At 37.0% G+C, this 72,089-nt stretch overlaps 4 protein-coding genes across 4 annotated transcripts; 3 read left to right on the forward strand and 1 right to left on the reverse strand.

The window, feature by feature from the left end:
• Window positions 1–1,069: 1,069 nt before the first annotated feature.
• LOC134649540 (uncharacterized) lies at window positions 1,070–9,715 on the reverse strand. The gene is made up of 19 exons (XM_063504308.1): window positions 9,562–9,715; window positions 7,950–8,116; window positions 7,537–7,748; window positions 7,215–7,398; window positions 6,984–7,118; window positions 6,802–6,913; window positions 6,567–6,715; window positions 5,917–6,076; window positions 5,531–5,698; window positions 5,132–5,280; window positions 4,704–4,863; window positions 4,402–4,505; window positions 3,785–3,930; window positions 3,249–3,409; window positions 2,696–2,801; window positions 2,351–2,471; window positions 2,153–2,272; window positions 1,797–1,866; window positions 1,070–1,250 (listed from the first exon to the last, which is right to left on the reverse strand). The coding sequence occupies exons 1-19, from the start codon at window positions 9,643–9,645 to the stop codon at window positions 1,086–1,088; spliced, it is 2,673 nt and encodes an 890-aa protein (XP_063360378.1). The 5' UTR covers window positions 9,646–9,715; the 3' UTR covers window positions 1,070–1,085.
• Window positions 9,716–36,780: 27,065 nt separating this feature from the next.
• LOC134649791 (organic cation transporter protein-like) lies at window positions 36,781–39,023 on the forward strand. Its single transcript, XM_063504619.1, has 3 exons — window positions 36,781–37,172; window positions 37,935–38,128; window positions 38,785–39,023. The coding sequence occupies exons 1-3, from the start codon at window positions 36,781–36,783 to the stop codon at window positions 39,021–39,023; spliced, it is 825 nt and encodes a 274-aa protein (XP_063360689.1).
• Window positions 39,024–39,534: 511 nt separating this feature from the next.
• LOC134649898 (solute carrier family 22 member 13-like) lies at window positions 39,535–40,474 on the forward strand. The gene is made up of 2 exons (XM_063504731.1): window positions 39,535–39,746; window positions 40,050–40,474. The coding sequence occupies exons 1-2, from the start codon at window positions 39,546–39,548 to the stop codon at window positions 40,467–40,469; spliced, it is 621 nt and encodes a 206-aa protein (XP_063360801.1). The 5' UTR covers window positions 39,535–39,545; the 3' UTR covers window positions 40,470–40,474.
• A 949-nt stretch (window positions 40,475–41,423) lies between these two features.
• LOC134649792 (organic cation transporter protein-like) lies at window positions 41,424–44,288 on the forward strand. The gene is made up of 5 exons (XM_063504620.1): window positions 41,424–41,836; window positions 42,119–42,312; window positions 42,708–42,921; window positions 43,229–43,469; window positions 43,840–44,288. The coding sequence occupies exons 1-5, from the start codon at window positions 41,424–41,426 to the stop codon at window positions 44,257–44,259; spliced, it is 1,482 nt and encodes a 493-aa protein (XP_063360690.1). The 3' UTR covers window positions 44,260–44,288.
• The last annotated feature ends 27,801 nt before the right edge of the window (window positions 44,289–72,089 follow it).

The following is a 72,089-nucleotide window of genomic DNA, read 5'->3' on the forward strand; positions in this document are numbered from 1 at the left end:
TAATACTGGTTGTGTTGGTAAATGTGCTGCACGTAGGAACGTAGGTAAGGTTTAATTTTATTTCTGATTGTGCCGAAATATTGCTTTAATATTGATTTTGTTTTAAGTAAGTAAGTAAGTAATCATTTATTGTCAGATTGTGCATGTCAGTTTACAGATGTTACAAAATTATTAGCTTAGTGAGTGTCACAATCAACCAGTTTACGGTATACAATTTCCTTATTCCTAAAATACATATAGTACAATTCAAAATACACTAAAAATTAAATAAATATAAGAGAAGGAGAATTTAACAAGTATGAGTGATATTAAAAAAAGAATAACGGGTTGCACTCCTGGAGTGCCGACAGAAGTGAAAACTCAATGACTAGTCCAAAATGTCTGCAGCACTATGTATAATTGACCCATCCTCCTTTCTATTGAAAAACTTTAGTTCTGAAATTGCTGGCCAATGAGCTTAAATTTGTAGCGTTAATTGTTTTAAATTCGAATAGAAACTTTAAAGTTACCTTGCAGACCTCGCATCTAAATATATTTGGTTATGATATTTTAAGTTTTATTCACCAGTACTAGAGTTCACTTTTATTAGCGATTTCATCAAAATGTAGCTTTATTGAATTATACTCGCATTTGAGTGATATAAAGTTAGAATGTAACTGTGAGATCCTCGTATTTCAGCCCGTACAAGATTAGAACCTTTTTCATGTAATGTCATTGAGTTTTTCTTTATTGATTTAAATGCCATCTAAACCTTACGGTCCCGTGATCGCCTTACGGTCACGTGATCGCCTTACGCTGTCTCGAGTTTATCATTTTTTCAAAAAGTGCCCAGCGCCGCTAAAGAAGTTTTCACTTCAAAAAAATGCGTCAATGTGTAGGAATTAATAATAGTCAATGGGCACATTGAACATTGCTAAATTAAATTAATGTACATGATGAAATATATGTTGCTTTTAGCACTTTATTAGTTGTGGTTACATAGTGGAATAACTCGTAATTGTAAATCTAAGATAACAAACTATTTAATGAAACCACTCTTTAGCGAAAAAAGTAGGTTTCATGACAGTTCTACAAAGCCTTTGAAGTTATTCTTCTTTCAGTACTGGTAGATGTTTCTCATCCTTCTTTTTCTGTACTTCTGCGTACTTCTCGACTGCTGCTCGGAACTCACGGGCTTCTTCCAGCTGCTTAGTTTCCTTCTTGCCCCAGAATGTCTTATTTGAGTACCATTTCAAGTATTGTTCGTAGTCCTGTCAGTGAATTAAATTCATATTTGATAGTGGTGGTGGTATTTGGTGGTGGTTTGGTGGTGGTTTGGTGGTGGTGGTGGTGGTGACCTTTAAATATTTTACCCATGTGGGCCAACAACGTAATATATAAAGGTAATACATACCATACCTACCTAAGTACCTGTAGGTACATGAAGTACGGGTGTGGAGATCAGATTCAAACAGAATGATGAGTTCCCGATTCGCGGGATTCTTGTTTCGCCGGATTTACTTTAATTAGGTAAGTATACGTCACAATCCGAATATACGCGAATCCGACGAAACAAAAATCAGGCGACTCGGGAACTAACCATACAAATCGTATTAGTAAGTACGAGTACTTAGTTTCTTCCTGTACGTCCGAACTGAAATGTGTAGGTACGTTATTGCGATTGTTAACTCCTGAGGTATTTCCTTTGCTCTACGAGATAGGATTCTTCCAGAAGCGGGTATTCAAAGGTCGGCAAGTCTCATCCCGTCTGCTCGCTTATTGTAAAATCTTTTATTGAATAGTTAAAGGCAACTTACATGTTTTTCAACTCCTGTCTGGATGATGTAATCGAAGATTTCCTTCACAGATAGACCATACGCTGCCATTCTGTAACGAGATGGATTATGTAACTATGCATATAATTCTCTAATAAACAATTTAGTATAGCAATATATAAACATTTCAATTCAGCAAGGGACCAAGTATTGTCGAGATTTTTTGCGTCTTGCTTTGAAAAGTCGTTTGGTTGATATATGAAGAATATGAAAATATATGGTGATGACATTGTTAGAGTCCATACTCAGCATAGGATTAGCAGACACAAAATGGGAAAACGTCAGCATAACGTCATATTTATGCATTTGTTATAGCACGTAAGCACGTAGGTCCTCACTTGATGATGCGATTAGGCGTCATAAAGTCCTGCAGCGTGGTCTTGAGGAATGCGAAGCTATATCCTCTGAGCATCCACGCCAGGGTGTGCACGTCCAAGTCCCGAGGGAGGCAGCGGTTACTGAAACAAAAAACTCTTCTGTTGTGTTGTTGTAAAAAAAACTCAACCAGAGTTGATTCTCAAACTTAACTTAGGTACCTGATGATCCAATTGCTTAACAATTGAACGACCACTGAGTAAGTGGTGTCAGGAAGCAGGAGTACATCCGGGAACTGCTTGAGGAGTTTCCCTGTTGTCAGCCAAGGCTCGGAGCAGCTGGCTGAAACAGAAGTTAAGTACCTAGTTCAAAGGTGCTTACGATTTCTTCATGATAAACAATTTTTGTATATAGACGATAATTAAGTAGGCATATTAGGTATCGAGAAAAAGTACATCGGAATGACAGGACAGGTGCTAGCGTGAATGAAAGTTAGCCTAGTAGAGGTGTAAAGTTTCATTTATCTAATAAGGCAATTGATTCTGCTGAATATTCATATAACTTACCAATGATAGTAATATTATCAGTTTTGTTAAACCGTTTCAAGAGCTTCTTAATAAGGTATCGTTTTATCAGTTCTGCATTCGGAAAACCTCCGATAGATTTCTTTTTCTGAAATTAAAATTAAGTAAGTAGCAATGAAATTATACTTGTATCCACTCTCTTATGGGTCCGCGTTCGAGCCGAGGCGTTGAAATGAAATGAAATGAAATGAAATGAAATGAAATGTATTTATTTGTCAGAATATGGTACATTGATGTGATCTTAAATTAGAATTAATGCAAGTTCCATCATATTCGACACATCGTGCATAGTTTTCGATAGAAACATCACGTGATAACGCGATAAAGTGTCAGATGCCTCTGCCCGGATCCGGACTTTTCTAGCGTATCATATGTCATCCATTAGAGATCATCAGAATCTAAAAGCAAATGAATAGAAAATAACCATTAAAATATAGTAGGAGCATGCAGTCATCTATATTCTGCATTCTGCATTCCACAATGTTAATGTACCTACTTATTCTACAGTTGTAAAAACAGGTGGCCAAGGATTTACCTTCCTATAAAATAATAATTGCACATTTTTCATGTAAATGACTGCGGGCTGTGCAACACGAGCACAGATGGCTAATACAGCATTTATTAAGTTTTGCAAGTATTCTGGCGTCACCAAATCCACGTCCAAAGCCAAAGGGTCGACTTCCAAGAGTGTTGCGTCTACAAAAAATAATAAGCTATACCGTTAAAAAATTACATTTTTGATACAAGCTTTTATCGCCGACTACTTTTCTTTCAATTGGCAACTAATACTCATCGAGAGATTCTAACAATTAACAAACCCCAACAGGCAAACACACTTGGGTTGCGTTATAATCTTATAATAGAGTTCCTATATGGCCACCTCCACTGCTAGATAGTAGGTATGTACCACAGATGCATTGTCACCCAACTAACCCAACTTACATATACCTATAGGAATGTTAAATTTCAGCTCAATCGAATTATGGGAAGTGGGTTTTATTAACTGCAAGATTCGACCCGAACATATAACCATTGCAATTTGCAACTAATTCATAAAAGCTTGTAACATACCGTTAACAGAAGCCAGCGCGTAGACCAGCGTCGATCGTCCGCTGCCAGCTGGACCCACGACCAGGATTCTGTGGAACCCTTGACTGACTTCTCGGCAGCGCTCCCACCAGAGGCTTCTTATTTCACCGGCGCATGGGTGCGCCTCTCTGCAATGCATGGAAGTTAGGAAAAAAATATGGGATGATTTTACACAAATCGACCTAGTCCTACAGTAAGCTCAATAACGCTTATGTTGTGGGAAGAATATGGTTCAGATTGAGAGTAAATACAATCATTAATATATATAAAAAAAATGAGAAAAGAGAGATAAAATGAGCATGATGCTGGTAACAGATGATTTCGGATATGTGGAGAGAATTAATGAAAGAAACAAAAGGCTACACTGCCAAACAACGCAAGACAAGTAGCTACAATGGGTGGATGGGAATGGAATGACGAAGACACCTAGTTGTATAGAAAAATCCGGAGTCAGATTCATAGAAAACCACCAACCACTAACCAATGAATATGTATGTAGGTATGAAAGTGAACGAATCAGCGGGCGTAGTAAATCGAGAAATAAGTAAAGGTATTGAGTTTTGTGTTTAAAAAAATTTTTTGATAATACAATAACTTACATGTCTAAGCAGCGACAGTCGTCACCGACAATGTTGTGATCTCCAAGGAAGTTTTCTAACTTGGTCTGAGAGTACTCTTTCAGAAAACCATTTTCCACCAAATACTAAGAATAGAAAAGATAAGATAATAATAAATTATAAAAATTAAGAGAATGCTGTTGTTAGGTAACAACTAACAATTATCATAGGGGTCTCAAGACCTACATAATTATGTATTTTTATTTAATTGGTTTGAGGTTTAATTTAAGTAGAATTTACCTACTGTTTAGTTAAAATAAAACAAATGAAGATTATAATATTACCTCCATTTTTTCTGCAACTACCTCATTGTCGGGTTCTTTGCTTTTCTTGGTTTTTTTCTTCTTTGCGCGCCTCCTTTTTTCCGGCATCGACTCAGGCATTTGTTCTTGTGCATTTTCATAATCTTTCTTTAAAGCTTTGTTAAGTTTCTTCAATTCCTCTCTGTAGATAGGTAACCATTTAAATCAGAAAAAGTCTTCTGATCAATTCCTTCCAATTGAATTTTAAATCTATATTGTTAGGTATAGTGAGTAAATTGACTAAAAGCAGAGCCATATCTCTTCTTAATAAAAAAAGGGCTTAAAACGATGGTAACTTAATAGATCAAATTGCATAAAACATTATTTTATAATAGTTATCTAAAGAGGAAGCTTGGGAACTACGTTAGTACGGAGAAGCGGCCACGTGACGTCATAAAAGTGTAAATTACTTCATATCGTCATCGACTTCAGTGGCGATTTTTAGTTTCACTCCTGCAATGAGATTTTCTTCGTCGACTTGTTTGACATTTCCTTGTTTTACTTCCATAGACTCGTCTGCATCCAGTTGGTCCCATAATTCGTGGTAATTATCTAAAGCCTAAATCAATGCAGAAGATGTTTATTATAGATTAATATTTGCTATAGGAGTAGGTATAAAAATAACTTCTTACATAAAAAAATAAATAAATAAATAAATCGTTTATTCAGATGAAATAAACCCTAACATACATATTTTTTTCTTCTGCCAAACTGCAGGACATGGACATGGAGAAGTCTCTTGTTACTTAACAAGGGAAACTACGTTTATACAAACGTATAGTTAGGTACATTTTTAAATAAAGACGAACCTCAATTAACTTATGCAACTTTTTTGATTCCGGGTAGTTATATCCTGGATGCATGTTAGGATTTTTCATCATCTTCCTTTTTAACTGTTCTTCAAGTTTAATTTTCCGTTTCTCTTCCAATTTCAACCTTTTCTGTTCCATTAAAACTGCCTTCTTTTCTAACCTTGTCTAAAAAATTAAGCAGGTTATGAGAAAGACAGAAATAAGCTCTATCTACTTGATAAAACAAATAACAACTTTGGATTTTGTTTATATTATTTACGATTCACATACATAGTGGGTTGGTTGGGAGGCGGACCTCATTTCTTATATTGATGTTGATGTGAATCGTTCACTACAATTTTCTTATCTAGGTATGCCTAAGTACTAATTACTGCGTTTTGTACCTCTTGTGTTGATTTGTTTTTGTTGCGTTGTTTTGCAGCAAAATACTCTTTATATTGCTCGTGCCAGTCTTCAGGTGATGGTATTTCTCCTCGCCAAATAGCAACTGATCCACCTTTATTAATCTTTGGAATATTATGAAAGAGACCGATTTTTTTGTACCTTGAATACAATTTCTGTAATCAGTTCGCATTTATTCTACTGTTCATCATCTTCCTCGCTTTGTCCCGGCATTTTGCCACGGCTCATGGGAGCCTGGGGTCCGCTTGGCAACTAATCCCAGTAATTGGCGTGGGCACTAGTTTTACAAAAGCGACTGCCATCTGACCTTCCAACCCAGAGGGTAAACTAGCCCCGTATTGGGATTAGTCCGGTTTCCTCACGATGTTTTCCTTCACCGAAAAGCGACTGGTAAATATCAAATGATATTTCGTACATAAGTTCCGAAAAACTCATTGGTACGAGCCGGCGTTCAAACACGCGACCTCCAGATTGCAAGTCGCACGCTCTTACCGCTTCACGCATTTATTCTACTGTTAAAAACATTTAATTTTTGGCCAGAGTATGGAACGCAGCAAGTGATGAGGATTATTAGTATTTCTGTTTTCAATATGTTTATATCTGTTGAATAGAGCTATTAAGGAATGTTTACCAATCTCGAAACCAATCTCTGATGCTATCTCGATAATCTTCTTTAATTTCGTCATGTTTTCTCTTATAAAAGTTTTCTTTTATTTGCACGCATTGATGTTTCCAGTCTTTGTCCATTTGTTTATATATTTCTACCCGTCGATTCTTCACCTTATTAATGATTTGATAAGCTTAAATTAAATTAGAATCTATAATTGCATTCTCCAAGTAACCTAATATTAATAATTGTTAGGTACCTCTTTTACTTTGTCTCTTTCGCTGTAGCTAAATTCACCGCAAGGTTTGATTCCCAATACCTCATTTGTTTTACATTCTCTTACTTTATTTCTTTTCAATTCCATGTATACTCTGAAAACTTTCTTGTTATTACCATCGAACAATTTATTTTCATCATAATGTTAAATGTTATTAAACTTACCTGCAAACTTTTTGTATTAGTTTTGCAGCTCGTATTTTGAGTTCTCCTCTTGCCTGGGGTGATAAAGTTCCTAGTAACTCCTTTTCCCACAGCTCTCTTTTTTGCATCTTTTGCAAGTTCAATTGAGTCACTCGCCTAGAAATTATCCATAGCCTCAAAACGCATTTTTTTATATTTAAGTGTTATCAACTTTTATTTACTCTATTAACCTAATTTGAATTTTGTACCTACCTAGTTTTTTCGTGCGCCTGTATCAAAGCCACCATTTCTCGTATCTTAAGTGCTTCTTCGGAAAGTTCCTCGCCTTTGTCATACCGAATGTATTTGTCCCCGGTTGCCTCGTTATCTTTTTTGTCATTATCATCATCCCACCACGCATCTATTGATTCTTTTTCTAAAATTTCTTCTTCTTTCGCTGCAATATTGCAAATAATGTCACAAAGTCAAACTCATAATTTTAATTCAGCATTTATAGAAAAATAAAAAAGCCTTAATAATAAGAAGGCGCCCAAATTTTTAAGTGTCGCGTTGATATGCCAAAAAATTGCCTTACCTAGCTCTAATTCCTTTTGAAGTATTTTCTCTTTAACTGCATTATAAGCATCAGTTATCATCTCTTTGACATGTTCACCCCTGTCTGCTCTGACCGGGATATCATGGAATTCTGCATCATCGACAGTCAAATGATGACGGATTGCACCCTTACTCAGAATTTGGGCTTGACATCCTTCTAGTTTCCGCAGCTGGTGCTTTAGTTCAAGGATTCTGCCAAATTTAATCGAAATGAGTCTACTCTGATTTCAACAAATTAGTACCTATATAATATTTAAAACTTTCGCGTTTTGAACACATATTAACTCACATTTATAGACGGGTCTAAATTAAATTCAATCGGGGGTAAATTAAATTAGTACCTATGTTTATATTTCTAAGAACTTTTTCTTTTAGCCTGTCTATAGATCTCACCGGTCCACCACTGCATACAAAACAGCGTAGATATCCTTCGTCTTCTGCACCTGCAAGTTCTGTTGCGAGCATTCCAGCACTTCGTTGTAAATGCTGATGTAAGCTGCTAGCATCCCGGTCAGGCGCTCGACGGCCTGGCAACGTCGCTTGTCGTGTGCTTTGGTAATCTGACATTGAGTAAAGGGTGAGGTGACTTTTTAAGCAAATCACTTTATTCTCTGGTAAAGACATCGTTTGAGACTCGGTGGCTAGTACCTATTTATCAATCATCATTATTATGTATTCGATGATGTGGCTTTGTATTGGTAACAAGTATGCAAAATTTGAGCCCCCAAAAGTTTATAGTTTTAAAATAAAAAACGAAATATGATCTTTATTCAATATTTTCTTTCTAGCCAGCCGATTTTGACGTGCGTCACGTATAATGTGCATATAGTAAAGACAATTATATGACATTAATTATAGGATATATTGCCATACAAAAAAGAAAAAAAACGAAAATTACTTTTTCACCTCAGCAGCTCGAACAAGGGTACTTTGATTCTTAAAAACAGTGAGCAAAATGCGATTTTGCTCACTGAGTGAGACAAAATGACATTCAAGTGACCTTTATAGTCAAATGTCACTTCAACATGCGGGGTCTAATAAAAGTTCGAAATACTTGGGTTCTATTATCTCTGTCCCTTTCACACTGTTAGCAAAAAGAAACAGACAAAAAAAAGTTAAAACGACATTCAACAGTATATTCACGGTTTATAATAGACCCCCGAAAAACTTCAGACCGCTTCGTTCCAAACCACGTACGAGTATGAATTCTTAATAATTAATAAATAAAAATAAAGTTTAAGATTTGATAAAAACTAATAAAATACTATATTTTCGGTATTTTATTGTACAATTAAAATAACTAACTCAAAAAATACACAGATCATCACGCAAAATTAATTATTTTACTTTTAAGAATTTCTACCACAGTTGACAAATAGTACGTATCCGCAATTCGGACCGTATCTTACAAAGATTTTTTTTACAAAAAAAAGTTGTCGATTGAAGTGTCAGTTAATGTTTGTTATTTCTATATTAAAAAAATTAATTTATTATTTTTTTTTTTTTAATTAATGGAATTTATTATTACGTTTTGTTTTTGTGTTCCATTGCGGTAATTAAACTTAATTGTTTGATATCTTAAGAAAACATGAGTGCAGATATTAAGTGATGAAGAAGGATTACATTTTTCAAGTTGTCTAATAGGTATGTTCTCACTGCGCTGAGGTGAAAAATGTTGTGTACTACACGAGATCAAAGTTATTTACATCTCGTGCGCTTTTGAGTCCCTTACTACGCTCAAGATTCTAAATTAGATTCACTCGCTACGCTCGTGAATCTATTATAGAATCTTTCGCTTGCACGGGACTCAAAATAAGCACTCGAAGAAATATCAAACTTTGATCACTTGTTGTACAAATAACTATTTTCAAAAAACAATTTTTATTAGGTACTGTCACGTCAGTGACACCTTCAAATTTCAAATTCCATGAAAACGAAGTCGTAGCCAGAATCCAAGTAGTAATTTTATAGAACTCTCAACCAGACATCACTTGACATTAATTACCTGATATGCTTGATCGATTTGTATTAATGATTTTAAGTGCTTATGTACCGTCTTCCATTTTTCGAAGTAAAAATTACTAGACATTTTTGATTTAAAAAACAATTCCACATAATATTGTATCTTAAATCGGCTTAAACTGTTGACGTTATTTCTAGTTGGCCTTGCTTCAATACATTTGCATTAAGCAACTAACATAGGTACCGTAAAATCAACCAACTATAGTCCAGCACTAAATACAAATTTTGTTCCATTTTTTGATTGTCTTACTTTTTTCTTGCTTTTATAAGATATTTTGCCTCAGACCTGCGACATTCAAATAATATTAACACTTGAACCAAGATATTCGGTTTCATTCTGTACCATAATTGGGACTGTTGGGAGTTTTTGGACAGTTGGATTGGACGCTATACCTATTCTTATATTATGAATTCATGATTCATATTGAGCAGTGGTTTCATTCATGATTCTGTAACGGTGTAAAACTGCATTGTAATATGGGATGGCCTTTATTATTGAGTGAAGCATCATATCCAAATACAAAAATACCAAAATTTTCATTGACAAAGTAGCATCACCATTCGATAAATTCTCGAGTGTAGCCTGATGATGGGTTTGAAAAAAAAAACTCTCTGTACCTAAAGACAGTATGTAATTTAAATACCTAATCAATTTCAAATAACCTGTCACCATCGAGCCGAGATAATTTCAAGTCAAATCGCATTGATCTCACATCGTCGAAATATTCAAATACATTTACGTCTTTCTTGTACCTGAGGTACAGTTTCAAGCTGTAAGAGGTAGATTATATGACATAAAATCGCTTGAAAATTCGTTTACCAAGTGAAAACATCGCCCGTCGTACGCTAATGTTATCTGTCACGTATCAAGTCTTCTTCTCTGATGTAAAACAGTATTTTTTTACTTATTTTCTTTTGTGTCACCCCTGAGATGTATCGAATTTTTATAAGGTGCCTTATGAGTTCGACAGTTCCATTAGAGTTAGTCTCGGTTACGCCCGCGGGATTGGGGAGAATTTTAAATTTTTCAGTGACATGTAACCTGAGTGTAATGAAAAGTGCTCAAGTCAACATTTATGACGGGAATATGTGCGTAGTTTCATATTGAGATGTGACAGCAGACATAATATATTTTATTAGAGTTTGAATTCTTATAGAACGGGAGACAATAGTGAAAAATTGATAGTGATAACTGGGGCCTTATCATGATGAGCTAAACTGAATCGCTAAAGGACGGAGCTATATAAGTCGCATAGCTCGGTCCTTTAGGTACATGGTCAGGCCCCTGATGTCCTTATTTTGATCAGGGATGTTGCGAATATCCGCATCCGCATCCGCAACCGCGGAACTTCCGCATTATTTTCAACATCCGCATCCGCATCCGCATAAAATCGATGCGGATGTAATGCGGATGCGGATGTGGAACAGGTCGGTACAGGAACGTCTTAGCATCGGCGTAAGTGCTAGACTGCTAGGTAATTTAGTCATTAACCAAAAAACCTATTAGAAATGAGCAGTCAAGCGTGAGTGGGACTTATTGTACGGAGCCCTTGGAATGCGAGTCCGACTCGCACTTGGCCGGTTTTTTGAAATAAAAATTACTAAAATGTAATATTTGACGTTTTTTATGGTACTATCTTGACATCCGCATCCGCATCCGCGGATGTGAGCCTTTAAAAATCCGCATCCGCATCCGCATCCGCGGATGTCAAAAAATCGGCATCCGCAACATCCCTGATTTTGATCAACGTAAAATACCAAGTGATCATATGAAGATAAAGCTTTCAATCTTGATTAGAAATACTAGAGAAAACCAAATGTATTAAGGATGACTCACGCTATAGAACGGTCCGGTACCGGGCCGAGGTATCTGACACTTCATTTTCTATAGAAATCATCACGTGATCATCCCTCATAAATGTAAGTATTTAGGTTGGTAGTCTACGAAGGCGATTTGCAAAACACCCTGTTATCAAAATTCATAATATACTTAGAGCAGCATCACTCTAACTAAACGGTGGAATTCACAAAGGAAAACAAGAAATAACCGTCAATTTTAAGCACCAAACTTAATCACATTCACGTCGCAACGCCCGTAAAGATAGCTAGCAGATTTAAAATCATAATGAACTCCAAATTGCAGTGAAAGGGCAAACGACCCCCATTCCGTTATCAGTCGGAAAACTTTACATCATACCCAATGAGGGAAATAACCGATCTGTGACAGGAACGCTCTATTCCTTTGACGCTTTCAACGCCCTTCTTTACCACGCTTTGCCAATGCAAACTGAACTGTAATCTCTCCGTTTTAAGGTTGTTACCGTCTATAATGCCAACGGACGCAAGCGCAATTTGGCTAGGTGTTTTATCGTGCAGCGCCACAGTTTCCGGGCGCGCTGAATGCCGCTGTCAGCGGAAGTAGTAAAGCCTTCCGCAGACAGCGAAATGTGTCGCCGCGCCTTTTTATTTTGCTTTCGCGTTTTTGTTTAGATTTTTTGTCGTGTTTCAATGTTTGGTGTTTTAAGTCTGCATTTAAATTTAGTCATTGTGAATTTTATGGAGGCAAGAAGCGAGTTAGTTTCTTAAATTGTGTCCAGATCTTACATTTGGTGTACTGTCAAACTGTATGATTAAAGATATTTAAAGCTTAATACGTAAAGAATGGCGGGAGTTTGCATGGAAAGGACCACAGGGCGGGAAAGACCCTTTGCCCAGCAGTGGGACACTCTAATAGGCTAAAAAATAGTACATAAATATGAAGTACTTTCAACAGACAAAGGCAAGGCTGCATGGAGAACAGTTGCATATATTATGGTCACGCTCACGATCCTCAAACGACGTATCGACTAGAAGGAAGAAAATATAATACATATATTCTTCATAATAAATACTTATTTAAAAAATAATGCTGGATAGCTGAATTCTGTTTAGCATAAATCGTAACACAATAGGTATCACGTGCAATCGGTGCAATTAAATATCCGCAACAGCTTATTTTATCCATAAGCGGAACTTACAAACGACATTCTATATGTATAAGCCTGGCATATTTAAGAACAGCCCTAGTAGCACGGTCGCATTTTTATCATTTATCACCATGCCTGTCACGTTCTAACAAGTATGTAAGTGCGAAAGTGACGGGCTTAGTGATAGTGGATAAAAAATGGAACCGTGCTGAGCCCGCGTCACAATGTATATAAAACTGTTGTCACAGAAAAATATCTGATTAACAGTCTAGTTTCAAGCGGTGTAGACGTTGAGCAGCGTTGTATCAAGTTGCCGATAGATGTCTCTGGGGGTCTCATAATGCCGCGCCGATACGTGTCCACAATATAATGCTACATGAACAGCATTTTAACTCTTAGTTTTAGAAGGTGTTAGTTATTTAAATTCATAGACACGTCACAAGTAGGTACGCGGTAGGTACGCTATATTGCCCACCACTATTTAAGGTATCGTTCGGATTCAGACTACACCAGCATTACCGCGGCAGAGCAACATTAGGTACTGTCTGCATTGCTGCCGCAAAAGTCAAAAATTTCGGTAGTAACATCGATGTTGACATTTGCGGCAGCAATGCAGTCGCCAGTAATGTCGCGCTGTAATACTGCTGCTGTAGTAATGCAGTCGACTGCAAAAAATGTTCGAGTGGTTATCGTAGCTATATCATCATTTTTTTTAATTCATTACATTTCACTGCATAACAGTATTCCAAAGCACTGTGAAACCAATAGACATTTTCACACACTAAACTTTTCCCTAATTCTGAATTGTTGGAACTCCCGGATTTTTTGATCTGTATGGAAAATAAAAGCTTCATTTAAACAATAAATTCTAGACATCAAACGCAACCGCTATAAATAGTAAACTCCAGCTTTCGGCTGTCTAAGCTCTTGGATTATAGAGCAGGCGACCTGAGTCACTAATTGCCGGCGGGCGTGCCGGATTCGCGAGGGCCGGAATACCAGAGTAAGAGTGCCTACTGTACTGGAAAATAATCATAACTGTGACGTCGCTTCGCATGTCCTACTGAACGGCCCCGTAGGGAATACACCTACCGCGTTATGAGCTTAATTATTTCGTTGCTGTATTCCTCTAGGAGCCACAGGAAACGTAGGTACAATTCAAAAAATATGGAAATTTTATTTTTCAAACAACCTTCTGGTGTCATATTATTTCATGCCATCATATTTCATGTAAAAGGACTCACAGCACCGAAAAATTGGACATCAATCTGATATAGCGATTTGTCACACAGTACACATCAGCGGGCGCAGCATGGTTCAATTTTTATCGTCTCTCACTATGCCCGTCGCTTTCGTACTTACATACTTGTTAGAACGTGACAGGCATGGTGACAAGCGATAAAAATGCGACCGTGCTACCGCTGCAGGTCAAAAAGAATACTCACATCAAAGTCGCTCCTTCAACTCTGTAAGATCCGATTGAGAATGGTAACTTGGTAACCACTGTCATAGAGTCTGTGCAGAAAGAGAAGAGTCGTGGAATGTATTATCATGCCGCGATCAGAAAGGGATTAGAAATAACAGATTTCCATACACTTACGTCAAAATCAATATGGATTGACAGCTATCTCAATCCCTTTCTAATCGCGATTCAGTAATATGGGGCCCAATACATTCCACGACTCTTCTCTTTCCGAACAGACTCTAACAGTTTTATCTATGGACCGTTTAACAAACATCTTTTTAATTTAGGTGATACAGACATTCCCCTAGCCGAGGTTGCAAGGAGACAGAAGAGACTCTTCCATTTTGTTATCGCAATCTTCTAGGTAAAAAATTCCACTTCGTCGAGACCACCAGTGGCAGAACAAAGAAAACAAACTAACCCCCCGTTTTAAAGCTCACATTAGGAGCAGTGGCGCTGGGAGCTAATAAAAGAGATAACAGCGGTAGATCACATTTCAGCGCAAAGTATCGCGGGCGACAAATCGGCCGAAATGAGCCATTCGGAGCTGGAAGCACTGCCATTTATAAAGAGAGCGCACTTATGACCTGTGCCGCAAGGGACGAGAGAGCCAGAAAGTGCGGGGGTCTGAATGTCCATTGTTGTGACCCCCGTTTTGTATTTATATCACGTTTTTCTTATTTGTGTCTCAAGGACTGGAGAAATGTTTCTCGCCTGTGTGCAGCGTAAAAATTTGCTTTTGTCTTTGTACTCTGTGATGTCTACAGGAAAGATGCGAACGTCGACCACTAACGCTACGGCCAGCACGCGATTTAAATAGAAGAAAAATGTGAATGTGCTATAAGTCCGCGCACCCCCTCCTTGGGCCCAGAGGGCCTACCGCGAACCACGTTCGACGTGTTGCCTCCCTGTCACACTTACGTACGAATTCACAAGTGCGACAGAGAGGCAACACGTCGAACGTGGTTCGCGGTAGGCCCTCTGGGCTGGGCCTAGGACAACAGTAGATTTTTTATTTGCGATTTTTTTTTACAATTTGCCATTCGACCCCCCTGACTGTATAGTCAGATTTATATCGGGATCCGCCCTTGAGATGCACAGAACCGTACCGCTCCGCTCATAACCTTAGGCCACGCCGCCAACAACAATATTTCAAGGCGACGGACATTTTTATAGGTATTTAGCGAAAACGTCGCTCCTACAGGCCAATTTGCAAGTTGTTGGCGCGATAAATCGCCGCGAGCGCACTTTGTAGCAAAAAGTGCAATTTCTATTTATTAACCCATAAATATTTACCCATTTAAATGATTATTTTGCACCAAAACGGTGCAGGTAAACAGACGCCACAAATAAACGCTTGCAAATGAATCCAGAGGTGTCACGGATTCGGAGATATGATGCTTCCGTTATGGTTCAGCCTGTAACCTAAAAGACAAAAGATGGTCAAGTGATTTGGCCCAAGTCTAAGGACTTATCTCCTTGAGAGATTCAAAACACTCCTTGCATACATAATTTTGTCGTTAGCACTGTAGGTAATTGTGACAAATAGCACTGTGACACAATGTTGTTACGGAACGGACAATTCCAGGTAACCAAACTATTATTCGATTTATAAAATTGTCTAAATCGGTGTTCAAAACTTTCCCATATCCCTATATCAACAAAGTTTTGAACACCAATAGCCGCTCAGCTACTACATTCGCTGTTGTTGCTTGTAAGTTATACATAAGAGTCGTATTTTGTTTTACTAATCATACTCGTACTCAGAGATCATGTTATTCAAGAGATGAGCTCACAATGCGTCACAATGCTTTTTGAATTAAAAGATCGTAGCAATATTTCACCACAAGATGGCGCGAGCTTCAACGCCCGAAACTTTGTAGGATAAAGTTTGGAGATAATGTGCAAAAACTGCTTCTGGGTGATTTAAAGCACTAAGTAAATCAAGTTTATTTTGCTTGAGCATCTTTGTGTGTTAATATCTCATCAGGTTATTTTTGTAAGTACTATTAGACTCTCAAGAAGGTGGAAATACTTCCTACCGTTATCCAGTACTTAATCTTGTTAGATTAAGTAGGTATGGTATAGTATTGTAGGTATGGTACAATGTACAATATCGTTACACATAAATTACTCCATGAAAATGGCATTTGCAACCGTGCTGAAATATCGGGAACTCGTTTAAAACAGCCATATTGTTTTACCCAGAATGCCATGGTAGCATGGAGGTATGAAGTGCAAAAAGACCTTAGCGAACTCAGCGCGCGCCGTCGATTGCACAAAAACGGCTTTGGACAGAGAAGCCTGGCTGTCTTTGGTGTCGGAGGCCTAGATCCAGTTCGGGTGGTCCCGCCACAGCAGTCAGTAAGTATGGTAGAGAGGATCATCAAAGAAATTTGAATTCACATGTGGATTGTCTATGGTTGCGATCTGAAATCTAATATCAGCCCTAATACTTACCTACCTAACAAATTGTGCTGACCGATTTCAGAACCATTTCCCGTGACCACAGATAATCTGGCTTGAGTATGTGATGGCTTCCAGAAGACATTTTGTCCAAAAACTTTCCCAATCGCTCCATAAAATCTCTAGCTCCTACATCGTACATATTCCAACTAATTCCATTTTCAGAGCAGATCCATCAGAGCAAACCGCGGGTAATCTCTCCCGCTCTGCCCCGTAAATCAGAGAGAGACGACGTTTTTACGAGCTCTTAATCAAGAAATATACGATTGCGCGCACGATTAAGCGGGATCTCGCTAATGCAGTTGTTCGGCTGATATACGGTCTTTGTTGCAGGGGAAATGTAATGAACGTTATTAATGTCAAATGTTAGGCTTAATGTCAGTTTTAAAGGTCGAAAATAGAATCTGATACCTACATATTTTTTAAATATGGTGGCTGTGACAGCTGTCATATGCAGTTCATGACTTCGTCGTTAAATTATAATATTACTGGAGTGACATGTTATGTGGGACGATATCCCTTCGCGCCTACATTTTTCAAATATGCCGCCTTTTTCTACTGACAAGATCTGCTTGACCATGTATAACTTGTACTACAGTACACAAGTTAGGATCGCCTTTTGAAATACGGTATGAAACTAAGGAAATGTATCACCGCCAAGTGAAAAACCTATAGGTTGTTGCCGCACAATGTCAGGCTTTCAATGGAAGCTAAGGTGGAAACGAATTTGTTTCATGACTTTCAAGCTTTGTCCACCAAATAACCCTGTTTTATCATCAAAGGCTTAATCGTCGGATCAACTCAAACTTGTCACTACTTAGCAACATGTTACATCTTGTGCACGTTTCACTCTCCACACGCCGCCCGAATGAATTTGTCAGCCGCGTCAGTCCTCGGCGTTTTCCCAACACCCATCCCAAAAAGGCTTAACATTATACCAGTTTTGGTACGACTTAGGTCCTTTCTCGTAACTGGGCAGAGATTTATGGGCCAGGGAATGTGAACTCAGAGGAAATTCCCTTTTTATTCGCGCGATATGTTTTATTTGGGGAGACGGATGGCCTGGAGGCGATGAGTCAAGTTCAAGTTTGTCTTTTTGATTAGTGCGGAGGAAGGATTTATGGCTGGGACTGGAGGTTGGTAAAGGAAATGGGTGTGGAGGTATGAGTGGAGGTATATGAATGGGAAAAAGCGGTAAGTCATAACTTCATTACCTACTTATAAATGAAGTATACTTTAAACACAAGCGTAAAATTTTATTGATGTCCATATAAATAGGACGAACACATCAGTAAATAAGTTTTGAAGATTACTAACTATTCGATTTGCAGAACTTACAGATTTTTAGTCCTTCCATAGATCAAATGGTATGAAAAGAAAAATAATTAGGTGATCTTTTGCGACTTGAATTGCCTTTTTAAAGTCTAAAATATAAGATTGTTTGAAATATCCATCGTTTAAGTAAGAGTTATGTGAGACTCCAATGATGAATTTGATCACCAGATTTATTTAGTTCCTTTTTACCTCAGAATAAAAGCATCCCAGGCATAAGAATTAATTCTGAATTGTTCATACTCCGTTTCTTTGTCTCTATGCAGCGAAATTAATGCCCCGCGAAGTAACTTGCTGAAATTGTGTCAACAATTTTATTGGTTCTGCCTTTTCAAGGGGACTGTTCTTAGATGTACACTCTTGTTGAAGATCTTGTACTTGAAAGTTTTAACAAGCTACGTACTATCACCACCAACACTTTGTTCTATTTTTGGGTTCTTTCAGGCCAATTGTCACGGACTAACAATTTCAGTTACTTCGTACAAGGCGACTTCTCGTGTAGCTTTCTGGCTAGATACCTAGATTTCGTCAAACATTTTGTAGCTTTTATGTAAATAAACACTAAAGATAACAGGAGTTATTGAATAATGTGAACCTAACCCTTGAATTTCATGAGGAGACAATGCGTTTTCAATTTTTTTTTTAATAATTTGAGAGTACTCTAGAATCAAACTAGAATCTAAAAACCGAGTCGAGTCTTAAAGCAGAGGGCTCAAACGACTTGACATTTAACCTACACTGCGTTTGTCGGTAACCCCAAAGTAGCACTCCCTATAGAACTACCAGTTGCACGGTACCACGGTACCCTAACGCGAACATTTTCCAAGTTTCTTTATTAAACCCGTGTTTATGGTCGCATAAATTCGCTTTATCTTTATGAATATTCAAGAAAGTCGTTAACACAGCCCGTCGACTTTTTTCGCTGAATAATGACTTTGATGTGGCGGTTAAGATAGACCTGTGTGTTCTTGTTGGTTGAGGGAATTCAGAGTCGACTTCTTTGGGTGAACTAGTGTAAAAGTGATATTTAGATTTATGACGTTTTTTTAAGTTAATAATTTTGCTTCAAATCGAGGAACATCTAGAGTCGCTCGCGTTGGGTATTTAGCTAAAGGTACCGTTCGGATTCAGACTATATCAGTAATCAGCATTACTGCAGAATTATTGAAGCGCGACATCTGTGTCGACTGCAGTGAGGATGCTATCAAAAATCCGGGCAGCATCATAGATTTTCACATTTGCGGCAGCAATCCAGTTGACAGTAATGTCGAGCTGCAAAACTGCTGCAGTAAAGCTTGTGACTGCATTACTGCAGGAAACGTCAAGTTAATTATACGTTATACGGAGAGCACGTTTATGCATTCCAAACACCCTATCATGTTCGGCGGCTGTGCCCCAGAGATCAACACCCTGAGTAAGGCTCGAATGTAAATATCCGTAATACGCTGTTTTGAGATTCTCAGCCTGGATGAGCCCAGCTATGAGATGAGCCTACCTATAGCAGGTTGACTGGATGTGGAGAGCCCATGCCATGACCCAAGTGATAACAGCCTTTACACATATCTTAAGTATTTTCAGAATCATTTATCCGGCATGCCAACTTTAGGCATTCCTAAATACCTTAAGAGCGGGGCCACAAGCAACGATCTCGCAGCGAGTACGCAACAACATCGCCGCGAACACGCAACGACTTCGCTCCCAATCCAGTATGACAGTACGCAGCGAAATCGTTGCGCGCTCGCGGCTAACTCGTTGCGCGCTCGCGGCGAACTCGCTGCGCGCTTGCCACGCTTTCAATTCGCTCGCAAATCGCTAGTGTGCCCCGCTCTAAGCGATCGACTCGCCAGATTAGCGATGGAAATCGCAGCAGCGATTTATCGCGGCTAAGTTATGGCTGCGCACGGCTCCGGCCTAGGTCTTATTCAGATTTATGTCCTAGCTAGGTTTCACTCGTGACTTACCTCATATATTACTTTAATAGAATCGGTGGGTTATAGTTACGAATGTAACGTTGTAATAACAAAATATTACCATCAAGTGGATAATATTATACAACCTGCCTACGCTTGGTTCTAAATAAAAGAAATTCATATCCCATAAAGTTTTATGGCCTTAAGGTATATGTTCATCATAGGCAGCTTGGCCTAATTTGGCATAATTAGTATTTCTTGTATAGGTAGGTAGGTACCTATACTACCTATAGGGACAATCAAATGGTATTATGGTACTCAATAACAAATAGAGAGGCCGGTAATAATTGAGTTTCACCGATTTGAGATCGGTGAAACTTGTTTTTTTTTTATCCAAACGATTTGATTATATGTAATAAATAACAAAATGAGAGGGTAACTGTGCGTCTCTAAAAGGTCGTATAAAATGGTACATACGTACCTACACATGAGCTAAACAGATATGTTAAAACTAGAAAGGAAACTTGCAATTCACGACCAATATTAGGTACTTTTGTTTCGTATAGTGTCCCACATTAATTATTAATTAAATGTTGAAACATTCATAATTGTTGAATCGATTCGATACGACATACATTTCGAGTAAAGTGTCATTCAATAGAACTTGCTAACTATGTAAACAAACCGCCATACTAAAATTGACACTGAATGTCAATTTACTAGTAACTTTTGTTTACATAGTTAGCAAGTTCTATTGAATGACACTTTGGGTAATAGGTATGTACTATTACGACTAACACTTTTAATGACACTTTAATTCCCAACTTCGTTCGTTGAATAGTTACGTTTTGTATTCTAATCGACTTTTTATTTAACATAATGTATTTTCATTTATGCGTTATATGTCAGTGTATCCGATCCGATAATAAATAAGAACGCTGCATACTAAAGGGGCCCACTGATTACCAGTCCTGCGGACGATATCGGCCTGTCAGGTGATCGCAAAAGGTGACAGTTCCGAACAACTGACAGGCCGATATTGTCCGGCGGAGTGATAATCATTGGGCCCCTTATAAGAAAATCAAAACCTATCACATCTTTCATGTTTATAATTATACATTTAACGAAGATTTGCTCATATTTTTTCAAGAGGCGTTAATAATCCATTTTAACTTTTCAAATAATACTCAATCAAATACATTGTCTAACGATTGGAAAGAAATAATAAGTAAGTACTTGTTTATAAAAATGCTAAATTGTGGACGCTTAAAATGACATTTACCTACACACTGTGCAGAGCTGCAGAGTTAGGTTAGCCTGACTATACACTTTAAAGTCGTCCTAGTATACCTACACCTACAATACATACAATGGCGAATCGATACTCAATAAGTGATAGTTCGAATTGACGACATAGGAACTGCCACGTGTATTGACAATTAGACTGTCAACTCTATAGACCTGCTTAATTAACAAACGATCTAATGCCTCCAACTATCAACTAGATTTAGACATTATTCAAACAAGTTTAAGTTGAAATTGGAATGAGTTGACTGGAATATGGTGCGTTTTGTTATTGCTTGTTCAATAATCGGTACCTCGTTAGATATTTATGACGAGGAGGTTGTCGATATGTCGATTGATCGATTTATTTAAATAATGACTGATACGAGTGTTTTAATGATGCATTTTATTGCCTTTGTGCATACTTAAGCTGGCCTGCAAAACATATTTAATATTTGTTTCATAAAAAAATCATTTTTGCTTGTTACGAGTTTTTATCGCCGTCTAATCATTAAGTCAAAATGTTAATACATAATATTTATTTGTCACTGCTCCTTCAATCATGATCAAGAGGACATCAAATTAGGCATTATCGAATGTTATAAGATGGTTTTAATTTTGCTTCCACAGATGAATATACCTAATACACAATTAAGAACATGGTAAAACTAAATAAAAGCTTGTAATAAAAACGTATAAATGGATTCACTTCAACGTTGCTATTTAAGACCCCATTGCGTCCCCTTTTTATATTAGAATTATTCAATAGAGGGTTGAACTAAGCCCCGTATAAGCTGGCTACCAAAGGTAACACGAGCTTTGCAAAAAAAACTATTTCACGCTATGAATAAATATAAATCCCTGAAAGTATTGAAAACAAGAAAGTGATAAGCGAAAATGTGCTTTATGTTTTTGTAAAAGAGTCGTAAAAGACTGCAACAATAATAAGTAATATTTTCCTGTTTTTGTGTTCATGTTTTGTCGAGTTTGTAGCAGGATTTTGTTGTATTATGTCAATGATATTTTAATTTAATGTCACGTTTGTCATTTTATCACCTTGTCAGTACAGTAAGTTGAGTGGTATTGAGGCAGCTGACAATTGTCAGGAAAATGTGAAGCGGTATAATATTATCATGATTAAAGCTACTTATGCTACTTTGATGAATATTAACCTTTTTTTTAGAATAGAAGATATTTATTCAGAAAACGCTTAAATTTTTTTCAGAAACGCTTTTCGACGCCGTGTCAAACACAAAAGCTGTCTCTCAGACGCCACGTCATCGAAGTGTCAAAACTGAAATTGAACTTTATGCATATGCACCTAGGTCTATGTTGCTCTGTGGTCTATGACCGATTAATACGTCTTTGGCGTTGGACCTACGGTGCGTATATATCGGTCATTGGCGTCCAAAAGGTTAAGATTATGATTTGTCATATTGGGGTTTGTCATTGTTCGTCTTGCTTTGTTGTAGAATGTGAATATAATATATTATGTAGCCTACTAGTTTTTTTTATAATAGGGTACCTATATTCCTTATTTTTTATGCAATTGATTTTAATATTTCGGTAGTAATTACCCCTTATTTTTGAATCAATAGATATCTGCCTAATTTGGGTATATTTTTTATTTATGAAAACGCCCTCTTCTACGCTGCTACAATTACTAACAAGCTAAACACTACGTTCTCATATGTACAAACAGCCGCAAAAACACCCCGAGCGACGGATTAAGGGCCCCACTCCATTGTGAAAAAAATCTCATTGTCGAGACCTAATTACGCGCTTGAATGCCACCTTTTGACAGCCCTGTGACGCGCCCTGACGGATTTGTTATTGCGTGCACAACCCTAAACATATCGTGCATCCAAACGAGTTTGAACTTTATACGATCGAGATAAGTTTCATTTTGATTAGTAATTTTTATTTTCTATTCATAATTCTCTAAATGTCAACACAATCCAATGTCAATCTTAATGGTAAGTAATTTGGTTGTTTTTTGATTGATTTGTGAGTACTTCATACCTTAATAGGCTTGTTGTCGTATCGGGTCGATCTTGATTTGATCTCGCTAGTTCATAACTGTGGTTTATTTTTCTATTGTGCCGTGATTAGGCTGCTTACTATTGTCAAATGGAATTATACGGCAACCAAAATGAATACTCGAAATACATTTTTCGATTGGAATTATGTTTCAGTTAATTAAAAATGTTATAAAAAGGAGTGTAAAGAGCTCCATACATAGGGTAAGAGTTTTTTTTTAAGTAACTGAAACAGTATTAAAAACCAGACGCTTTAAATTATAAGTCTCATAAAAACAGTCCGCCGGACGATATCGGCCTGTCAGTTAGAACAAAAAGTTGACAGTTCCGAACAACTGACAGGCTGATATCGTCCGGCGGACTGGTAATCAGTGGGCCCCTTAAGAGTTGATTCGCTCAGAGGGGCTACCGCGAAAAACGAAATTCGAAAATTCCGGGGTTATTTGATATTTCTCTTTTACTCAAATGAAAGCGTAATTAGAGTGACAGAGAAAAATGCCCGCAATTTGCGAACTTCGATTTTCGCGGAAATAGCCCAGGTATCAAGTCAAACTATTGCTCAAGTTGTAAAATTTTCAAATAAATATCAAATTTTTTTTGGAACAGGATCAACATTTCCCGCAAAGACCATTTCAATGAATGAAAAGAAAAAACGGAGCAGCTGAAGTAGATTTACTGTACGAGGACAATTTTTCCATGGCTCTTTAGAAATTTTAGAATGTATTATTTTCAAAAACACGCCGATAAACGCTGTAATCGGAGCTAATAAAAGAAACATCTGTTTTGCGCAACTACCAAACAGTGGGGCAAATCTTATTTGTACACAACTAATCTAACAACAATGTGACAGCTTTACAAAACATAAAACACAGTAACTAACATACTATCGAATACCATATTCCGTCTTATTTTAATCGTTATAAAGTATAAAATTGCAGCAAAACATTTTTGTTAAAACGTCTTTTTCAATTTTATATTCCACCGTTCAGGCTGTCCGCAGCGCCGCAGCTTTGCATAAATACCAACTTAAATTTTGCCGTCCAAATTCAGCAAAACGACCTAATCTCTTTATTAAAAAAGTTGATAATCGAGTAAATAATTTAAATGGATGGTAATTTTAATGTGGTATGGACTGTGACAGTTGACAATAAGGTGTCGGATAACGTTAATTCGATTCGGTCAGGGATTAGATCACATCGTTTCATGTAGACCAGTTTATGTCTGATCTCTAGTTCTACATAATTGTTACGAATTGAGGGGTCATTTTAAACTAGCTCGTAGGTATTTGATGAAGTGCGTGTAGGATAACAATGGGAACAATGTGTCTATCTGATATTTTCCGGTTTAGTTGCGGGTTGTGGACGGACTCGATGGGGTGGCTATAGTGGCGTAATAATGTTGTGTGTCATTTAAAATTTCTTCCATGCTCATGAGCAGGCCGATTAGCAGTTAAACGTGTAAAGTAAAAACGGATGAAACTCTAAATAAAATTATAAGTATGCTTACGACTATCACGATTATGATTGCCTGTCAAATATCAAAAGTGTGACCAAAATAGGAATGATGCTAGTGTACCTATAGAAAGAACATGTATATGATCGTGTATATTATTTACTTTTGTAACAGTATATTCGAGGATATAATCACCCACCGCATCTCCTGAATAGGTATACAGCTTTCGTATTTTCCAGTGCGCTAAGTGTAAGGTAAGCGTCATTCCAGCCGTCACTTGCGCTTCGCCATCGAATCGCTTTGGAGAGACACAAAGCGATATCGTATATCTCTCTATTCCATATTAGTGTGACAATGACAGTTGCGTTTCGTTCGCTACGGAGCGTTAGCGATTGGAATGTTGTCTACGGGGCCTACTGGTACGAGATGAAGATGACATTGGCAGTGTCACCGTGTGTATGTCTGTAATCATATCAATAATCCTAACGACTGAAGATCTGTACGTACATAGTCCTAGCCATTCGTCAGCAGATAAGGGCTCAAGAGCGGCCCCTCCATCGACGCTAATGTATGCGCGGGAGACAAAAGAATGATCGCGTTGTGGGTAATTGATATCGCATACGATCTGCATGGATTATGCGCGATTATGCGGCGACACGACCCGAATCTGAGGTCGGGGTAGGGTTCCGTGGAAATATACTTTTTTTTTATAAATTGACTCGACACATCTTGCATAGAGCCATCCATATCTGAAACAGCTCCCAAGTCAAAGACTCAAAGTAAACTTCTCTGTGGGGGGGTCTTTAGTGGGAATTAATACAAAGGCTAGCTAACTATGTCAATAGGATCGTACAAATTACAATCAGTATAAAAATAGCGGCTAAGGGTCTGACTAAAGCCCGCGAGTTGCGAGTGCCGACTTGACTAACAAATTCAGCAAGGGACCATGTAGCCAGGGCCGCGTTTGACATGTGCTTTTAAACAATGCTGACGAGGATTTTGGTAATTGTTGATATTTTATGACCTGTACAATTTTATTTTGTAGCTTTGTAACTTTATAACGTCGAAAATGAGATTTTCGACGGAACCGCTTCCTCAAGCCTGTTTCAAGATTGGCTTCGTGTTTGCAAGTCAAATGCCTGCTATTAGCCGAGCAGCTCAGGAGTGATTTTATGGTAATCGTCGATTATCATGCCAAGCCGCCGGCCCCAATCATATTCGACATTTATACCACACAATTATTTTGTTTTCTTGTTTTTTTTTTGAAACGAGCAGGAAGGTAAGATTCGGTGGGGAAGGGATTAGTGATGGTTAAGACTTTGAATACTCTGCTTTAGTACTCGACTTAGTTATTAAGACTCTAATAATAGAGTTGAAACTAGAGTTATTTTAAATGTGTTAAAGAGCCGAGTCTTGTCAGAGAACTCTAAATAATTCTACAAAAAAACTCATGGTCTGCACATAAAATTCATGACTTAGGTACAGCCAAGGTGTTAAATATCGACACGGACAAAGCGGCTAAAATATGTACCTAATATACACTACCTTAAGGTCGTTTATAGTTATGCGTTTTTGGCACTTGCCAATATTTCATCAGAACGGGGTTAATCAGACGATAAATATGTTTACTTATAGAAGCCACTTTAATTGAAGACAAACGGTTGAGATTTAATTATAAGTCTAGAAGCTCATCTTTAGTTTTAAATTTAAATAAGCAAAACAAGTTCCCAACTTAACAACACTCTATATGCATCCGCAGCCTTCTGAAATCCCTTAAATATCAATAAAACCTTCCTTACAAAGTACCGAACCCTATGAATAACAAACACGGCAGCCCTTTCCGTAAGATTTTATTAAAGAGTGTTTTTTAAAACGCTCGAGGGCAGCCATTTTGAATTGCGCGTCGCCATTCTGTGTCAGTGAAAATTGTAAGTTATTGCGCGCGGAGTGGCAACACTGGCTAGGTACGCTTCTAACAGACTTTTAGGTGGCTTGGAAAAAAGGAGTTATTACTTCTGTCGGCCCGTTTTAGGTAAGGTACGGTTATGAGAACGGCTAGAATATGCATTTTAAATCGTGCTGCTGAACGTTTTATGTTTAGTTAAGACTTAGCTTTTTTTTCAGTAAAAATCACGGGAATTTTCATTGAAATTCGTCCAGAAATTTCAGGTTGTAACTATTTAGACTCGATAAGTATCTTCTTGCTACCAGGGCCCGATTTTGTTAAGCTAAAAGAAAAAAAAAGAAGTCTAAAGTTATACCGTTTAGATTCAGACCAGCACTATCAGCACTAGGTAGGTACTGCATCAGTATTGCAGCGCGACATTACTGCCGACTGCATTGCTGTCGCATAATATTAGTAGGTATGCTAAAAATCCGGGCAGCAACATCGATTTTGTACACCGCCAAACCAGCAATGTACAACCTCGTGCAACAATGTGCAATCTATATCATATAATATAAATGTTGCAAAAAAGGTAAAATATTGTAAAATTGTAACTTGAACTTTATAAATCTGAGTCCAGTGCGGTCACGCTCTTATTTGCCATTGTGGTATTAGAAAATAAATAAAAAGTAATACGTTTGACGAATAGGGTCAGTTTGAACCCTCTAGCCCATAACGCTAGAAACTTTCACGAACCATATGACCTAAGATTAGTTCCCCCCGACTTTTATGAATCTGTCCCGCGGCCGTTTCTCAGCTTAATGGCGCTGGGTCGCGATATTCCTGAATTATGGCCCGCAAATACACCCAAAAAATGCCTAGAATCCACTTTAAGAGTCTACTTCGGATAATTTGTTGGGAACATTTGGGGGCCGTGTTTTGGGGAGTTATCTATTTGGCCAGCGACTGTAAAGGTTTGGTAAGCATGCCATTTTCTTAATATTATGACCACGACGTGCTGTTAAAAAAGGGTCCATATTGGGTCGTATATTCAATAATAATTGATTGTCCTAATATAATGTTACGCATAAAACTCATTTCGCCTAATTGTTATTGTGATGAAAGTAAAAACATTTCTGAAAAATTATAAAAGAAACTTAACCTAAACTACCCTGTTCTACACAACCTACGCAAAATATTTTCGAAAATACTTTCTGTTTCAGCTAATTATGCGAAAAGAGTTTTATGCGTAACATTACATTAGGACAATCAATTATTATGCGACGAGATACGACCCCGTTAAAGAACCTTGACTTCATGATATAATGGGATAACACTGATAACAGGTATTTAGAGGGTTAAGTACAGCCTTTTTATGCTTTATGCCAACTGTAACGTGTTATAATTATAAGTGATATACGTGTCCTTCTGTAATTTTAATAATAAATAAATGACATGACATTCAAGGGCCTCTACGTGATGGATGTATATCCCTATGCAAGCCTATCAAAATACCGGGATTTATAAATATAGGTATATAAAAACTTTATTTCAAAACATTATCGTGACAAAAAAAAGGCCGGGAAATCCAAAATTAACGGGACAATCTTACACAAATCTACATAGTCCCACAGTAAGCTCAATAAGGCTTGTGTTGTGGATACAACACGACTCTAGGTATACATAATAGATCTTGGAGGATACAACTAAACGGAGTAGCCATTAACAGGCTTTCCCCTCTGTCGAAAATAGGCGGCCAACGGTCATACACAATGTATGGACTGACTTTTATCTGACATGGCTATTTTTACGTTACGCATACATTTGACGTTCCCCTCCCCCGCAAAAATCGGCAGACTGTTTTGTACAGAAAATTACAGACATGGCGTCTCCGTTTGATTATATCCTCCAAGTAATAGATAGATATAGATAAATACTTAAATACTACTAAAATACTTAAATATTTAATACTTAAATATTGAATAAATTAACATGTAATTTTAACTGAAGATTGTTTAATACCTATGGTTTACGTTTTAGTGTTGTGAATAAAGCTCATTTCGAGGCTTAACTCACCGCTCGGGCCCGAACTGCTCTTAACCGCATCATACTGGAGTCAGATGATGTCGATATATTTGCTGTTTACAGGAAACTGATAAGGTGCATAGGTAAATAATATGATGTTAAAATACGTCCCTGATCTCATTATTATAAGTTTATTTTGTTGTAAGTATAATTATTTTTTTGAATTTTAATATAATTATGTGATATACCACATAAGTGCTTTGGTGTTATACTGTTAATTTATGTGTAAAGTTTAATAAAAAAAAATTAAAGACTAACCCTTAAGACTATCGAGGATTAATGCCTCAAATGCGGCAAAGACGATTTCTTACATCCATACGCGTAAAACTTGGCGTAAAATAAATAAATACAATTTTCCAATATAGTCGAGTCTTCAAGACTTACGAGTCTTGAGGGCTCGAGTCTTTGAGCCTAAAAAGCGTTATTCACAACACTGTTGCCTTTTATTTCGCGTTCGCAAAGCAATATCCATCCAAAACAAAGAATTACTCAAGCATTAATAAATCAAACATTTTAATAACAACAGTTGGACATCAAAGGCTAATTGAAGGAAATGTTATTTTTAAAACATTAAAGAAGTAACGATGAGAGACGAGGGGTCCAAAATTAATTCTTGAGAGGTAACAATTTGTCTTGTGAGATTAAGAGTGCAAAAACTGGGGGCTTAATAGCTTAACTTTTCATCTGGTGAACGAATTAGCGAGGAGGGAGGGACTAAACAACACTTAGAATATAATAATGTTAAATAGGTACTCAATGTTGGCTACGTACTAAGTACTTAGTATATACTACTTATGGTGGTAATAGACCGTTTTTACTCAGCCTTAGTAATAAATAATTTGGACGACACGTACTTAATCATTTACAAACTTGTGTTTGACTACTACTATCGCTTTTATCAATCAAATGCTGTTCCTCTATCTGAGTAAAAGCTTCATGTCTGAAAAGCAGGACCACAGTTAACCCTTTACCGCATACGAAGCCATATATGTCGGATATGATATTGAACTCTATTGACAGCTATTAAAGTTCTAATTTCAACAATTAAGTCATTCTTAGGCGCATCACGCTTCAAGACTCCATTAGAATATGTCTCCTTTGTGCAATCAACATATAACAACTACTTTAAACTGTTTATACGACGACGGTTTCACTCACTTGAATTTTTAGTCGCTATTGGCGACATGTTTCGGGCCCTTCGGGGGTCCTTCCTCAGGCTCGAGTGCTCGCGGCGACTGCAACTCGTGCACTGATCGCGCCGCCCGCCTCGTCGCTCGTTCGCGCGCGCTGACAGGGGATCTGTTATTGTATTTTTCTTTGTGGTGCAATAAAGTGTATTTACTTACTTACTTTCTTTCCTCCTAATGTCCTAATTAGGAGGCAAACTGACATTTTATCACGGGTGGCGCCAGATGTCACTGTCTAATCACATACATTTTTTCAAATAAATTGTAAACATTCTCCGATTTCTTCAAAATAGTTCAATGTTGTGCGACAAATTGTGGAAATATAGGATATCCCACTTTTTTTCCCAAGGACCCGAAATGCATAAATCGGTGAGAAAAAGCTTTGAGTATCAAAAACTAAGGCAAATGACAAAGACCGTTTTTATAGGCTGCATTTTAATACTTTTATCTCCCTTGACCTGTATGTATGTCTGTTTCACACAAGCAATAAACGTTAATAACAATCTGTCACAATTATACTTGACGTTATCGGCGTTATTAACGCCGACACCTCTCGTTAATTTAACGGTTATTGTCTCGGTTAAAATTAACTGTTATTTGCACTTGTGATAACTGGCTTGATTAATTGCAAGTTTTGATGAATGTGTAACGGCCAGACTTGTCTGTGTTTCATTTAGTACGTATTATCTAATGAAGTACATTCCTTCCGTTCTCCTCCTCTTCTTTATTCCTTTTTTTTCTTTTTTTTTCTTTTTTTTTCTTTCTTCTTTTGCTGCCTGCAACACAGGAAAATCCTTGTTCAGGCATTTGTAAAACACTTTTCTCTAATAACAATTCTTAGTTTTTAAGAGCAACCACTGTACAATAAGGTACTTTATTCAAAAAAATATTTATATTTGTAATTTTGTAGGTATATATTCTTATCTAATGTTTAATTAGGTACTTAACCTAAGTTGACATTTAACGTTTACGCTAGCGACTGCGGCAACTCGATCGCAGTCTATCCCGCTCGCACTGATGTAGGATAGAGCGAATGCGATCGAGTTCACGCAGTCGCTACCGTAAATGTCAAAAGCCAATGGGGTTGGCAACTGTCAAAGGTTTACATAGATGGCGCCATCATAGCTTGCCCCTTTTTCTATGAGATTTGGCTGGCATCCAGACCAGCTATCATGCTCGTATTTTTATCACCTGTCATGCTATGCGCCACTTTCGCACTTACATATTTGTTAGAACGTGACAGCCATGGTGACAAATGATAAAGAGCCGGCCATCATAGCCCTACTGGGCATTAAAAAACAAAAATTTGACACAATTCTAGGGATTGACAGGGCAAGCTATGATGGCGGCTGGCGCCATCTGCTAAATACTTCGACCGGCCACCCCATTCATGCAATTCATGTGTCCTTCCTTCCAATCAAAAATACAAACCAAATCTCAAAGATCAAAATAAAATCAATTAGGTACGTCCTTATTGAATCATCCAGCGACGAGTAGAGTAGAGACGCCATTTGTAATCCCAATTACGGCCATCACCGCCACCGCCTGTAATAATGATAATTGATGACGAATTTTGCGAGCTTTTTGTGAAGACCGCCTGTATTTCTTTCGGACGCGTTTTCGTTGACGCACGTATTATAGTAAGTTGTTTGACGTCCAAATTTAATTTTAGACATATTATTTGCGATATTCTATTTTTTTCAAATAACTTCTTATATGTATATAGTAACAGCACCAGTCATGGGACATTTAAGAGGAAATTTGGAGTATTTGTGATATTTCCCTGATACCGGCAAAAGTTCTACCGCTTAGCGTGTTTAAAGATGAAAATCCTATCTATCTTTTATGTTTCAGGCGTGTTATATCAAAGATACTGCAATTAGTTTCCACATAATTTACAAATTAAAACTATGCCTTTTTTCTCCAGTCATGGACACCAAAGCTCCAGTAATGGTACCCTGGTAATGGACGTGGATCCAGTAATGGGCCCCCTATAATGGACATACCCTATCAGTATAAGATATTGGAACAGGGAATAAATTTTTGGCAAAAAACTAGTTATTAGTCATATTTGGTATAAGCTTTTATGTAAGAATGTATTTTTCTTTTCACAGCCAACTAATACTCATCAAGACAATTCTAACAAACCCAAACACAATAAGGTTGCGTTTATTACAGAGTTCCCATGGCCACCTCCTGTCTCCATCATGAGATCAGGTCCATGTTATCATAATATTGCATTGTCATCCGATTTGCTTACGTATCCAAAATTTCAACTCAATCGGAAATCCGAAAGTGGCTCAAATTCAACTTCCAAGATTTGAACCACACTAACTAACAGGCATGTTAAATAAAATTTTGTAAAAACGATATTAATTTTTTCTACTCCCGTACTTTTATTTGTCATTTAAAGGGTCGTGCACACACCTTTAAACCCCTCTCTTATAGTTGTCAAGACAAGTCTTTAGTCTATTCCCCAAAAAAGTATTTGTGCATACACGCAGTATCTTTTTGGCACTTTTACGATACTTCGTGTAATCACCACTTAAAAAATATTGTATGGAATACATTGTTGCCAACCTAATTTTAATTGTCATTTCTGCCAGATGAGTGAACCATAGACATGTTTTGGTCACATCATCATCATCATCATCATCAGTTTTCTTCTTTATAGGGCTTTATCTCCTAAACGGTGCGTCGTAGCGCAAAAATAATCAAATTTTCGTTCCCCTTTGAATCCCGTAAGTAATATTTAAAAAACATGAAAAACAAAAAAAAAATTATAAAAAAGAAAGAAAAATGTTTATGGGTTGTATCTCCTAAACCGTGCGTCGTAGCGCAAAAATAATAAAATGTTCATTCCTCTGTAAGAAACTCCTAATTAATATTTAAAAAAAAAACACAAAAGAGAAATAAATAAAAAACAAACAAAAAACTTTATAATGCTGTATCTCCTAAACCGTGCGTCGTAGCGCAAAAATAATAAAATGTTCATTCCTCTGTAAGAAACCCCTAATTAATATTATAAAAAAAAATAAAAAAAACAAAACAAAACTTTATAATACTGTATCTCCTAAACCGTGCGTCGTAGCGCAAAAATAATAAAATGTTCATTCCTCTGTAAGAAACTCCTAATTAATATTAAAAAAAAAAAACACAAAAGAGAAATAAATAAAAAACAAAAAAAAAACTTTATAATGCTGTATCTCCTAAACCGTGCGTCGTAGCGCAAAAATAATAAAATGTTCATTCCTCTGTAAGAAACCCCTAATTAATATTATAAAAAAAATAAAAAAAAACAAAACAAAACTTTATAATACTGTATCTCCTAAACCGTGCGTCGTAGCGCAAAAATAATCAAATTTTCGTTTCCCTTTGAAACCCCAAAGTAATATTTAAAAAAACACGAAAAACAAAACAAAATAAAAAAAAAAAGAAAGAAAAATGTTTATGGGTTACATCTCCTAAACCGTGCGTCGTAGCGCAAAAATAATAAAATGTTCATTCCTCTGTACGAAACCCCTAATTAATATTAAAAAAACAAAAAAAATATATATATATTTATAAGGCTGTATCTCCTAAACCGTGCGTCGTGGCGCAAAAATAATAAAATTTTCGTTCCCCTTAAGAATCCCACGCACTGAACAACCTATCACATTAGGATTTAGGACATTAAACAATCATCATCATCTATTCTTATTATTATTTCATTGCATTTCAAAGTAAGTGCTTGGTCGTAGAAAAAGTATTGTATGCAACGTTGTTTAACTGAGTCAAAAAATACTCGTGGCGTCTTTATTAACAATTTTCGGCTTCACGCCACTCGCCTTTTTTGACCCCTCTTAAACAACGGTTGCATAAAATACTATATCCGAAGTCCGAGAAGACTTCCTGACATAGTTCGTAACTACATTATACCTACTTCTGTATTATTTAAACATGAAATTACGCCATGGCAAGCATCATTATGTAAATTGTAAGTTATCCCATCATAGGAGGTATGCAGTTTTAGAGCTCCTATAATGGGATTGGGCAAAATACCATTATTTTTTATACATATCTAGAGACACAAAATAGTGTGTTGTATACCTTATTTCATGGTAAATGCAATTAACAAAACACATTCTAGTTTACACCAAGTTATAATTAATTACAATTTAATATATGAACTCACCTCTCTTAGCGAAGTTGTTAAGAATTCTTACTAGTTATATTTTTCGGTGACACGACAACTTTTGGGTTGACGCCAATTTCTTAAAAAGTAACCGAAATTAATAAAAAATCAAACTTAAACAGCTCTATGACTCTTATTTATGGTAAAATATTGCCAGTGTTCATAAACTACTTTTAGATACTTATTTTAGAGGATTTGTGGTTTTATGTCCCATTACCGGTTCCACGTCCATTATAGGGTCCATTACATTACATACTACGTTGATGCAGACAATCCTTCAGTCAGCCTAATTACTCGTAGTACCTAAGCGGTCACTGTCACTTACGGACGACTCCAACTTCAGGAGGTGTTACATACGTATACGTGTCTCCAATCTTTTAAACACCTATACTAATCCCTTTTTTTAAGATCACAATAGATGTAGGTAGTAGTTGGAAAACCTTGGTAAGTATCGGGAGCGATCAATCATCTATTACTTTGAAACCGTTGAAATTAAAAATATTGTTAAGCTCGAATCAGCCTAATATTTTTAGCAAGCCATTTAAACACGGATTGTTTTTCTTCGAGTAAATGCCCATATTTACCTTGCCAGTGGAAACGTGCTACGCCTGCCGCCATATTTCTTCATAACACGGCCCTGTTTAATTTGTAAATCGCTTGACAACTGATTAAAACTCTTCTAAAAATCCGCAACGCGAGGGTCGCGTCTACCCATTTTTCTTCATTGGAATATTAAATATTTTAAGCTGTATATTACATTTAAACCGGGGTTCGGTACATTTTTCGGTTGATTTTGTAGTTTTGTACTGCTTGCCGAATTTCATTATACCAAACGTTTGTTTGTTATTATTTGATGTTGGAAACGTTGGAAGTCTTTTATTCAGTGTAGGTACTAAATACTTATACAGAATAAACAAATAGGTACAAACACAAACTTATCTCTTCCAGTTTTCCCTTCTTTAAGGTACCTATCTAAAATCTCCATAAGTAACTCTCATGAACCAAAATTAGGTAGTCAGCAATTAAAGAGATTTGCTCCTTCCGCTCTACCGACCTTCTGTGAGTGGAGTATGTGTGCAACCCAAGAGTTAGAAACGACGAGAGATTATGTAGACGGTCTTACCTGATAGACGGTCCTCGCCACATTGACCTTATCTAAAGTATTTTTAAACGAGTGCAGCGCCATATGCGTTAAGTTTGCGTGTTAAAAGATAAATAATACTTACCATGCTAAGAAACCTGCGGATCCCCAATACGTGAAAGAAAAGTGAATAACAAGCACCGTTAATTTGCGCTTCGACGGCACGTCAGGGTTTTGATGGCGACAGCTGGTAATGAATGAACTTTGAAGAAAATTCAGATCCGATGAAAATAAAGTCCTTTTTTTATTCGCAAGAGCTGAAGAAATAAAATTGTTGGGGAAAATTTTAAAAGGATGCGTTATTAATCTGTGTGTGTTTGTGTTTAAAGTAATAGGAGAAAAGTACTAGATTTAATGTTCCTTTATAAATTAGTTAATAGCATGTTAATAGTAAGGGGCTGGATTGTCCAGAATTGTTAAGTAAGATTTAAATAACTATTCCTGCTAAGCTACCTCGTCCTGGTTTGTATAAACTGTTTAGCATTCCATTTGGGAAAACAAATTTAGGTCATAATTCTGCTCTTTTAAGAATGGCAAAATTATACAATCATATCCCAGGCTCTGCGGGAGTTGACATATTTAACGATAGACCTGAACAGTTTAAACGGAAGGTTATACATTCTACGACTCTTCTCTCTCCGCACAGGCTCCATTTAACTATATTATATGTATAAGTATTATATACTGTAGTTAACAATTGTCATCGACTAAAGTATTTAACATCATCCTAATTTGTCAAGCATTAGTAAAGTCAATGTAATGTACTGGTACTCATATAACCATAGGTAAGTTTAAGTTTACTGCATGTGTACACAGGTACAAGACACTTACATAAGTTGTGGTTACCTATAATTAGAGAAGCATCAGTCTTGATTGTTGAATAGATTGTAAGATGTAATCTGTTGGTAATCCTAAATAAAGAAAATAAAAAGTAAAATAAACAGTACACAGATTTTAAATCAAAAGTTGTCTCATGTGGAAAATATTTGTGCAAAAGTTAGAAAAAAGAACATCCTTATACGTTTTAGGGTTCAATCAGAAAATTTGGTTACCTTATGTATTAAATAATCCTTAAAGTACTGCCCGGATTTTTACATTGCGACTTGCGAAAGCAACGCAGTCGGCATTAATATCGCGCTGCAGTACTATAGTACAGGGGTCACCAATTAGTTTCTCTTTGATTTATTAACAAAAAAATAGGTCGGCTGTCCGGATGTGGACCGCGGTCCGCCATGTGGTGACCCCTGCTATAGTACATATAAGTAGTAACTAGTAATGCTGGTGTAGTTCGAATCCGAACAGTTAATCCGAACCTTTAATGTTCAATCAACATGTCTAGTTGTCTATAGGAGAGAAATTAACCTAATTGCTTTGTATAATCCGGATAGTGGCCGGATATCTATTGTTTGGGCATAATATATCTAGAACATCTAGGTTACACGCAGAATCACATAAAGGGATGCCTTTGTCTAAGTCTTTGTTGTGCAGATGTGCCTCTGCCTCTAGTTACGATTTTTAAATTTGATGATCTAGTCGAATTATCGAATTATTTGAATCCCATCTGTTATTTTCGTTTGTAAGATTCATCTTGACCAAAACGTGTCAGCGTCTGTTTTCCACATCATTATTGTCTGTCGCGAACCATTAAGTATCTCGCATAAGTACTTATGTAAGTACCTCTTTAACATTGACCTTGAGTTCGTAAAATTTGCGCTTTAAACTAATGAGTCTTGCAATTTTTATTCTAACTGCAGCTGACGAGAGCGAAGCATCTTAGTTAGTCGTACATTAGAAACAATAAGTGTAAAATATGGAAATGCCTAAGAAAGATGTCGAAATAAGTGGGGATAGTGAAGACTATCTCGAGAAGACGATTGGTGCTTTTGGTGCGTGGCAGGCCAAAGTATGCATCCTTGCTTCTTTGACGAGATTTCTCGCCATGTGGAACATGTTAAACATAATGTTCCTGACATATGACAACCGCTTCACTTGTGTTGAATTCGACGGGTCTCAATTAGTGAATGTTACCCCTTCAACGTGCTATGATAACTGTGTCCAGTATGAGTTTGAAAAAGGGCTTTTTGTAAAAGGTTTCGTGGAGGAGTTTGGACTGATTTGTGAAAAAGCCTGGTTGGCCAGTTTTACGCAAACTGTACTTATGTTTGGCTTGCTGTTCGGTGTTTGGTTGTTTGGATGGATCTCAGACAGGTAATGTGAATTCATGTAATTACATTTTACGTACTTCTGCTGCATTCCGCTCTAACTTTACCTCTTCTTGTCTAATCTTATGTGATAACAAAAAATAAATAAATTCTGTCTGACATAATGATTTTGCAGAAAAAACCTAAGTGAGGAATTTCGATGAAGATGTACGATTTATGTACGTAGATAGGTACTAAAAATTTAGAAATGTAAACTTTTAGAGGTGGCAAGATATTGGCAAAATTATCTACTTATATGATCCCTTCACACGATAAGAAGAAGAATGTAAAACTGAGTTGTTTATGAATTCTCGAGAGCTCCTCTTAACGCGGGTGTTTAATTTTTACTAGTTTGTGCCTGCGATTTCATCTATGTGGTGATGATTGCCGTGAAATAAAAGTAAAAACTAATGTCCTTTCCCCGGGATTCAAACTACGAGTATCTCCATACGAAATTCCATCTAATTCGATTCAGCTGTTTACGCGTGAAGAGGTAGCAGACAGACAAAATCAGAATTACTATCACTTTTATAATAGGAATTAAGGGATAGTTCCTGACGTTAACAATAAACACTTTTCTTTACATTTGCTTATTCTATTTTATTGACTCCTTTTAATTCATTTCTTATTGTGATTGAGCATGTTTAAGATAAAAGGTAGATATTTACATCAATGTAGATATGTGCATGTTTAAGATAAAATGTATATTTTAATATATACTTGAATAAATTGATTTTTATCTTTATCTTATCTTTATCTTTATTTTCAGATTCGGCCGCAGCCGAGCTATAATGTCCTCAGCTTGCCTCGTGGTGGTCCTCATGTTTGGTTCCAGCTTCGCGCCCGGCTACTGGACGTTCTGCGCCCTGCGGTTCCTCGTGGGCGTGGCCACGGGCGGGCAGATGATTGTCGCCATTGTGATAGTTCTGGAGGTGGTTGGCGCTCGACATCGAGAGCTTGCAGGTTTATCCATATAATTTTAATAATACCTGTATATAAATATAATCTAGAATGAATTAACGTTTTTTTAACGGTCGTTGAAGTTGGACAACTTTTTTTTATCTACATTCAAGAGCTGATTTTGAATTTCTTGCGACTGCGTTTAATTTATCTTCTTGTGTCAAAATGGTGGCAACAAACAGTCAATCAATCAATTCAGTAGTTATTAATTAGTCTCTCTAGTTAATTAGATTTAACTTAAATAAATATGGTATTGGGTTTAACTATTTTGTTAATTTTTGCGTACCGTCAAGTTATAATTAACGAATTTAACAAAAAGTCTTGTACAGGCGCATGTATTTTCTGTTATCTTCCTTTATGAAAATATTAGAATTCTACAAACTAACGCATTATTTGAAGTTAATTAGATTAAACTCATAAAATTAAATGTACTAGCTGTTTTTAGGGATGTGTGAGGATACGTTATGACTGATGTGTTTTTAAGAACCAATAGAATCACTGCACGCTGAGCGAGGAAAACAAATGAAGTGATTGTATTAGTTCATAACAAACACATCCCTACCAACGCATCGTCGCACATATCTGTCAAAACGCAGCCTTATCATTTTGTTTATTCTTTCGACTCTCACAGTAAACGCTAAAATCTTTTCTTCGTACAGGTTCCTGTATTTCCCTGCCCGACGGTATCGCCGAAGCTTCCCTGGTTGCTTTCGCCAAATTCTCTCCTACCTGGAGGATTTACCTGCTGTCCATTAGCGCTGTATCAGCTTTTTTAATGCTCATGCAGATGTTGCTGCCGGAGTCCCCAAGATGGCTGATGTCGACGGGACAAGCTGATAAAGCAAGGATAATTATGACGAAGGCCGTTGCGTGGTACTTAATGTTTCTTGTTTTATAGAGGTTCTTTTAATGGCGATGTTACCTCCTCGAGTGTTTGAAAATAAAAATAGGTCAAAAACATTTTAGAAAAAGTGTGGACAAATCAATAAAATGTATAATTAGTAATGCGTGGTGGGACCGACAATCCAAATATGTGGGTTCTAGTTCCACTATAGTCAGAGTTAATCACAGTTAATTTTTAATTGTGATTGACATCTGAAAATGCAATTTATAACAATAAAAGTTTATGAGACTGGTACATAGTTATATAATAATAATTATTATGATTTTCTTATTCGAGTCTAAAGTACTGAAAAAATGTATTCAAGCAAGCCTAAAAATGTACTTTAGATTTCCTTAACTTTGTTATGTCAACAGTAAAGAAGCGAACGATTAAGTATACCTACTATAAAATGTGTATCACCCAAAGATGTCATAAACATATTGGGAGGACTTATATTCAAATGTATTAATGAATGAAATGATGTATTTCAGTAACAATTTGAATGCTGCTGCAATAGAAGAAAATATTAATAGAAAAATGTTAACAGAATCAAAGGAGAAAAATAATACAACGACTACGTATTTAGATTTGTTCAAGTCAAAGAAAATATCGATTAGAACACTAGCAGTAATTTTCATATGGGTCACCCACGGAATGTGCTTCTTTGGCATCAACCAGTACTGTACGTTTTTGGGCTCCAATGTGTTTCTCTCCGTGATAGTTATGGGCTTTATTCAGGTAATGATATTATCAATCCAGTAGAGGCTTAGAGCATATAACCAAACGGAGACGCCTTGTCTGTAAATTTCTGTACAAAACAGTCCGCCGATTTTTGCGGGGGAGGGGCACGTCAAATGTATGCGTTACGTCAAAATAGCCATGTCAGATAAACGTCAGTCCATACATTGTGTATGACCATTGGCCGCCTATTTTCGACAGAGGGGAACGCCTGTTAATGGCTACTCCGTTTGGTTATATCCTCTAAGAATAGAGGTGATTTTCTAGACATGAAAGAATTTAAAACATTTTCTTTTATTTCAGTTACCCGCCTGCTTCGTCGCAACATGGCTGAACAAAGTTTATGGCAGGAAAGTAACTATGATAAGCAATCTAGGGATTACTGGTGTAACAATGTTACTGCTGATCTTTACTCAAAAGGATCACTGGGCTGCATTAACTTTGGGAATCATCGGACTATGGGCAGTTAATATTACTTTCAACGTCTCCTACGTATGGGTCTCTGAATTGTTCCCTACTCCATTAAGGAACATGGCTTATGGTATGGGGTCTTCGGGAGCTAAGGTCGGAGCTATGATGGCGCCTTTCATAGCAAATCTCGGTCCTCATTGGATGCCATCTTTAATATTCTCCACAATATCATTTTTATGTGTGGGCGCTTGTTATGTTTTGCCAGAAACTAAGGGGAAAAACTTACAAGACGATATTAGTCATACAGATTAATTAAAATCTAACCAGTAAATCCTTAAATGTATATTTAAAGTGTAATCATAGGATTTAAATCATTAATTAAGTTAAATACAATGAATATAATAAATTAATATGAATATTAACAATCTTAAACAGATAGGTAGTTAAGATCAAAATATAGAGAATGCGTAATTGGACAATAAGGAAAACTAATATTAAATTAATTTTACATAGGTACTTACCCGAATCAAGATGTACTCACTGCGAATAATTAATTAAGTAACGTGACAGGTTTAAAAAATATTCAACCAATGCAGTATGTTTACAAAATAAATTGTTACCTATGCATTAGTTCTAAATACTTTTTCGCCCTGTATGTCGTTACGTGAATGCTGAAGGTTTTTTATAAGAATTAGAAATTAATCAGGAAGGACACTCTCTCCTCTCTTAATAAATGAAACACTACATATTATCATGCTGTATATTAATTACTTGTGTTAATTGTATTAAATGGTACACACAGAACACATACAATGACCTCGATGTAAATGTAAAAAGTTGTTTTATAGATACACTGCGGTCCCGTATTGTTTGTAAAAATATATCGATTAAGTATAAACGCACAATTATATCATTAAATTTCTGACACAGTTGAGTTTTTCTTATGCGGGACCTGCCGCATCTAGTATAAAATACATATATGCGTCTGTAAAATACTTCAGTCGATTTAAAATCCTGAGTTTATCTTGTCAAGTGAAAGATAAATTTTTAAAACAAATAACTATGCAAATTTATGCATCGGCGGTAAAACAAAAGTGTTCCTTTGTGTTTTAATGTTGTGAGTCGCGCTTTCCCGATCGGTATTGTTTATATATTAAATACTTCGATTACGCACCTACTTTACTTGAAATCCGTGAAATAAATATATATTGGTGAGCCAATGAATAAAGCTTAGTCCATAATAGGATAAGTGTGAAATTGTGAATCATGGAGGTTGATAAGCTATGCAATGAAGAACAAGATGAAATTGGAGGCAATGAAAACGATGAAGACTATCTAGTGAAAACTATAGGTGCTTTTGGCGCATGGCAAGCCAAAGTCTGCATCCTCGCCATGTTGACGAGATTTCTGGCTATGTGGAACATGTTGAACATAATGTTCCTGACTTATGACAACAAGTTCATATGTGTGAAATTCAATGGGACACGTCTTAACGTATCAGCGTCAACATGTTACGATAACTGTGTTGAGTACGAATTTGAAGAAGGCATTTTCGTCAAAAGTTTTGTGTCGGAGTTTGAGCTGATCTGTGAAAAGGCCTGGATGTCTAGTTTTACGCAAACGATATTGATGTTCGGCTTGCTGTTCGGAGTTTATTTGTTTGGATGGCTTTCTGACAGGTAAATTATTCAAATTTTGATAAAATATGTGCTCTACCCAAGTATGTACGCTAAACAATAGGCAGAGTATGAAAATAATTGATCTTACTGTGCAATAGTTTCGTTGGGTTTGTTTGTTATGTGACCTTTTTTCTCTCTTTTATTTCATATATTTCTTATTCAAATTTTACTTAAATTGTTAGTACCTACTCAATATAAATACAATTTGATATTTTTAATTTTTTAATATCGACTTTGAATCATTTTTATCTTTACGGGATTAACTTTCTAACGACGTTTCAGATTTGGACGTCGCAAAGCGATATTTTCCTCCGCGTTTCTCGTGGTGGTTCTGATGGTGGCTTCCAGCTTCGCCCCCGATTACTGGACGTTCTGTAGCCTTCGCTTCTTTACCGGCGTTGCTACGGGCGGAGTGCTTATCGTGAGCATCGTCATTGTACTTGAGGTGGTGGGCCCTCAACATAGGGAAGCCGCAGGTTTGTGTTTTTAACAAAGCAAATATATAACGTGCCATTCCTTCCGTGCTAACCCATTATAGCATGCAATAAATACGCAAGTAAGTAAGTATAACGGGTTAGCACTGATTGAATAGCACGGAAGCTGTTAAATAATTACCCACAAGAGATACATAAAACAACTAGAATCGGACCAAATGCTGGCTTGGTATGGAAATGCTAACACAAAGTGTGAAAATGGAAATGTTATCACAATAAATAAGAGTTTTATAATGTCACTTTATACTTTGTTCTGTCAAAGTCTGACGGACGGACTCTTAGTCTTCCACTAGTCCGTAGTTAACCATATAACTTCTTATCAACCTTTTAAATTGGTAGACCTATTTGAACGTACTCAAATCTTGTCTTACTTGCAGGCTGCGGAATCAACTTGCCAGACGGTCTGGCCGAGGCCTCCCTAGTCTCCTTCGTCCAGTTTTCGCCAACCTGGAGAATATACCTGCTCTCCATGAGCGGTGCGTCTGCCCTCATCATGGTCTTCCTAGTCTTGCTGCCTGAATCACCGCGGTGGCTGATGGCTACAGGACGCTTGGATGAAGCGAAGGCATTGATGATGAAGGCGGCTAAATGGTGAGATTTGTAAGGAAAATGGTGAGAATTTTTCCTTAAATTTTGTACAAACATTGCTTTAAGTATTAACATGAGACGGCTCCAATCTTATAACAGATAAGTCAGGATAATTAATAATAAATCAAAATGGAGGTGGCAATACCCGATGAGCTACTAATTGCATATATTATTAATTTCTAATTTTTACAATGGAATTTAACTAAATTGAGATGATGCATATGACCGTTAGCGAGATAAAATTGTAGGTAAAAGACAAGAAAAATTTATAATTGCAGGTATTTTTCTTTATGAAACTATTTTATTCTAGTAATAACCTGGATCTTGCGACCACAGAAGAAAACATAAACAGTATTCTTCCAAGAGAATCCAAAGAAATTAAAACCACAACATATTGCGACCTGTTCAAAACGAAGAAGCTGTTCACTAGAACACTGTGTTCTGCGCTGGTGTGGATGATAGCTGGGATGGGGTACTTCGGCATCACGCAATACTGCACGTTCTTGGGGACGAATGTGTTTGTCTCTGTTGTTATTATGGGGTTGATGCAGGTCAGAGTGTGAAAAATTTATTTATTTTAATTTTATGACACGATACAATACGATTGTACAAATGGGGATTTAATTTAAATGAAAAGAGAGTTGTCTGATGAAGGTCTTAAAAAGGAAAAGCAAATTTAAATGCATTTGCTTAGCATTAAAATCACCGATCACCCAAGGGATATTTAGTTGAGTAACTTGGTAGCTTGGTACCTACCCACTTGGTAGTGACTGTGCCGCCGAAACTGATGATCTAGGGTTAGGATGTCGGTAAAGTGATTTTTTGTGTGACGAGCGAGGATATTTTATTTTGTTCCTGACTTATGAATGTTTACTAGGCATCTGAGTATTCTAATAGATAACTGTCAACTGTTTATTTCAGATACCTGGTGCTTTCATAGCAACCTGGCTGAACAAAGTTTACGGCAGAAAAGCAACTATTATAAGCAATCTATCCATCACTGGCCTCACCATGTTTCTTCTGATCTTCGCTTCTCCTGACCACTGGGCCGCTCTGACATTAGGAATCGTCGGCCTCTGGGCTGTGACCATAACCTTCAACATTCTTTATGTATACGTGTCGGAATTATTCCCTACTCCTTTAAGGAACATGGGTTACGGTGTGAGCTCGTCAGGGGCCAAGATTGGAGCAATGGTGGCTCCTTTTATAGCAAATCTTAGCCCCCATTGGATACCGTCGTTAATATTCTCTGTATTGTCCTTTTTGGGGGCAGGCGTCTGTTGCGCATTACCGGAAACTAAAGGAAGGGCGTTGGAAGATGAATTAGGTCATGTGGATTGACAATTAATTAAGACAAAAGTTTATTAGCTCAATATCACAATTAAATCAAATTAAGAAAATAATTTGCGTATAAGTTGAATTTTTTACTTGTTGTGACTGAAATGTCACTTAGTTTTTATTAATTAAGCCTTAAAGGAGTAAAAATATAAGCACACCCTTAGTATGTGATTGAAGTCTGGCCACTACGAAGCGCAACAAAATATAAACAAAAAGACTTAGTAAATAACTTCAAAAATGTATTAAGGATGACTCACGCTAGACCGGGCCGGGCCCAGGCCGGAGCTTCCGGCGCGTCGTTTTCTATGGAAAACACCACGTGATCACCTATAGGTAAGTAATAGTGTCATAAAATACGCGGTTATCTTTGATTTGGACTTAGAGCCCGATTAGGATTTTGAACTAGATATCTATTAGACATCACCAAGATATGTCAGTGTCAAACAAGTTTCAAAAGTGACGTTTTTGTTTGAAGAATTGACACTTTTGACACTTCTTTGACACTGACATATCCAATCCATTTCGTTTACGTTCGTTCGGATATCTAATATTTGACGTATCTTAAAATAAATAAATATGTAAATATAATGTAGTTAGTTAGTTAATAAGTTTGTGTTTGTGTACCTACTAACATTAGTTGTAAGATTAAAATGTGTCACTAACGAAATTGATCCTTTGTTGGTCTTAAATAAATTTAATTTTAATTTTAACTTTAACGTTCGATTATGGCTGTTATTTATTATTACTAAACCGTATTGTTATTGTGATAAATAGTCAAGTTATGATGCAAGTCAAGGGCACTCATCTCTCGTTATCAATATGACCCGACTCCGTACAATTACTACCAGAGAGATAACAGAGTTGTGTCTAGAGTTACCAGTTCAATATAAATATTTTGCAGGCCCAAAAATGGGTGAATCAACTTTCAGAACACTGATTTCGTGTCCCTAGACTCGAAAAGAAAAATCAATTTTTCTAAAACAAAGATTATTAGATAGGTACATAAGTATTTAATACTTACACAATAAATTAACAACTTGATCAGATAAAAGTTACATCTTGTACGGTAACGCAGCAGAAAAAAGACAAAAATGGTGTGTCAAAAATGGATTTTTGTATGACAACAAACTTTTTTCTGTTGCGTTACCGTGCAAAATGTTACTTTTATCTGACCAAGCTGTTAATTTTAATGTGATCATTAAATACTTATGGATCTAATAATGACCGTGTCAAACAAAAAAGTAAAAAAATCAACATGGTTTTTGAACAATTAATTTTTATTTTAAGTCTAGGGACACGAAATCAGTGTTCTAAAAGTTGATTCACCCAAATACGACTTTTTTATATTGCGAAACATATACATAGTTGATAAAATTATTGGCGGCGTTTGTGTATCAACGCTAAAGCATAATATTTTGAAGATAATCCGTTTTATTTTGGTTAAATGATTGTAGTTTTATTGTTTAGTGATATTTTGTTAAATACCTTAATTAAGAAAAATATTCCTATAAATTTTTGACAACGTATTTTTGGGCCACCTGTAGAAAAGATGCAATAGGTAACTATAAATACTTAGTATAAATCTAATCGAACTAAATACTTAAGTAACTCGAATAAAGGATGACTCACGCTAGACCGGGCTGGGGCCGGGCCGGAGCTTCCGGCGCTTCGTTTTGTATGGAAAGCACCACGGGATCACCGATCAGCCATCATAGAATGAGATGTCGGATGCCCCGGCCCGGGCCCGGCCCGTTCTAGCGTGAGTCATCCTTAAAGCTTTTCCAGATATGTTTTAAAACTTGTTATTTAGATAACGACATGCCTCAACGCGAACGCCTAACATTTGTCATAACATAAATTACACTTGAACCAACTGAAACGAGATTACATCAACAACGTTATTTATAGTCACGCCATTATCAGCCTATTTAGATAGGCGAAGGTCAAGGGACAGAGAATTTATGGCGAGAAATATTGATAGATAACACATAACCGCCGCCGATCTAGATAAGTGCCACGAAAACACTATGTTAAGAGGAGAGTCGAGGACCGCTACTCCATACATACGTAGTCCCCATTTTCCTTCCCGGGTTGACTTTACGGAAAATGTTTCTACACAATTTATCGTGTTCTAACGTGTAGGTAACTAACTGAAGTTTCATATTAAATTTGGTATAATGTACCAAATTATCCAGAAAGGAAAATCGGGACTGCGCTTGAAGAAAGAGTCGTCCCCTTTCGTTTTGAACAGTCTTTATCGTAAACATTTAGATAACATAACATAAATCGTGAAATAAATGTTAAACCCATAAAGATAACACCATATAAATCATACAACATCTGGTTGACTTTTGACCTTTCTCCAGAAAAGTTATAGATTGTTGACAACTGCCTTCTGCCCGCGGCTTCGTCTGCGTGGTATGATGATGAATCATTATGTTCTTCCTCGGGCCTTAAACTGTCTTCATTCATTTAAATTGATTTAGCTGTATAAGTATGTATGAAGAGGTAACAAACGGACGGAGTTAGGTACGTCACGCTCCGTGATTGTTACGCCATTTAGGGTTCTAGCTAAATTGGACATTCATAGCGTAAGTATGGAACAACCAATTTAGCTAGGACCCTAAATGGTGTAACAATCCCGTCTGGTGACTGTACCTAAAGATATGCAAGCTATTCACGAGGATGTAAGTATATATTCTTCGAACAGAAAAAAAAATGTGCAGAAAATTTAAAATGTTATAAGGTATTTTTGTGGAATTTACAAGCTACCGCCGCTGCATCTCTTCCCATGTCTATTATCTCCCATCATATACTCTTTTGAAGAGACATGTGGCATTCAATAAATCCGTGTAGCACATCCTGATTGGCTGTAATATATGGATCAAAAAGACCGCGCCCCTCGACGTGTCAATTGCGTCAAACGGCGGTCTGTTTGTTAAATTTGTGGCGACAAATTGTGGCTGGTCATTTACTACGATTATGTTGCAGCAGTGAAGTACCTAATAAAAAAAACTTCGGTAGCTCTGGAGGCGTGTTCCGATTGCAATAACGGGATTTATGGGAATTTACTTTTCGATTGGCTACTACGGTTCCAGCTAATGGCACCGTTCGGATTCAGATCATACCAGCATCAATGTCGATGCCCGGAGTTTTGACATTTGCGGCAGCAGTCTGAATCCGAACGGCCGGCCTAGCCAAGGTTACAATCGCTATCGCTTCGCCAACGAAACGCTTTGTGTCTCTCTATCACTATTCCATATTAGTGCGACAGTGACGGTTACGTTTCGATCACTACGAAGCGTATACAGGGTGCTTCCTGTAACAGGAGCAATAAATTAAACTGAAGGCTGTACTCCTCAAACTGACCAACATTTGTTCAGCAACTTTTGAAAATAACTCATGTTTAGATTTTTATTACACTTTTAAGTTTATTATAAGACGCAATGTATTGCAAATTTTGTTATGTTTAAAGCGTGACAAGCAACGTCAAACACACTGATGTCAGCGTACATTGAAGGCAATATTTATTTTGTATGAAAAAGAGGAAGTCTAAAGGATTCATAATTTTTAAAAGTTGCTGAACAAATGTTGGTCAGTTTGAGGAGTACAGCCTTTAGTTTAATTTATTGCTCCTGTTACAGGAAGCATCCTGTATAAGCGATTGGCATCCTGGCTACGCGGCATTAAGTTGCTGAGGGCCTACCGCGAACCACGTTCGACGTGTTGGCTCTCTGTCGCACTTGTAAATTCGTACGTAAGTGTGACAGGGAGGTAACACGTCGAACGTGGTTCGCGGTAGGCCCTCAGATTTCGGCATCGCAACGTCGCGTGCGGCCGAAACACATTACCCCCTTTTTCGTAACCTACGCCTTAAACTGTCAACAAGCAGCCATAATAATCGCTTTATATGCGCCACGCTGTTTTATAGTCCTCGATAGAATTAAATTGGCCGCGGGGGCCATAAATAACTGGCTAGGAAAACTTGTGGACGTTTATAGCTAATTCTTGATTCGATTGTTGTTGATCGTAGAGTTATTGGGTTCTACGCACTAATGGAAGAGTCAGTCTTGTTTTTATGTGATTGTCAGAAAACGAGCAGACGAGCCCTAGTACTTATAGACTGGCAAACACAACTTGCCAGTCAGTAAGAACCAGGAAAACTATACGACTCATCCCTTTCTTTTATCTTCCAGTAGTACTAGCGTAAGACAAAGCCAGTATGATTCTCTCTGTCTATATTTGAAATGACACGGTCCTGGGCAAACCATGGTGACTACTATAGTTTTTGGCCACGACATAGTAATTGGCCGCTCTTAACAATAGAAACCTTATTGTTAAGAGTGGCCAATGGGGTTGGCCGGTCGAAGTATTTAGCAGATGGAGTCATTATAGCTTGCCCTGTCAATCCCTAGAATTGGGTCAAATTTTTGTTTTTTTAATGCCTTTTAAGCCAAATCTCATAGAAAAAGGGGCAAGCTATGATAGCGCCATATATGCAAACCTTTGACAGTTGCCAACCCCATTATTGGCTTGTTTGTTTCCGATTTGTTAGGCAAGGTCATATAGAAAAAAATACATAAGATTGCTCACTCCATACATCCGTTTTAGTACCAAAAAGACTATTAGCATCTAGCATCGAGTAGCGGAACTATCAGTACTCCTACTTAACAATAGATGTAGCACCGACCGGAAAGTCTTATGCTGTTGAGATAAGACTGTCTTATGCTGTTGAGATAAGACTTTCCGGTCGGTGCTACATCTATTGTCAAGTAGCAGTACTGATAGTTCCGCTACTCGATGCTAGATGTAGACACTGAAATGAATTGTCTAACTGATGTATGGAGTGAGCACTTTTGTCTTACTATATTTCTCTATGCCAAAACTGATGTATGTAGTGAGCAGGGATGTTGCGAACATCCGCATCCGCATCCGCAACCGCGGAACTTCCGCATTATTTTCAACATCCGCATCTGCATCCGCATCCGCATAAAATCGATGCGGAGCTTATGCGGATGCGGATGTCGAATAAGTCGGTACAGGAACGTCTTAGCGGCGGCGTAAGTGCTAGGTAATTTCGTCATTACCTATAACGAAATCGTCTAGAATAGTCTAGATCCAGAAAAGTCGGCGAAGTTACAGCCGGCCTAGCCAAGCTGACAATCGCTATCGCTTCGACAACGAAACGCTTTGTGTCTCTCTATTACTCTTCCATATTAGTGCGACAGTGACAGTTGCGTTTCGATCGCCACGGAGCGTACCTAAGCGATTGGCACGTTGGCTACGCGGCCTGTTTATTAAATATAACGCACCTATATTCTTGCTCAAATACTAAACGTTTCGTTTTTTTTAATAAACAAATACTAAACATGTAATATTTGAAGTTTTCTAAGTACCTAATCTTGACATCCGCATCCGCATCTGCATCCGCGGATGTGAGCCTTTAAATATCCGCATCCGCATCCGCATCCGCGGATGTCAAAAAATCGGCATCCGCAACATCCCTGGTAGTGAGCACTCTTGTCTTACTATATTTCTCTATGGCTTGATCCAACTCAGTAGCGCTATCCAGTAGTACCTGTACTTTAATTCCTCGTTTAAACCGGCGATATGAGAGCCACGCACGTAGCCACGGGAACAATAACGTAATTTGTACTTTATTTATGTAGTGTGGCTGTTTGAATACGGTCTACGGTATGGCGGCATAACATGGTTAGTTACGCTTAATAATGTAGGGTACCTTGTATTGCATCATATATCGATTTTGTATTGCAATATGCAATGCAATGCAATGCTGGGAGTATTGCAATAAAGCGAGTACCTAGCTACACTAGTAGGTAACTAAAATACAACGCCGCAGAGGAATTGAGAATATTGGGGATAAAAACGCCCACAATTTGATACTATTCTGTAAACTATACCGTAGTTGATTTTGGACATTGTAAGTCATAACCAGAACAGTAACCCTCACTTTCGGGTACACAAGTGGTATTTTAAATTTTATTTCTGTGTTTCAAATAAATGTACTTAATATAATAAAAATATTAATTTCAAATAAAAATAAATGTAAAATAACTCTTAACAAATAAAATATTACCCCCCACTCTGATTATCCCCCGAACCAAATGTGCCAAAAATACTGGCGGCATTACCTCGCTGAATGGCCATTGATAACTGTTGGACAAGGAAAGAACCAGAGCGAGGATCGCAGCCCCTATCCCTTTCTGTGTTTGTCTACCCAGCTACGTAATATTTACACCATTTAATAAGTACTTTGCCAGCGAAAGCAAAATTATGAAATAATACGTAAGTAGACGCTCATTGCGGCATAGTGTGGTGACCACAGGCCGTACCTCGTAAAAAGTAATTCGCTAGAGCCTGACTAAAAACACGAGCCACTTACGTTTGCTATGGCAATTGCTTCTCAAGAACAAACGAGTTAAAGTCTCAGGGGAGTCAGGGGGACCAGTATAAATATAAATGCATTCAGATTACGCTAATATACTCGTGGACAAATTTAGAGGAATGCAAAAAAAAGGTTTAATTACTTACTACAGCACCTATAGTAATGTCAAACTTAGTGATGAAGTGTTTTTTGCGATCCTCTAAATTTGTCCTTGAGTGTATTTTGTGCCAGTGGCAATTTTAAAGCAAATAAGATTAACACTCAAAATTCAGAAAATGAAAAATAACTGTATCCAGTAACAAGCAATAGAATACAAATACTCTTTATTGCACACCTCGACACAGAAAACAACACAATGACTACACAGCATCTCAAGTAGAGGTAAAGAGAAGCCGGTCAAACAAACACACACAAGACAAAAAATGCAAAAAAAAAGTTTAAAAATGGGCGGACAAACATGGCTGGTCATATTACGCTGGTCTCCTTTTGGGATCTTAAGATCAGGTTGCCTTAAAACTTGTCCGAGGGAACATGGTGCGTCCGAGCGTCGCGTAAGCACTGCAATTTGTCCGATGGCGGACCATCGCCCGATGAAGCCACAAATCCGAATAGATCGCCCGATAACTGCACGCACTAGCATGGCGCATCGCGTCAAAATTACGAGTAGTTACAGTTACAGATGTAGTGCATAAGTGTTTTCCATCGTATTTTCTCGGAAACGTTCGTATTTATCATGCTACTTCAGACAAACTCAGTACCTTTTGTACCAAGACTGACTGAAATAACAAGACACGTTCGTACGTTTCCGTGAAAATGCGATGAAAAATAATTATGCACTACAATCACTACATCTGTACACCAAAATGAGATCGGATCGGATCCCAGCTGATCGAAAGATTCAATTACAAATTCGGTAGAATCTGTGCGGAGGGTCGTAGAATGTATTGGGCTATAACATTCCACGACTCTTTTCTTTCCGCACAGACACTATGCTACTTTGCTGTCGTTGCCAAACTATTTTACAAAATCATGCTAGGAGCGCCAAGAAATCTGCGACAACGAGAAATGACGGGGATTAGCCACGTGTGATCGCAGCCCAAGGGCTAAGACTAGATATGAGACTCGAGATGCAGACAGGACATGCAGTACCTATTGCTGGGCTGATATTTATTATAATGGCGATTTTTTTTTCGTTTTGCTGCAACGCACACAGCTCATTTATTGATGCTTCTTGTTCCTGATTTTATGTTTAGTTTGATATTATTATTGTTTTTGTTTTTTTCTGTCAATATGTATTGTGGCAAGCTGGTTATATAAATGGTTTATCTATCTATATAAATCTAACTTTCATTGAATGAAATAGTATATAGCTAGATTCGTGCGACTAATAAGTACCTATAGGAATGGACCCTATTGTGTTGTCATGATACAAGGCATGGCACGTCTATCGCAAACCATCAGTATTCTCTGCCGATAGCGAATCACTATGGTTGATACCTCGTCCTGTGGGCCGACAATTTATCCTATCTTCCATGGCATCGGTATCTAGTATGTAATTGGCATGGTTATGGGTACCCAGTGTTTTAGCTTCGCGATTGGCTGGTGATTACGATAGGTATGAATTACAGAAGGTACTTGTGGTGAATTATGGCGGATGGGTGAGGTGATTTGATAGGTATGGTGTTACGGTCATGGGTGAATCTGGTGGAGTAAAGAATAGGTAAGTACCTAATATAAAACCACATCTTTTTTCTTTCGGTTGTTGGTTGTTGAAGACCCTTATTCGGTTTGAAAGATACCCCACACTATTGGGTTGAAGCGAAAAGCGTTTTATTGTAGTTTTTATTTTACCGTTCTGTCGTCATGTATGATTTATGTATCCATGCCATATTGCAGCTTTCTAGCTCATAACTATCATGGAACAAAGCCGCGGACGGACAGACAGACGGATATGGCGAAAGGGTTAAGGCTAGTTGAATACGGAACCCAAAAAAATGCAATTTTAAACATGAATTACAATAATAATTTGCACTTTCCACAACTGCGTCCTGGGGCCTTATTCGACATGCCAATTTTGACGTCGCATGTTGAAGTTCATTTGAATCTGAACTATCGTGGGTTGTCGAATAGGTAAAGATCATTATCTGTCAGTGAATCTCATGTAAACAAATCATTTCATCGCTAGACTTGATTGTCTATTGGTATGGCCGCCATGTTTGGATTTATGACATTTAAAAGGGGATTCTATGGCATAGAGTAAACTGCATTTCTATTTTCTATAGTTTTTTGATTCCTCTACTCGACGCAAGATGGAGTTAACAGTCAAATTTTGATCTTGGCGTTATAAAAATAAACCGCAAGAACATGACATGCAGTTGCGTTGGTGTAGATCTATCATGAAAACGAATATATGACAATTGTCCAGAATTAAAAAAAACTTGACAATAAACATACAGCAATACATATACCACTAAATGTCAAAAAGAAAACAGATTTATTATAATTTTTCTACTCCAGCACTTAAATGTGTCAATTAAATGACTGACAGTGATATCTAAAGCAATGTCATTTGAATGCTTTGTCTATAGGCTCATAAGATGACTGCTAGCAGTCATCTTATGAGTATAATACAACTGCTTTATTTTTTTTAAAGATACAAGTTCCGATCATCTTGATTGAAAGAGGTATGTTTTCATTTACAATAATAACTCTTTTTTTTTTTTAAATAATAACTCAATTTTTTTTAAATAATAACTCTTTTTTTTTTAATAATCTCTTTTTTTTAATAATCTCTTTTTTTTGCTGCAGCTGTCATAGAAAAAGTAATGTATGCAACAGCTCATAACTGGTTCTTAAAATTCTCGGGTCTTTTTTTACAAAACTCGACTACGTCTCGTTTTGTAACTTCGACCCTTGAATTTTAAGAACCCTTATTATATCACTGTTGCATAAACTACTATACTAGGTAACAAATTATATATAAAGTTTAAATTTTAAACCAATCGTCGTGGTTCTTAGCAATGAACTTCTTGTAACTTGTGTGAAAAATATCATTTGATATTACACCAATTACTTTATGGTGAAGTAAAATATCATGAGTCATGAGGAAGACGGAGTAGCCAGTAGCCACAATAAGCTATATTTTTGTCCTCTGGGTTAGATGGCAGTGAAATAGGGAGAGATAGTGAAGAATGCGGCAAAATAAGCATTTATTGTGTTGTTAGTAGTTAGTAGACTAGTTTTTTTTTCTAAAAATGAAAATTGACGCAACAGCAAGCTCATAGCCCCCTATGAGCCAGTCTATTAGGTGCAGGCTTAAGGGCTAATCCCGGGGGAAGCGGAGCGTCGGCGACTAGCTGGTGCATCTGCTTATTAACCTCTTCTCACTTTTACCTCAGGTCCTTTGATTAATAAATTAAGGTAAAATTCGTAAGAACTAGTGCCTGTGTCATATTCTAAATTGGACGCTATGCCTAATTAGTTGTTATAAATTAAATAAAATAATTATTTATTTAATTAAATTTATAACAACGCAACGTGGGGTTATTCATGATGAATTTTAATGGCTTATATAAGACAGCGGTCGGCCTTAGAAATTTGGATTTTGTCAGTTTGAATGAACAGCAAACTGGAGACATTGAGATTAATTTTAAACTTATTATTTTAGGTGTTCGTAAGAAATAAGGTATTGACAGACATTGACGAAAAATCGCGAAAACCCGGCCAGGTGCGTCGGACCACGCAAAACGGAGGAGGATTCCATACTTACTTCTTCTACCATGTATCCATATGCCAAAATAGCAACAAAAAAGCCGAACAAAAATACCGTTTCTTCGCAGCACTAGATTTCAGTCCTTTTTTTAGAAAAGTAATATGTTTAGGTACATAATATATATATATGTACGAGGGGTGTTCAAAATATTCTCGGTATGAGAATGAAAACAAACAAGTACGAAAAGTTTGATATTTTTATTTTTCAATATACTCCCCCCCTATGTTCATACACTTAAAAGATCGATCAATTATTTTTTTTAATCCCTCGTAAAAATATTTTTTATCTTTCGTGTAAAAATGCTCCTCCACTGCCGCCTTCAATGCTTCATCGTCAGAAAATTTATTTCCACGCAGATCCTTTTTAAGATTGGGGAGCAAAAAGAAGTCGCTGGGGGCTAAGTCCGGACTATACGGTGGGTGAGTAACAGTTTTAAACCCACATTCAACAATAGCTGCCTTGGCAATATGAGCAGTATGGACGGGGGCGTTGTCATTAACCGAAAAACCTCACCTTTAACGTCCCCCCTTTCCCGAGTTCTCCACCCCCCACTCATCTGAACTTTTTCTTACTTAAAGCTTAGATATTACCAAAGGAACATGTAATAGTATTTTATGCAACTGTTGTTTAAGAGAGGTCAAAAAAGGCGAGTGGCGTGAGTAACAATAACAACAAACAACAACCGAAAATTGTTAATAAAGACGCCACTAGTATTTTTTGACTCGGTTAAACAACGTTGCATACAATACTTTTTCTACGACCAAGCACTTACTTTGAAATGCAATGAAATAATAATAAAAATGGATGATTTTGAAATGATGATGATTGTTTCATGTCCTAATGTGATAGGTTGTTCAGTGCGTGGGTTTCTTAAGGGGAACGAAAATTTCATTATTTTTGCGCTACGACGCACGGTTTAGGAGATACAGCCCTATAAATATTTTTCTTCCTCTTTTTCTTTTTTTTTCTTTTTTTTTTCTTTTTTTGTGTTTTTTAAATCTTACTTAGGGGTTTCTTAAAGGGGAACGAAAATTTGATTATTTTTGCGCTACGACGCACGGTTTAGGAGATACAGCATTATAAAGTTTTTTTTGTTATTTTTAATCTCTTTTTTGTGTTTTTTTTTAAATATTAATTAGGGTTTCTTACAGAGGAATGAATATTTTAATATTTTTGCGCTACGACGCACGGTTTAGGAGATAAAACCCTATAAAAAAAAAATCTTTATTTTTTTTTGTTTTTCGTGTTTTCTAAATATTACTTAGGGGTTTCAAAGGGGAACGAAAATTTGATTATTTTTGTGCTACGACGCACGGTTTAGGAGATACAGCCCTATAAAGATGAAAATAATCGTACCATTAACCAAAACATGTCTATGGTTTACTCATCTGTCAGAAATGACAATTAAAATTAGGTTGGAAACAATGTATTCCATACAATATTTTTTAAATGGTGATTACACGAAGTATCGTAAAAGTGCCAAAAAGATACTGCGTGTATGCACAAATATTTTTTTGGGGAATAGACTAAAGACTTGTGTTGATAACTATAAGTTAGGGGTTTAAAGGTGTGTGCACGACCCTTTAAATGACAAATAAAAGTACGGGAGTAGAAAAAGCAAGTTTCAATACTCTTATTTTACCCGAATGACATTATTACTCGTATTGAGTAATTCGGCAGGGCTATTATTACACTTTGTAAAATTGAAAAATTAAAAAAAAAACCTAAATGTAAATAATTTCAAAATTGCTTTATTAGGGTTAGATATGAGGATATTAGGGATAATTTGAGGTATATTTTACAAAAAAAAAATTATGGTATTGTATCTGGAGACTGGTAACTTGGTATGTTTTGAAAACTATTTTTATTATAATTTAAACAAAATGACTGAAATGTAACTATGTGATATATTTTTAGCATTGGCTCAGAAAGCCCTTTCGTTTAATACCATACACGATAGGTTTCTAAACATTTTTTTTTATTTCATACAAAAAAACATGACGTCATAACTCCTCTCGTTTTTTTTTATTTGTTGGCGCTTCGGGTCAAATTGTTTCAAATGTCCTAAAGATCAATCGTACCGATTTTCAGACCTTTAACACCATTTGCAGCATTTTACTGATTTTCGCGGTGTACCGTCAGCGCTAGAAGTGGGCAGCAAAGAGTAGTATTATATATATATATATATATATATATACTCTCCCGGCCGATTTCGACCACGGCGACTGTTTCAACTCCGCTGCTGAAGACAGGACAGTCGGCAGTCAACGTTTGTTCCTAATAAATATAACATTGATGAATCAAGGCGGTTTGTTTAAAGAGGGCCTGCCGCGAAACCAATTTCGTTATCTGCCACCATTAAATTTCGCTCGTATATGCAAGAGTGATAGAGAGGCAGATAACGAAATTTCCCCCACCCCCCTTTGGATGGTTCTTGTTTGAGTTATAATGTCACTGTATTGAGGACTCAACCTTTCCATTTTTAAAGTGTTTTTATATCGACATGACACTGGCTACTGTAGTAAATGCCAAAAAAGAAAAAAAAACGCTGTCATAGTAACGAAAATAATAAACACGTCAATCGAAATAAACAACGTAATATCCAAGAAAAATTTGCAAAATAGTATATGATAAATATGTAAAACATCATTAATTATCGAATTAAGATTACATACAACTTTGTGTAAAAAAAATTGAGGCAATTATACAGCCCGATTATACGGGTTACATTTTGAAAAAGATGATTATCTTGGAAAGAAGAGTAAATATACATAGGTGAACATAATGGTGAACAAAGGTATAGTAAAATAGGTAGGGACATAATTCAGGGTTTGCTTGTCTGGTCCACGCATGCTGTACCTATCACGACCACGGCACGGCCGTCTCCTGCTAACTTTTCGCTATAATAGTAAAATCATAGGTCTAATACCTATGATTTTAATATTATAGCGAACAATATTTCATGTTCATGATCTCGAATTTAAGACTTTAGCTTAGATTTATGGCGTGCGGCCTAGCGCGCGTTGCCTCTATGAGGAGCTATCAAAGCGCTTTATATCTGTATGCTTTTGATGATGCGGATCAGCATTCTTATCCAGCGGGGCAAGCGGCCAGCCTGCAGAAGGGCACCCTACCGCACTTGGTAGGTCACTACACTCACTACCAGGATTTAGGGCTAATAATTTATTTATAAGTTTTTAATACATTTAAACGAGCAATTCTTGTATATTTATTTATTGATTTATATGTATAATATATTTCGGGGATCTCGGGAACGGCTCTAAACGGATTTAGATGAAATTTGCTATATGGAGGTTTACGGGGGCGCAAAATCGATCTAGCTAGGTTTTATCTCTGGGAAAACGCGCATTTTTGGGTTATTATATGTTTCCAGAGCAAAACTCGGTCTCCCAGACATTAAGTTTTTAATTTAAGTGTTTTTATCATGTTTCATATTTAAACTTACAGATGTGAATCACCAGCAGAGTTTTTGGAGAGGTGTGGTTTTCTTATTTCCTGTTACCAACCTGAAACACCATACCTACCTAAATATCAGAAAATAATAAAGTGAAGAAAATTAAATAAAGTTGAATGCTTAAAAACTTTAATGTTTTATTAAAATTAAACGAAAAAAAATGTGTAAACTGAAATAGATCAATTTTTTTTATTTGTAGTTGAATAACATATATGTATTTAATCTCCTTTAATTAAAAATCATCTCTGAGTAGATACATATTAAACAATAGGTACTATTAGGTCTTGGTAGTAATGTTAGGTCTTATGACCTACTGTATTTGACTATATTACTTACCAAGACCGGAGCCTGACCTGTCAGTCGCCAACTATTTTGATGCTCTTTGTAGGTAGCATCAAAATAGTTGGTGACTGACAAAGTTACCAAGTTACTAAGGTAGTAGGTACCTATATAGTAGGTAGCAGTAGCGCAATATTTAGTCAAAATATTTTGACTAATTTAGATTATTTTTATGCCAAAAAAGTAATACAAGCTATTCATGTTCCACTTAGTAATAAAATACGGACTTTTCTGAATATGTGGTTTACGAAATGTGTTAAGGTACAACTTGTGGTTTATTAACGTGGTTTAGAAATAGGCAGCTTGAGTTGAGAGAGGTGATGAGTAAATTGTTTCATTTTTTTACAATTTTGAGCGTTTATAGGAGAATGTGTGGAGCAAGCATTATTTGACGTGTAGGTGTGGGTTCAACAAAAAGATCGCTTGTCAATAAGGCATTCTTGCTGTTAAAATTCAATTATTAATAGCCTTTATCGACCATCAGCAATGTAGACCCTTTTTGATTGATGGAAATTGTCACGTAAGTTCCACTACTCGCCGCCGCATCGCCTACAGCGCATTCGTTGGTCTATCGCTCACAAGATGTCATTAATTCATGTAAACTTACGTATTGAAAAAAAAAAGTTTTACTCTTTGCTATAAATTACCCTTTCGCACGTCAAAAACTCCAAGATGGTGCCGAAGGTCATAGAGAACCAAGTCTACCTTTGGAATCATTACTTGTCAAAATTTGACATTAGCAATCCACAGTTAGGTGACAACCAAACCAAACCATTATAAACCTTAAAGTAATAATAAAACAAAGTTGTTTTTTGTTAAATTATTGTTTGTACCAAATGAACTTCAGCACTTGATGAACTTCAAATGAACTTCAACAGTTGAATTTCAAATGACGCGAAATTTGACAGTTGCACATGTCGAATAGGGGCCCTGAATCTTTCTCTTCGCAAGAAAACTGTACCTACCTACCTAATAATTATGACAGCATCACAGAGCTCGTCACATCAAACAAAAGTCCCATCAACGAGGTCGGACATGATATCTCTCGTGATAGCGTGTTCGGCCATCAAAACAAACCAACCTCAGTGAAACACGGACTTACGGACGTGACATCTTCTTAGTATGCGTACCGGCCCGTATAATGCCCGGTGGTCTCAATGTAAGTATTTGCGTTTAGGAATGGTATCAAAACTGTTATAATGAATACAAAACCTAACCTAATCAGTCGGAGCCAGTCAGCTAGTTAACAAGCTTTGTTTTGATCTAAAAATTGAAATGGAGTTGACTTAGATCTTTCATCATCTTCCTCGCATTATCCCGGCATTTTGCCACGGCTCATGAGAGCCTGGGGTCCGCTTGGCAACTAATCCCAAGAATTGGCATAGGTGACTAGCGACTGCCATCTGACTTTCCAACCCAGAGGGTAAAGTAGACCTTATTGGGATTAGTCCGGTTTCCTCACGATCTTTTCCTTCACCGAAAAGCAACCGGTAAATATCAAATGATACTTCGTACATAAGTTCCGGAAAACTCATTGGTACGAGCCGGGGTTGGATCCCGCGACCTCCGGATTGAAAGTCGCACGCCCACCGCTACCAGCTTTCATTAAATTAAACCAATAGGTCCAGCTATAGCTACAGCCATTAAATCAGGTCAATAATCCCGCGCAGAAGGACATGACACCTCTTTTAATGACATCTTCAGGCACCAAAACATACGGGTAACCTCGGGAGAACGGACATAACACCTACCTGTTTAGTATGCGAACAGCGCGCGCTGCCCGGTGGTCTCATCTGTATGCGCATGCGACGCATATGCCTCGTTAGTGGATTGTTTAGTTTTGATTTTAGGCTGTCCTGTTTCCTATGCGTCTAGGGAGGTACAAAATTAGTATATAGGTACTAGACGAAATACTCGAACAACTTTGTCCTTTCTGCATGATGAAGTGACGGAATACGGAACTTTAAACCATATGAGATTACTCCTTGTTTGACACAACGGATAGTTTAATTAATACGCTATTAGGTTAGGTTAGAATATTGTGGCCAATGTATTTTAAAAATTATTTAGGTAAGTAGTTAAAATAAAAACACGTTGGAATATAAAATAAAAAAAACCTTCGTATTGTTTGAATTTAAAGATATTATAGCGAAAGATGTGCCTCACGTAAATATTTTGCACGAACAAGTATATAAAGATAAAAAGTAGCTAAACCACATTTAATTTTGGTCTTTAGTTAACTACGAGTATATAATAACATTAATAACGGAAAAGCAAAAATATGCGGTGACTCGGTGAGTGAACTTTACCACCAAATGTCGTGCGCCTTTGGTCGATGTCGGCCATCATCGCTTACCCATTTCAATCGGGTATGTGTGCTAACACAAATCATATTATGCCACGTTAGAGTATAGATATATATCACACGTACAGTTAAGTAGGTACAAACATTAGTTTCCCAATTTATGTGCCGCAAGCCAATAAGTTTCATGGGCATGAATGTGACAATTTACGAGTGAGTTTACGAGTGACCTAATGGGGAGGATATTCAAGCTCGGTCGTACATCGGACGATTTATATTACAGGCGTTATGAGCGTTATGGCTGGTAGACATGTTTCATTTAAATAGATGATGATTGACAGTCAATCATGCTAAAGACAAAATTAAAGTATGATCTAAAAAAGCTCTACGATTTTTCAAATACTGGTGGCTGAACCTACGGAACCTTGCTTCACTTTCCTTGAAAACTTCAACGTGATTAGCTGAGAACAAATGTCGTTCATTCTTTTCATTCCACACTTTCATTCCTTGCAATAACTTCATTCTCTTTGGCACATCGTTATTTTACAAGACGGTAAGTTTTCACTTCTTCGCCCATACGGAACCAGCCTAATCCACCTCCACCGCTGAACAATATTCATCTTAGGGCCACTCTTGCACCATCCCACTAACCCGGGGTTAAGCGGTTAAACCATTAACTCAGTGTCAAATTGTAATTCTAGGTAACTATGGTAATTCCAGGTTTAACCGGTTAACCCCGGGTTAGTGGACTGGTGCAAGTGGAGCTAATGGTCCTGTTTAGTATTGTCTTCTAAATCTTTAAATGTTAATCATGCCTGTAAAGGAACTTTCACACGACCACGCGATGCTATGTCGTATAATTTTCTCATTGAGACGTAGCCCTTGCTACGTTATTCATAGTGTACAGTCACTTGCAATAACATATTACTGTTCGAAGGCCGTAAAAATATGTGATACAACTACGCTGTGTGGGCTCTACAAATAAGATCGTGTCAGATATTTTTGCTGCCTTCGTCGTGTAACATATTAACAAACTCAAAGGTTAACTGAAAGAGATCCCTTAAAGGGATAAGTTCGCGTTTGTACTAATGACGAATGTTATTTTTCCTGTTTTGTTCTGATTTTTGTACAATAAAGTGTTTTACTACTACTACTATTATTGCAGGTATATGTACATTCAGTATACGTCAGTTTTGACACTGTCACTGTCAGTGACTCATGGCACGTATTTAAATTCCAAATAATGTCAATTATCATTCTTCCTTCGGCATTTGAAAGACATTACGGCTTCTAAAATTGCTGTCGATAAATCTAACGTCTTGCCTTCAATGTGTTTTCGTCAAACAAAATGATGGTCCTTTGCATGCACGGCGTACCCCATTGTGGAATAGCGGAAAACGCACCCACAAATCACGGTGCTATAAACACGGTGATAGTGATGTACTGATGGTACTGATTCGGAAGTATTGCCAACGTTGATGAAAATACTACGTTTGTTGCGCTCAAGTTCTGAAAAGGTAGCGGTTAATATATCAGATGTTTCAATACAAGATCGTCTGTAAGCATGGTATAAGGTAAGTATCTAGTAATTGCATGATTTTTTCCTGAAACAGCTTCTTTCTTGTGTGTTTGGAAACTTACGGGCATATAACGGCTTACTTACGGGCTTAGGGTGTCGTGTTTCGGAGGTTCTGGGGCAAACTGCCGAATCCGACACAAGACCAGACGATTCAACGGAGCCACGCCGTATTGTCGCCTAAATAGTGTTTAGTTTTTTTTTTAAGTTTATATAAAATGCATATATATGTTAGTCTGTAAGGTATTTGTAATATGGGCCTTGTTGTCTGATTTAAAATGTTAAATAAATAAAATAGTATAAATATCTCGGTACGTTTAGGTAGATAACTATAACCATCAACCATCGATTCAGCGGTCGGCAACCTTTTAGCAGCCAAGGGCCACATAGTAGTTAACGAAGTTGACGCAGGCCGCACTTTGTTAATATTTATGACTTTATCAGACATTGTCGTTTGTCAATATTACATACAAAATAGCCAGGGAGGCTCGCGGGCCGCAAGTGACAGGTTCAAGGGCCGCGGGTTGCCGACCGCTGGTCCAATCGTTAACAATATAAGTTTTTTCGAGCTGGTAAAATAACCATTTAGGTACCTATAGGTTTGATAATGCGCTTAGTTATCTCATTAATAGCCACTGCATCCCTGACGCCTGACGGATGATTGTTGCAATTGTCATAAGTCGCGATGTTAAAAGTAATACTATTACTTACATTATATTTATGAGCAGTCGTATAAAGCAGGCTTTCCACCGTCAATACACAATCCCTGGCAATAATTCTAGCAGCAATATTCGCAGGAATGATGACTTCACTATTAGCCACTAAGCAGCAGATTTGCTTGCGCCAGCGCACCGCGCCACTCGCATTTATTTCTTTATTTATCGGCGGCCAATAAGGCCTACATTCAAATAGTTCATTAGGGGCCGAGTTGTATGCCAGCACGTAATGGTGGGCCTTTGAAATGGCTTTGTTTTTAAATGGCATTTCATACCTGACATCACTGTCAATTTTCATCTCATCAATTAAATTATGAGGTCTCATTCGGTTAGAGTACCTACACAGACTTAAGTGCATGTTAGATAGATAGCTGAAAAAATAACCATTTTGTCACACAAATCATTTGTTCCTTTTACGTGTATGAAGAATCGTGTATTTGTCATCAATTCAGTTCATCACAAAGACCTCTAGCGATAAAAATGAACATAATTCAACTTATATTTTACACGAAAAATCCTGATATTGAGATATTCGTCAGTCGTGAGTAGTAATTAAGGTAAGGTTATCTGGAAGAGATCGCTTACAGCGATAAGATCGCCTGTAGTGTAAATTTCATTCGATATCGTGTCGTGCGTTCGCGTTTGCGTTATGTCCATTTTTGTATGGGAATTTGAACCTTGGAGGATACAACTAAACGGAGTAGCCATTAACAGGCTTTCCCCTCTGTCGAAAATAGGCGGCCAACGGTCATACACAATGTATGGACTGACGTTTATCTGACATGGCTATTTTTACGTTACGCATACATTTGACGTTCCCCTCCCCCGCAAAAATCGGCAGACTGTTTTGTACAGAAAATTACAGACATGGCGTCTCCGTTTGATTATATCCTCCAAGATTTGAACAGCGGGCCAAGCGGGACGGTTTGGAAACTCGAAATCCCATACAAAATGACACTTAACGTGTAAGTCACGTCACGCTATCGAATGAAATTTACACTAGGGGTACAGCAAGAGGTCTGTCGATGTAAAAGCTCACACACACACGGTTGTTATGCGATCCGAGTAATATTTTACACGAAACAGATCTAACAACGAACACATGCGGATATTCGTCAGCCGTGAGTAGTCGCGGGTGCCGGCGTTAAAAATAATGTCGGTAAATCGCGGGATCAAAGAGCGCCGTGGATGCGGCACTTGACAGGGGCATAGAGAAATACAAGAAGAAATAAACAGAGATAATAACACTTACTAGTACAAAAACCTACAGATAGAAAATTTGGTCCAAATCGCCGTCAATTGGCAAGGTGCATAGCATAGAAGACTGGCCCTATTTCCTCGCTGTATGGCGATACTAGGGCCTGGACACACTTAGCGTCTTTCGAGCGTCGCCGTCGGCGCAACGCCAGTTTCCATAACGCTGACTAGATGCCGACGCACGAAAGACGCTTAGTGTGTCCGGGTCCTTATATACGCTGTGTGAAATAGTGGTAGTGTGCGTAATAGTACAGTCAGCAATAAAACCTGTATCAAAAATGAAACCTGACAAAAAACTCTTTTTTGAGAACTAAAACCGCAGCGGCGTCAGTTCCAAATCTTTTCGCACGTCCCGCGCGTGATTTACTCAAGGGGAGACCGGGGCGCGGGGGATCGACTAATAAAAAACACCCCGACGCCCTGACTGATGCGACAATTAATTTAATCCCATTTCTCCGCGTCTTCCGCGCTAGGGTTGCCGGCCGCGTGATATCCACAATTTTATGCGAACTTATGAAAACTGTCTTAATTTTAAATGCGTCGTTTAATTGAGTTTTCTTGAAACTAACACACCCAGCATCGTATGTAAATTAATGATCACTAATATTTGTTTGTGTAACATGTCTGTCTATGTAAATATTATTGATATCAGATGTGTTATTACTATATACCTGTAGGTGCAAGACTTATTTAAGTTACTGGACTAAAGGATAACCCACCCACGCTTTAGTTTTCAATCGAATTATCTAGATCTTTCAATAAAAGCCTCAGTAATAGTAACACACAGCAGCTTAATTTAGGTCAGCGTGTTTCGTGCGCGATTTCAATAGGAACGCTATTTTTTGTATTTTTTTTTCTGTTTGTCTCAAAGCTCAAGCTATCTATAACGGGCAAAGAAATATAATTAATGTGTCATCCTTAAATATATCTGTATAAAAATGTCCTATCCCTATAATATTTACTTATTACGGTTGCAATTCATCTTATTCACTTCGCGACAACCCTGCCCGGGCGCAGACATCAGCGCGGCAGGCGGCTATTAAACAAGACTAATTGAGCGATAAATTCTCGCCGATAAAAACGAGAAAAATCCTAGATGAAGGAATATTGAAAGCGGGCCGGAATTGATCGCTCCAATTACCCCTGACACCCGTCCGCGCCAGATGCACCCTATTAGTGGCTGTTGTCCAAATATATTTGTGTTTTGGTTCTTAAGGTTGGAGGTTATTTTAACATATTAAGGTTATGGTTGTGTTCATGGTGTTCTATTAATGGCGTTGTGGTCGAAATAGGGATGTATTTTGTGTGTAAGCAAGCATTGGTTCTCTTGTCTCAAAGGCGTGACTTTTTTTTTTAAGGCCGTGCATCGAAAAATAACAGGATCTTAGAAACGTGGCAGTGGCTAGCCCCGGAAACAAACAGTAGTGATTTTCGGATATATGTTTCTTGACTATATGATAAGTGATTTCGTAGTAGTCGAAACACGAATGCTTAAAATTTTCTCGATAGAAAATAAATCCAAACTTACGTGTTCATTTTTCGGTTTTAGCTTCGTGCAACTAGAAAACACATCCATATCCAGCACAACCCACCTTACAGCAAAGGTTTTCATCTCGTCTTAACTTTCAAAGAACTAAATATTAACTTATTATCCTTTACCGATGGATTTATTATCGATTTTTGATTTTACGAATTCAACAGCAAACGCCCATTTTACGCAGTTCGGTTTCTCTTTCTGTCATGCGTCAAAGTCATAAATGCATCCTTTATGCCAGTAATGTTAGATGGCCGTCGTGCCTCAAAGAGGAAAGACCTATGTCACTTCGCGCAGCGCTCCGAATTACGTAAAATTTTAATATCCAATAAACGTTGAGTCGTAATTCCATTGAGTAGTAACGGAATCGGAGGTAAACCTATGATGGTGCCTTCTTACAGGCCTATACGTTACGCATGTGTGCGTGTTTGCTTAGCTACGTCATGCTACTTCGAAATCTATACTCTTTGTCAGTTACAACGGGTTAGGAAATTTCGACAGATATTGAAATGTATCGGTAGCTGTTTGGTATTTAGCCATCAGAATCTAACCGTAACTTTTTGCTTTATTTTTGTTTGAAAATAAAATATCTATAAGAATATATTTTTTGCTTTTTTTCTATTGTAATGATAAAAATAAATCTAGTATGTTTCATGCTCAAATAATTTAAAATAATTGAATAAATATTAAAAACTAATTGATATTATTCGTTTTAATTATTATATTATTAAGTTTGTTTGAATAAAATATTTTATTTCAATAATACGAAAAGTTATTATATTTAAGTACCACTAAAAAAAGGTCCCTACTTACAAAAACTCACTTGCACGGGCCGGGGTTCGAACCGTGACCTCCGGTTTGAAAGTCGCACGCCACTACAATTTCACATAAGTAATTTACAATGACATGATACCGTGGAAAAAGTGAATATTACAATGTACTGTGTTACTATCATTTTATAGTTTATTTTGGCTTGACAAGGAGGAATGAGAAAAACGTGCAAAGCGAGAGGATTAAATCTCTCTGTCCCTTTCTTAAAGTAGCCAATCCTAATTATGACATCTGTTTTGATATTAATTCTTTGAACATAATTTGTCGATGTTCTTTTTTATATCATCGAGAAAGATTTTTATTAAAAAAATGTGTTGAATTTATATGTTTTATTTATGTTTTTTGGCATAAATTTCATTACTTTTGACAAATTTTGATTGTGATGACAAACGATTTGATGTGATGTGTGAAACGAACCATGTGATCAACGATTTATCTAATAAAACTTCATTTAGTCGAAAAAAATAGTTGTCTACTACCGGGTGGAAAAAAATTATGGGCCCTGGAGGGAAAGTGCCTTAAAACCTTAAGTTTGCTCATTTTACTTAAATGAAACATTATTGTTTTTTAAAGAAACAACTGCATTCAAAGATTTTTGAAGTGAAAACTTCTTTAGCGGCGCTAGGCACTTTTTGAGGTGGGGAAAAAATGATAAACTCGAGACAGCGTAAGGCGATCATGTGACCGTAAGGTTTAGATGGCCAATCATTTAGATGGCATTTAAATCAATAAAGAAAAACTCAATGACATTACATGAAAAAGGTTATAATCTTGTACGGGCTGAAATACGAGGATCTCACAGTATTATAACTTTATATCACTCAAATATAATTCAATAAAGCTACATCTTGATGAAATCGCTAATAAAAGTGAACTCTAGTACTGGTGAATAAAACTCAAAATATCATGACCAAATATATTTAGATGCGAGGTCTGCAAGGTAACTTTACAATTTCTATTCGAATTTTAAACAATTAACGCTATAAATTTGAATTTCGAATTTTAAACAAGCTCACTGACCAGCAATTTCGGAACCAAAAGTTTTCAATAGAAAGGAGGATGGGTCAATTATACATAGTACTGCAGACATTTTGGACTAGTCATTGAGTTTTCACTTCTGTCGGCACTCCCGGAATGCAACACGTTGTTTTTTTTTAAATTCGCTTAGTCGCGCCCGGGAATCGAACCTACTTTTTCCACACTGTATAAAAGAACACAAATGCTTTTCTTCTAGGCGGGGGAAGAAAAAATTTTGCTTGCATTAATTCGTACAGTTTCGAAAGCTTTTTCTAATCAATATTTAGGGTTTACAGATGCCCACGATACGATTATCTCCAGTACCGTAATTGAGCTCTTCATGAAATTAATGACCCTAGGGTCAATATCTAGAACACTATACAGACTAAGTCATACAGTCGGGATAATGTATCAATTATATGTCTTAAGTTAGTTCATGATTAATAACAAAGAAATCCCGAGAGTTTCCTGTGAGCTGTGTACAGTAAGCTCAATCTATAGTTTTTTTTTAAATAATCGATATAAATGTAACTTAAAAATTCCTACACAATTCGAAAATTTGATGATTAGGTCATAATATTAATCTCAATTGATATGGAAATTTGCACCACTCGGATACCGTGAGATCTATTTATTATGATTTTTTATTTTATGCTTAAAAAATATGTTTATTCATCCTACACTCGAAATTTTTATATTTCTACAATTATCTGTTTATTTAACACGTGTTATCAAAAAAACATTGGAATAATAACAAGTGCTTTGCGAGAAATCAAAATAAATAACAAATAATGTAGGCACCCCTGACAATTGAAATTCAAAATTATCCAGAAAAAGCGGCCAAGTGCGAGTCGGACTCGCCCATGAAGGGTTCCGTATTTAGGGGATTTATGACGTATAAAAAAAACTACTTACTAGATCTTGTTCAAACCAATTTTCGGTGGAAGTTTGCATGGTAATGTACATCATATATTTTTTTTTAGTTTTATCATTCTCTTATTTTAGAAGTTACAGGGGGGGGGGACACACATTTTACCACTTTGGAAGTGTCTCTCGCGCAAACTATTCAGTTTAGAAAAAAATGATGTTAGAAACCTCAATATCATTTTTGAAGACCAATCCATAGATACCCCACACGTATGGGTTTAATGAAAAAAAATTTTTTGAGTTTCAGTTCTAAGTATGGGGAACCCCCAAAAAAAATTTTTTTTTTCTATTTTTGTGTGAAAATCTTAATGCGGTTCACAGAATACATCTACTTACCAAGTTTCAACAGTATAGTTCTTATAGTTTCGGAAAAAAGTGGCTGTGACATACGGACGGACAGACGGACAGACAGACAGACAGACATGACGAATCTATAAGGGTTCCGTTTTTTGCCATTTGGCTACGGAACCCTAAAAATGAGTGTTTCAAAAAGGCACCCTGTATTCCTTACATACCTAAATAATCTCTTATTCAATAAAACATATAATTACTAAACACTGTGATTTATTTCAAATAAATGCAAATCGATCGGATAAAAGATATTAATACCTACCTATACAACAATGAATACGAGTACAGTCAGCTGCAATAATATGTTACACACCGAAGGCCGTTTTGCGGTAGATCATGTTAGATCTTATTTGTAGAGCCATAAGAGCGTGTCACATATTTTTGCGGCAGTCGAAGAGTAACATATTATTGCAGGTGACTGTACCTATGAAAAATTCGAGGGTTAAAAAGCATTTCAACCAAAGCATTTATAATAATAACGACTATGGACGCCTGCAACCCCAGGGGTATTGTAACTCCATAACAATAAGGTTGAAATTTGCATTTAGTGACCGCAAAGTCAGGTGAGCGTAATCAAGTAAATCTGTTTTCATCATATTTTATCAAAAATAATCTCTTTTCTGTTCTTGTGCTATTTTCTTATTATCAATACTCTTAACTTATATGCTATATACGCTGCTGCTTCTATGCTGTTAACATCTTCCAAAACAACAATAAATATTCAGGTTTATTAATTAATTATTTTATTGTTTGCTATTATGAACAAGTAACAACGCCATCTGTTTAAAAATTTTCCGAATTTAAGTTTCTGGCCGACCGCAGCGACCGCGTATAATGGTAGTTAACTTCTGTAACGTTAGATGGTGCTAAAAGGTCACACAAACTTCACGTGCGGCGCGAAGCGTTTCCATGTGTGCGTGTTAGCGGGGAACTCGCTGGGAGGGAAGAACTAGCGGGCGTGGTTTACGAAGCGCCAGACGCGGCTGCAGTAGGCCCTTAACTCTATAAGCCGTAGGTACTTCTGACATTGTAAACTTCATAATCGAGATCCTAATTGATCGCTCGATCTACGGCAGTTATGGTCGTGACTTAAAAAAATAAAATAAAAGTGTTTATTTAAAAGAATAAACCTTAGTAACATTTGCCAATATTTTGCGGCCCCACACTAGGATATGTCATCTTCTTGCCAGAGCCACTTAACATTTCTAAAATCTAGTTTGTTCCTAAGATCTTTCTTTACATACTTACTGATTTTTTTTTTCACTTTCTTTGGAACATCCTGGTTTGTTCTTCAATGGTTCCATCCTCTCTAGGTACCTACCTACAGTCACCTGCAATAATATGTTACACATCGTAGGCCGCACAAATATATCTGACACGATCTTATTTGTAGAGCCATAAAAGCGTGTCACATTCACATCTTTTTGGGGCCTTCGAAGAGTAACATATGCAATAATATGTTAAGGTTAAGTTGGAAAGACGAAGTGCAAACTGCCCATAGCGAACTCGGCACCGTCGGTTGAACAGAAACAGCCTTGGGCAGAAAAGCATGAAGATGAAGCTTTGGTGTCGAATACCACTTCGATGATGTTCGACAAGATGCATGTAACTGCGTCGAAATATCAGGAGCTCGAAAACAATGCAAAAGAATCACGGTTCATATACCGTAACCGTAAACCTAAACCTATCAAAATGTAATTCATGCCTCGTAACTATTTTTAAGGTAAACTAATAACAACGCAATAATAAAATAAACATGATCGACCTACTTTATAGATTGTATACTATAGAATAGACACTGACACAGCAATACTTGGTTACAAAGTGTAAGATATCTCGATACCTATTTATGTCTCTTGTTCATGATTTTAATTTGCTATATTGATCATTAAAGTATATTATCTCTTTGCCTGAGATACAGGATTATATTCCTAGTTCTGGCGCACGTAACAATGTACGTAATATGTAAAAGTTCACGCATAATGTAACATTAGCAATAAGGTTTTCTTAATAAATTATTCTTATTCTTATATCCCGGTCGATATTATAAGTCTAGTAAGTAAGAAAGTTACTCGTAGAACAAATCGCTCGTTAGTTGGGATCACAGCGATGGATTATGTGCATTTAGTGTACAAGATATGACTTGCATATTACCAAAACATTCTTCACTCCCTGGATATGCTTTTCCTCGCGTCATTTTCTTTAACATTCGAACAAAACAGTTATGTTTGCACACGAGGCACGATACATTACATTTTCATGGCACATTGCTTTTCATAATTTTCACTTATTTAGGAACATAATTATCGTTAGTTGTGTAACGTAGCGATGAAATACATATCATAAGTTACGCCTGACACATGAAAACATTTTTCACTTCCGTTTCCATTGCTGCTTTTCTGCAGATAATTTTAACTAGCTTTCAAACAAAACAGTCGTTGGTTGCGTAACATATCGATAGAGTAGGGTGACAAAGCTACCGGGAGCCGTTCCGATTAATATCGTTTACAAGATAAAAGCCGTTGAGTTAGTCGCGGTGCCAGAAATAAAAAGCAGCTTCATCCGATAACTCAGACGGGGTTACTTACGGACTGAGGGTGGCCATGATTCATGGTTTCTTTAGGACATTATTGCACGTGTTCTTTGTGGGCTTTGAGTGCGACGTACCGTAAAACCACTGAACTATAGTCCAATCAATACGACAAATATATGGTCCACAACTTCAACACTTAATTATATAGGTGCCGATACCAATGTTATTTAATAAATTTTTTGGGTGTTTTCCGCCATTTATGAAACTATGTTGCCTCAGAACTAAGTAATTTAAATAATATACACACCTAAACGTCACTATATTCGAGTTAGTTTTAATCACACTTCGAGCTTGTTGGTCAATATGTCACCAATAGTGTATTACTTTGGATTAAAGGTTAAATAATACTAACGAAATACATTGAATTTTGAGGTTCACAAAATATGTACAGGACCGTCCTTTCTCAGCCTAAATGATGGTCACCCTAGTTAATACCCTGCGTGCAACTAACAGGCAAGATGCTAAGAAATATATGAATTGAAGTTGACGGCCGTCTCCACAGAGATATTGTGTATATTTTCTGAGTGTCATCGAAAGGGATGAGGATTACTTTAGTTTAGCGGATAAATAAATGGGAGGCTCTACAATTATGTTGGCAACGGAATAGGCTTTTATGTATTTATAGTTTTAATTTATTTAGAAGTCAAATAAATTTGAATAAGTGTTTAGTCATATTGAAGCTTGAAACAATGTTACAAAAAAAAATCTATGTCTTATTATTTTAAGGATTTCAATTT

Source organism: Cydia amplana, chromosome 7 (genome assembly GCF_948474715.1).
Source record: "Cydia amplana chromosome 7, ilCydAmpl1.1, whole genome shotgun sequence".
Classification (NCBI taxonomy): Eukaryota; Metazoa; Arthropoda; class Insecta; order Lepidoptera; family Tortricidae; genus Cydia; species Cydia amplana.

Bases quoted from the DNA above. Each gene is read 5' to 3' on its own strand.
- LOC134649540 (XM_063504308.1), bottom strand. From the start codon at position 9,645: ATGTCTAGTAATTTTTACTTCGAAAAATGGAAGACGGTACATAAGCAC. The intron at 3,931-4,401 runs GTAAGTTATTGT...CATGCATTGCAG, and splicing joins GACTGTCGCTGCTTAGACAT to AGAGGCGCACCCATGCGCCG. The intron at 1,251-1,796 runs GTAAGTTGCCTT...ATTCACTGACAG, and splicing joins AGACAGGAGTTGAAAAACAT to GACTACGAACAATACTTGAA.
- LOC134649791 (XM_063504619.1), top strand. From the start codon at position 36,781: ATGCCTAAGAAAGATGTCGAAATAAGTGGGGATAGTGAAGACTATCTC. The intron at 37,173-37,934 runs GTAATGTGAATT...CTTTATTTTCAG, and splicing joins TTTGGATGGATCTCAGACAG to ATTCGGCCGCAGCCGAGCTA. The intron at 38,129-38,784 runs GTTTATCCATAT...TTCTTCGTACAG, and splicing joins TCGACATCGAGAGCTTGCAG to GTTCCTGTATTTCCCTGCCC.
- LOC134649898 (XM_063504731.1), top strand. From the start codon at position 39,546: ATGTTAACAGAATCAAAGGAGAAAAATAATACAACGACTACGTATTTA. The intron at 39,747-40,049 runs GTAATGATATTA...CTTTTATTTCAG, and splicing joins TAGTTATGGGCTTTATTCAG to TTACCCGCCTGCTTCGTCGC.
- LOC134649792 (XM_063504620.1), top strand. From the start codon at position 41,424: ATGGAGGTTGATAAGCTATGCAATGAAGAACAAGATGAAATTGGAGGC. The intron at 41,837-42,118 runs GTAAATTATTCA...ACGACGTTTCAG, and splicing joins TTTGGATGGCTTTCTGACAG to ATTTGGACGTCGCAAAGCGA. The intron at 42,313-42,707 runs GTTTGTGTTTTT...TCTTACTTGCAG, and splicing joins TCAACATAGGGAAGCCGCAG to GCTGCGGAATCAACTTGCCA.